The 71,930-nt window shown below is 47.8% G+C and overlaps 2 protein-coding genes and 1 long non-coding RNA gene across 5 annotated transcripts; all 3 read left to right on the top strand.

The window, feature by feature from the left end:
- Positions 1 to 1,115: 1,115 nt before the first annotated feature.
- Positions 1,116 to 6,208, top strand: LOC121008941 (translation initiation factor IF-2-like). Of its 3 annotated transcripts, XM_040441767.1 has the most exons (3): positions 1,116 to 2,003; positions 4,478 to 4,558; positions 5,481 to 6,208. In XM_040441767.1, the coding sequence occupies exons 1-3, from the start codon at positions 1,130 to 1,132 to the stop codon at positions 6,074 to 6,076; spliced, it is 1,551 nt and encodes a 516-aa protein (XP_040297701.1). In that variant the 5' UTR covers positions 1,116 to 1,129; the 3' UTR covers positions 6,077 to 6,208. The 3 variants fall into 3 exon arrangements, with proteins under 3 accessions (XP_040297701.1, XP_040297702.1, XP_040297700.1); XM_040441768.1 differs by lacking the exon at positions 4,478 to 4,558; XM_040441766.1 differs by having other exon boundaries at positions 4,478 to 6,208.
- Positions 6,209 to 20,171: 13,963 nt separating this feature from the next.
- On the top strand, positions 20,172 to 34,362 carry LOC121008945. The gene is made up of 4 exons (XM_040441780.1): positions 20,172 to 20,525; positions 31,684 to 31,810; positions 32,374 to 32,447; positions 33,676 to 34,362. Exons 1-4 carry the CDS (start codon positions 20,201 to 20,203, stop codon positions 34,104 to 34,106), a joined length of 957 nt encoding a protein of 318 aa, XP_040297714.1. The 5' UTR covers positions 20,172 to 20,200; the 3' UTR covers positions 34,107 to 34,362.
- Positions 34,363 to 46,577: 12,215 nt separating this feature from the next.
- On the top strand, positions 46,578 to 61,514 carry LOC121008952. Its single transcript, XR_005780655.1, has 3 exons — positions 46,578 to 46,659; positions 60,401 to 60,406; positions 61,504 to 61,514. It is a non-coding gene; the product is annotated as an uncharacterized LOC121008952 (long non-coding RNA).
- The last annotated feature ends 10,416 nt before the right edge of the window (positions 61,515 to 71,930 follow it).

The following is a 71,930-nucleotide window of genomic DNA, read 5'->3' as shown; positions in this document are numbered from 1 at the left end:
ACCCATTCCTCCAGGGGCTGCTCTCCCAGGAAGGGCATCCGCAGGGCCACTTGCTTCTGCAACCGCTGCTCTTCACTGGGGAGACTCTCACCCCGCTGGTATTGTAGATTATCCAGGGCCTGGTACCAGATGCCTTTCCTTAATGCATCCCGGCCATCCAGGTCCTCCTCCTCGTATAACACTGCTGGTTCCATCCTGCTGCTGTCAGGGACGCTGTACTGGGACATGCGTTGTCCTTAAATTGTAGAATCCACAGAAATGGTGTCTCCTGTAGCTGTCCTTCTGGCTGTAGGAACGATCCCGCTGCTTGCCACCAATGTAACGGACCGTTTCAGCAGACAAGGGGTTAAAATCCGTTTAGGCGATAAGCCCCTTTTCTGAGAGACAGGCACAGCTACTGCAGGACACCAAGCTCCCGAACTGGATACAAAATAGCACTCCAAACTGGAACCTCACAATTAGCTGCTAGCAGACGAACAGGAATCAGCTTACACTTCTGGCAATCGGTCTTCTAACAGCATACAGTGAATCCCCCCAATAACGAGACAAGGCTCCGTGTTGAGGGTCAAGCAGTGGTCTGACTGTACTTCACGTACAGCCTCTTTTATTCATAAACCACAAACATAGTACTGCCCACAGGGGTTTGAAATACAACCAATCAGTAATTTACAACACATACAATGTAACTACAGCAACCAATCGTTCACGCCCCCAGAGGACCAGAATGAAGACTGTGACATAGGACAACATATCCCCACAATGCATCATGGTCTCCTCCTCTCTGTCCCGGAGACAACCTGAGGAGCAATCCAATTATCTCTGAGGACAAAGGGAGATCGCCAATACACATGTGAGGACAACAGAACAGTGAGGCCAGACGAAGCGGCACGCTTCAGGGGAGGCCGGCATGAGGGGTTTTGTGAGCAAGGGTCAGGGAAGGTAAGGGTTAAGTGGATGAGTGCAGGAAAAGGGGGGAGGAGCTAGAAAGGGGCGGGGAGCGGCAGGCTGAAGTAGTGGTGAGGCAGGTCAGCGCCCGCCATTTTAGGAGCAGAGAGCCAGCATCTGGCAGAGAGCCAACATCTTCTGAACTGCAGCATCGGATTCATTAATGGCAGAAGCAGTGGAGGTGATGCTGCGGCGCTTGAGGGAAGCGGCGGACACCAGGGGCAGCGACTGGCTGGAGCAGCAGGTGACCGCATTGCTAGGGGGGGCGGAGGTGGGTACGTCTAGCCCTACTCCAGCAGCTACACGGCCGCGGCGGGTACGGCCGCCGGCGCGCCTGAGCCCTGATTTACCCCCCCGGGTCCGGCGCCGTGTCAGGAGCCCCACAAGGGACCCTCCACGCCGGGAGCATTCTAAGGCTACTGCGGCCTCCCGGCCTGGGAGGAATCCATATGTCCGGCGGGACCCTCCAGAGGCTGTGGGGCCTTCCCCTCAGCCCATCGCGCCAGCAACAGGGGAGTCAGGACCTGGTTCTGCAGGATCCCCTCCTGTCCTCAGGAGTCGGAGGCCTGCTCAGCGTGGGAGAGGTAGTGGCAGCAGAGGCAGCAGCGGGGCTGCGCGGTCGGCCAGGGCGGCCCGGCGCAGGCCCTTACAGGATGAGCCCCTTTCAGTGGCACACGAGGCTGCGCCTGTAGGTGCCAGGGACGGGCGCAGGCCTTGCCATGATGCGCTTCTTACAGAGGAGGAGGACGAGGCTGTTCTGGACGGCTCCCCGCCCCAGAGCAGGCCTCTTGGGCATGAAGACAGGCGTGCAGATGCTTATATGGAGGACAGGGAGTTGCGCAGGCCATTTCCTGAGGGCGGACAGTTTGCTACTGGTCCTGACACCGTGGAAGACAGAGGGCGTCCCAGAGCCATTCCTAACGCACCCAGCAGTGATCCGGCTGGGGTGCTGCCGGCGAACAGCGCAAGTACCCATCAAAGGAATGTCGTGGATCCAGGAGTCGTCCGGCAGGAAGCAGGACCTGCGGCTGCCGGGTTCACAGCACCCGGGCAGCTAGGTGAGACATCACTGGGAACACTGTTATCTATATTTAATGTGGCGCCTGGGGCGGGGGGGAGCAATAGTGCTATTATCGGTGGTTTGGGGCGCTTGCTGTGTGGTTTAGCTGGGGTTAGTCAGGATAGGGGGGCAACGGGGGCTACCCCCTTAGCAGCGTGGGGGTTGGGGGCAGAAAATAGCAATGTACCGGCGACCGCTAACAATAGTAATGTAGCAGTGGCCAATAGCACAAGTGTAGCCGAATCAGTGTCAGTGCAGACGCAGGCGGGAGGTGAGGAGGATAGGCCCAGATTAGATGACGCCGCAAAAGGGGAGGTGTATGTTTGCTTTGAGGGTCCCCTGGGAGCGCATTTGAAAACGGAGGTGCGTGAGAAAATTTGGAAGGGAGAGTATATAGAAATTTTTTCGCTGCTTCCGTTGGAGCGGTTCAACCTTGATGTGGTAAAAAAGGACGGAGTAAGAAAGGAGGATGATGATAAGCGTCGCTATCGCCTTATCCCTAGGTCATTTAGTAATTGGCTACAGGCCTTTGCTATTTTGGCAAGTGTGATTGGGGAGAAGAGTCCGGAATGCTGTTCCCCTTTATTTTGCTATCTGGATGCTATTGGGGAAGCCTATAGAGTGTATGGGGGTTCCGGGTGGTTACGGTATGACGAGCAGTTTCGTCAGAGGAAAGCGGTCCGTCCTAATATGAGATGGGACCATAAGGACATTGCGTTATGGATGAGGGTGACAGCGCCAGGTAGGAGTGGTCAGTCCTTTCGGAGTGAGTCAGGGGTTGGGGTACAGCAAGGTACAGGGACGCCCCCAGTTGGAAGAGGATACTGCTTCCTTTTCAATGAGGGAAGTTGCAAATTCGGCGAAAAATGTAAATTTAGGCATGAATGTTCCGTGTGTGGCGGGGGCCATGGGGCTAGCAGATGTTTTAGAGGGGGTAGACAAAGGGGGGGGGATAGTTTTGCAAAAGGGGCAGACCCCAGTGCGAGTGGAAAGGATGGTGGGGCATCTAAATAGATATCCGAACCAGGAGTTAGCTGAATTTTTGTATTCAGGGTTTAAGTTCGGTTTTCATATACCTTCACACCCGTTACCAGTCTTAGAGAAGCGGAAGAATTTGCGCTCGGCATTGCAGTTCCCGGACATAGTGACAGGAAAGTTAGCTAAAGAGGTTTCCCTAGGGAGGATGGATGGTCCGTTTGTTACATCACCCATCAGTAACTTGCGAGTTTCCCCTTTGGGTTTGATCCCTAAAAAGGAGCCGAATAAATTTAGGCTCATCCACCATTTATCATTCCCTAAGGGTGCGTCGGTCAATGAGGGCATTGACCCGGAACTTTGTTCTGTGGTTTATGCTTCCTTTGATGCGGCTGTGGAATGGGTAAGGAAGCTGGGTCCGGGTACCCTGTTGGCAAAATGTGATATTGAAGCGGCATTTAGGTTGTTGCCAGTTCACCCGGATAGTTTGTATTTACTGGGTTGTTTTTGGAATGGCGCTTATTTTGTGGATAGGTGTTTGCCAATGGGCTGTTCAATATCGTGTGCATATTTTGAGCGTTTCAGTTCTTTTCTGGAGTGGGTGGTGGTTCAGGAATCAGGTTGTCACTCTGTCATTCATTATTTGGATGATTTCCTGTGTTTGGGGCCGGGGGGATCTAGGGTTTGTTCGTTGTTGTTATCCACATTACAGTCTGTTTTTGAGTGTTTTGGAGTCCCGTTAGCGGTGGACAAAACGGTGGGGCCGGCTACTGAGCTAAGCTTTTTGGGTATTGTCATAGATACACAGCGGATGGAGTGTAGGCTACCAGTAGACAAAGTGTCAGATTTAAGAACAGAGGTGGCGGCGGCATTGAGAGCAAAAAAGATTCGCCTGCGGGACCTGCAGTCTCTGTTGGGCAAATTAAATTTTGCATGCAGAATCCTACCTATGGGCCGCATTTTTAGTAGGAGGTTGGCTTCGGCGACAGGAGGGGTGGTGTCTCCCCACCATTTTATTAGACTAGGCAGTGAGTTAAAAGGGGATTTGAAAGTTTGGGATTCCTTTTTACAACAGTTTAATGGCAGAGCATTAGTTATGGGGGGGGTGGTTGATGCGTTTGATTTCAAATTGTTTACGGATGCTGCGGGTGGAGTGGGTTTTGGGGCGTACTGTGAAGGGCAGTGGTGTGCGGGTCGGTGGCCTGAGTCCTGGGTACTAAAAGGGTGGGTAAAAAACGTGGCATTGTTGGAACTCTTCCCCATTGTGTTGGCAGTCACGCTCTGGGGGGAGAAGTTTCGGCACAAGAAGGTTCGTTTCCATTGTGACAACTTGGGAGTTGTGCAAGCCATCAACAGGGTAACGGCTTCTTCCCCCCCCCAGTTATTTGCCTATTGCAGCAGTTGGTTCTCCGGTGTTTGTCCCTTAATGCTTGGGTGTTTGCGGTGCATGTGCCTGGTTCCTTTAACTGTATAGCTGACGCACTTTCTCGTTTTCAGTGGGAGCGGTTTCGCCAGCTGGCCCCGGAGGCGAGTCAGGTCGGATTGGTGTGTCCAGAGTCGTTGTGGGAGATCCTGGAGGTACCGTAGCTTGTCTGTTGCAGGCATCATTGAGTGAAGGCACGTGGAGGATGTACGATAGGGCTTGGAGTAGGTGGCAGCAGTGGTGTAATGACCTAGGGGTCGAGGTACTGGACGGGGAAATTCCGTTGTTACTGTTCATTGGCCACGTGAAGGATCAAGGTTGGTCGGTTGCCAAGATCAATGGTTGCATGGCGGGCTTGGCTTTCGGATTCAAGTTGCGGAATTCCCCGGACATTACTAAGTCCTTTTTGGTCCGACAAATTTTGAAGGGTTATAGAAGGTTTCAGCGTGTCAAAGATTCCCGCCTACCGGTGTCCTTTTCGTTATTGTTACAGTTAGGGGAGCAGGTAGCTGGAGTGTGTCGCTCGGCTTGGGAGGTGATCTTATTTAGACTAGCCTTTGCTCTGGCTTTTTTCGGAGCCTTTCGTTTAGGGGAGTTAGTGTGTGCAAGTGTGCAGCGGGAAGGGGGTCTGAGGAGTGAGGATGTAACGTTATATGACGACAGGGTGCTGATTTATCTGAGATTTTCAAAGACGGATCAGGAGGGGAGGGGTCATTTAGTCTCATTGTTTGAGGTGCCGGGATGTCTATTGTGTCCAGTACGGTGTTTGCGGGATTTTCAAGGAAGGGCAGGGGTCGCGGCAGGACCGATTCTCAGACACGAGGATGGCTCCTTTTTATCACGATTTCAATTTATAGCGGTATTCAAGAAATGTTTGCGTAATCTAGGAATGGACTCTGGCAAGTTTACGGGTCATTCCTTCAGGATAGGTGCTGCCACGGAGGCTGCTCGCTTGGGGGTGCGAGATTAAGTGATTAAGCGTATTGGGAGGTGGGAGTCGGAGCGTTTTCGGCTGTATGTGCGTTTAGGGGCAGTTTAAGGCTGTGTCTAACCATGTTTGTCTCGTTCTTTTTTCAGGTGATGCCCCGTTATTAGTTTGGATCCTGGGCCATTCGTTCGTGTTCTGGGGGGCATTACGAGCGGATGTTCGGCAGAATGGGCGGCAGCTGGGGTTTGATCGGGGGACAGCCATAGTAAGATGGATCGGACGCAGAGGTATGGTGTGGGGTAGTGTTTTGCAGGAGGTTCATCGGCAAGCCAGGTTAGATAGAGTCCCAGATATCTTGGTGTTGCATGTTGGGGGAAATGACCTAGGGGTCCGACCTTGCAGAGAGTTGATCAGGGATATACGTTTTGATTTTTTGCGTTTGTGGTCCCTCTTCCCGTCAGTTGTCACTGTGTGGTCGGACATTGTCCCCAGGAAGGTCTGGAGGGAGGCGAGATCGGTTGAAAGGCTGAATAAGGCTAGGATTAAGCTGAACAGGGTGATTGGGCGGTTCTGTGCCAAACATGGGGCGGTGGTGGTGAGGCACCCCGAGTTGGAAGCAGGAACAGGAGGCTTTTGGAGACAGGATGGAGTCCACCTCAATGCGGTGGGCATTGATTTGTGGTCACTGGACTTGCAGGGAGGTATTGAAACAGCCCTCCGGGTGTGGCGGAACGCGCGAGCTTAAGGGCTGTCAAGCTGCGCGTTGTTGGCGGGGGGAGGTCATAGAAGCTGGGGCTACTGGATGGTAACGGTGAATGAGAGGGCCTCAATGGTGGGGCTGGACTCTCAGAGTTGGGGCACCTGGTTGGCTTGGTATGGCGTCCGTCAGTTGGTGTCCCCGAGCTTGTGGTACGCGGCTGGGGGCAAGATGGAATTGCCGTGGTGGTTTGTGGTCGTTTAAGGTGCAGTTAGGCGGCTTCTAGGACCCCCCTCGTCAGTTAGACATGTATATATTTATATATATATGTCATTGTTATATCAAGTGTTATGTTTATTCATGTTATTTATATTATTTAATAAAAGACGGCTGCTGTGGCCGATTTAATCCAAACAGTGGCTGTGTGTGGTTATTGGGAGTGGAAAGGGGGAAGGTTAGTTAGCTAAATGATGGGGTAGTGGACCCGAGCGTAGCCAATAACCCTACTCAAGTGAGGCCGGACGAAGCGGCACGCTTCAGGGGAGGCCGGCATGAGGGGTTTTGTGAGCAAGGGTCAGGGAAGGTAAGGGTTAAGTGGATGAGTGCAGGAAAAGGGGGGAGGAGCTAGAAAGGGGCGGGGAGCGGCAGGCTGAAGTAGTGGTGAGGCAGGTCAGCGCCCGCCATTTTAGGAGCAGAGAGCCAGCATCTCCCTCCCTCCCGTAGTGTGTACTTGGATGTTTCAGGGCGGCAACGGTATATTATAGAGGGGATGCATATATAAAAAAAAAAAAAAATGTGTGTATTTTATAAATAAATAAATGTATTAAAAAAAAAAAAAAAATGGACAAGGGGTGGTGGACGGAGTGTGGCTTTAAGTGTTGCGTTTGTCGCAGCAGTCGTGGCGGGGGGAGGTCATAGAAGCTGGGGCTACTGGATGGTAACGGTGAATGAGAGGGCCTCAATGGTGGGGCTGGACTCAGAGTTGGGGCACCTGGTTGGCTTGGTATGGCGTCCGTCAGTTGGTGTCCCCGAGCTTGTGGTACGCGGCTGGGGGCAAGATGGAATTGCCGTGGTGGTTTGTGGTCGTTTAAGGTGCAGTTAGGCGGCTTCTAGGACCTCCCTCGTCAGTTAGACATGTATATATTTATATATATATGTCATTGTTATATCAAGTGTTATGTTTATTCATGTTATTTATATTATTTAATAAAAGACGGCTGCTGTGGCCGATTTAATCCAAACAGTGGCTGTGTGTGGTTATTGGGAGTGGAAATGGGGAAGGTTAGTTAGCTAAATGATGGGGTAGTGGACCCGAGCGTAGCCAATAACCCTACTCAAGACATCACCATTTAAACACACAATGGGACAATGGCACAATAGAAACACACCCAGCATTTTCCTCCCAAGCTGACAAGTTACACTTATTATAAATTGTTACAACTTTGTGAGTTTACATTGGCCATACATATAACTTACATTAATTCAAACAGTATAACGTGGGGACAAACCTATCCAAAATTCACTTGAATAGGTTCAGGGGTTTAAAAGTTAGTATATGGCCCATAATCCAGGGGCAAGAGGCCAGCAGCCAGTCCTCTCCAAAACCCAGTGGCGAGGTTGGTTTCGCCACAATGAACAATAAGGAATATTTATTACACAATACAATTATACAAGTCTAACAATACGCTATATCTATATATATTCATGGATCAATGCATATGAATATGTATTAAGGCTAAAGTATTGCCGTATTTGTGTGAGGGGAGGCTCCCTCTCACGGCATATAAGGCTCACCCCCATAGCCCACGTCGCGCGGCTCGTTGCTTTTCCGGCGAGGTTACTTCCGGGTCGGCACTTCGGCGCGCTCACAGACGTCATGAGGCTATTCGCGATCGGAGTCTCAAGCACAGCTCCGTTTGTTCGCCTGCAGCGTCGGACTTAAGGTGATAAGGTTTGGGGGGGGGGGGAGGCGTTAGACGCCGGTACTTGCCAGAGCATGCCGCAGTCTGATTACATGTGCGCGGCGGTCACGGGCCGCATCACTTACCCGGCAGCCGGTCAGTCGGCCGGCGCGGCTACAATTGCATCCTCGGGCATGGTAGGGGGCGTGTCTCACGTGTCTGGGCATGTGCCTCACTGGGCGGCTTTTGAGTACGGTGCTCGCGTACGGGCAGCTCATGGTCCTTCAGTGGGGGCCGCAGTTGTGGTGGTCCTTGGCAGGGCAGTCTGGCGGTACACGTCAGTGCCCTCAGCCAAGGTCTTCAGGGCACGTCGCCTGGTCCGGCTCTTGGACTCTGGGTATTAAGGTTACTAGGCGTGTAGTCATTGCAGACAGCAGCCCATACTGCACTGCATTGTGGTTTCTCATTGGCACACACGTAGTGGTTTGGTGTCTTCGGCCAGCGCCAGTTAAAACATATAGTGGTGGCACATCAAGATACATGGCTCATAACAGTTTGACCTATCAGGGTTCGAGGTGGTAACCGCAGTATCTTTTTTCAGGTCAGTAGGATCATCATCCCACAGCGCGTACTGCCACTACGTATCTCCTGGTACTTTGTTTCCGGCAGGTAAAAGGAAAAAAAAAAAAAAAAAAAAATAGGAAAAAAAAAAAAAAAGAAAATGGCGGGGGGGAAGGGGTAGTAGTAGTAGAGGTCATGCTATATGTTGAGTTTTCTTCTCCCCTTTTCCCCTTTAACTCGCAGCGGTAGGGCATATCCGCACTGGTTCAGGTAGGTGACATGGAGTCCGTCTTGGGGGTAGGGGTTTTGGTGTCACGGTCTAGCAACACGTGGGTGTGGTACATCCTATGCAGGGTATTCTACTCCTGGAAAAAGAAATGGAAAAAAAAAAAAACAACAAGGGGGAAGACATATATTTCTTTTCACCCCTTGCCTTGACCAGGGGCACTAAGGGTCTTGTTACGGCAGCCCTTGTGTCGTGTGTTGCGGGTACTGACGTTCGTGGTCTGTCACCAGTGCAGATGCTCGTGGCTTGTTACCAATAGGCAGGTGCGGCCTGTCACTGGTGCGGGCACGAGGTCCGTCATGTCTAACAGACGATCAAGGCCTGTGCCGTTTGCAGGCGCCTATAGTCACAGACGCTCAAACCCGTCACGGCTGCAGACTCCCAGAAGTCTGTCACGACTACAGTTGCTCAATAGTCTGTCGCAACTACAGACGCTCGATAGTCTGTCACGACTACAGACGCTCAATAGTCTGTCACGGCTACAGACGCTCAATAGTCTGTCACGACTACAGACGCTCGATAGTCTGTCACGACTACAGACACTCAATAGTCTGTCACGACTACAGACGCTCAATAGTCTGTCACGACTACAGACGCTCAATAGTCTGTCACGACTACAGTTGCTCAATAGTCTGTCACAATTACAGACGCTCGATAGTCTGTCACGACTACAGACGCTCGATAGTCTGTCACGACTACAGACGCTCGATAGTCTGTCACGACTACAGACGCTCAATAGTCTGTCACGGCTACAGACGCTCAATAGTCTGTCACGGCTACAGACGCTCAATAGTCTGTCACGGCTACAGACGCTCAATAGTCTTTCACGGCTACAGACGCTCAATAGTCTGTCACGGCTACAGACGCTCAATAGTCTGTCACGACTACAGACGCTCAATAGTCTGTCACGACTACAGACGCTCAATAGTCTGTCACGACTACAGACGCTCAATAGTCTGTCACGATTACAGACGCTCAATAGTCTGTCACGATTACAGACGCTCAATAGTCCGTCACGGCTACAGGTCACCAGGTAATTATACACCTGGGGGTGGACCGTGGGCAGCTCAACAGATTCAGGAGTACGATGCCCGCTCCACTGGGCAGCACTGCATCACGTTAGCAGGTTCAGACATCGCGGGTCCGGTGACACTGGTGGCGGGAGCACGAGAGTCGGTATCCATAGGTAACCACGTTTTCTTTTAGCTAGGATGTCTCAGCAATCTCATGTGGAAGAGAGTGTCGCATCACATAGTAATGAAGATACCCAATCCGAAAGAGAGGCGGTTCCAGCTCTCAGATCCTGGACTGTGCCGAGGCTCACGGCAGAACTGTTAAAGAAAGGGATTCATTTTCCAGCGACCGCTAGGAAAGCGGAACTTTACAGGCTGTTGTTCTCAGAACCCCCTGCTTCAAGGGAGGACTCGGTGGCCACGGACACAATAAAAAATTCTTTGTCACAATTGCACGCTGTAGTCAGTACGATGGCGTCCTCTCTGTCCCGCTTTCAGACCAGACTAGAGGCAATGGAAAATACGGCTTCTACTTCAAACGCGGTTGGCCCAAATACGGCCGTGCAGTTACTCACCCAGTCTTCTATTGTTGGCTCCCAGGTCAACCCTCTCAATATAGCACCATGTCATTTCATTCCAGCCAATGTGCGTCAAGACATATTAGATGGTAAGGACGTGAACTTAGCTTCCTTGCTCGTAGCCACACACGAAACGCCGGATAGCAAGACCATAGCGTGTGGGGAGGTTTCAGTGATCCTGAAGTCCAGAGATGTCAGGCTTAACAGGAAGCTCACCGTAGCAGAGTTCGTACTGGCATTTAGCTTGTTTAGAGATGTAGTGTGTTCAGTGAGTCCTAATAGGAGAGAGGAGCTGGATCTGTATTTATACAAGGTTGTGGATTTAGCCAACAAATACGGCGGTACGGCATTTTATGAATACCACAGATCGTTTTCGGCTAAAGCTGCAGCTGCGCACAGGCAGTTTCAGCATACCATTGACTGGTCCATAGTCGATACCGAGCTGTTTTGCCGGCATTTTGCAGGTCTCAAAGCCCCGGCGTGTGGTAGCTGCGGCTCTTACGCACATGCCACAGATTGGTGTACTAGTGCCAGGCCAGAACGAGCACAAGCTAGCTACACTCCCCAACCTCCGTTTGCTAGGCTTACGACAGGCACAGACAAGTTAGGGCGGCCGATTAAATATCTTGGGAAAACACAGATATGTAACAACTTTAACACTACAGGTTGTTACTTTAATCATTGTAGGCTGCTGCACTTGTGTACCCTTTGTTTCAGGGCTCATTCTGTCACCGTGTGCCCCCAGAAAGGGCAACATTCAGCGTGACTAAGCGTGGTAGATACGGATTTGCTGGCCATATTTTTACTAGATCATCCAGATCAGAGTTGGGTCCAGTTTCTGGTCGATGGTCTTCGGCATGGCTTCCACACCGGCTTGGTGGCACTGCCGCAGGTTACATACGAATGCAAAAACCTGTTGTCGGCCGTCCGAGACCCGGTCTCCATTTCACACTTACTATCCAGTGGAACGGAGTGTCGTTCTTTGTCCCCTCTGTGTCCAGTTATTCCCCGATCGTCCATACAGACGCAGCTTCTTCTACCGGGTTTGCGGCCATTTACAAGGAACACTGGATGGCCAGCCCTTGGCCGCCTGAGGTTTTAGATATTCCAGGCTTTCTACAGTCATCCGCCCTTTTTGAGATATATCCTATTGTGGCAGCAGCTCATACGTGGGGCAGTCTGTGGGGTAACCAGACCGTGTTGGTTTTAACAGATAATGCAGCACTGGTGGACATTTTGATGAAGGACAGGTCTGGGTCCAGAGAAGTTATGGCGTTTCTGAGGAAGTTTGTGTGGTTGTCGTTGCAGCATAGGTTCAATTTTGTTTGCATGCATATTCAAGGACAGAGGAATCTTGCTGCAGACGCGCTGTCCAGGCTTAATGTTCCTTTCTTCTTACAGGTTTCCCCAGGGGCAGATCCGCTACCAACTACGGTCCCGCAGCACAACCTGCTAGTCATGCAGTAGCACCACTACTACTCACTGCCAGATCCCTGGTGGAACAGTCCCTCTCCGTAAATACGTTGAAAGTGTACAAGACAGCATGGGCGTTGTTTAGCAAATTCAGAGTCTCACATCCACCACTAGATATGGGACACATAACCTACCTAATGGCTTTTATTGGGTTTTGCCACTCAAATTTGAAGTTAGCTCACAACACGATCAAGCTATATCTAGCAGGTATCCAGCATTACTTTTATCTGGCTCACCCGGAGCAGCCTTCCTTGTTTTCTGCCTATCCCGTTAAGGCTATGTTACGGGGTATACAGAAAACCACCTTTCAGAAAACCACGGGCCGTCAGCCATTTACAGGTCCCATGTTTAGGGCAGTCTCTGACATGCTACGTAACCGCCCCTTTGGTCTAGAGATTAGTAGACTGGTGGAAACGGCCTTATACCTGTCTTTTTTCGGTTTCCTAAGGCCCGGGGAATTTACGTGCACAGCCACTTCCACAAAGTTTCTTCGCAAGAAAGATCTAATTCCAGACAGTTCAGGGTTCTTGCTTAATTTAAAGCAGTCTAAAGCCGCTCGTCCGGGGGAGATGGTGCGTGTCAGGTATTTTCCCACCGGTAACCAGTGGTGTCCAGTCGAAGTCCTGAACCAGTGGTTACTCCATATACGTACATCGTTACCAGACTCGCCGTTGCTGCCTCACAACGGCGCATCTCTCAGCATTCAGGTTTTCCTGAAGTACGTTAGGGCACTACTTGTCAATATCAATGTTAACCCAGCTAGCATCACGGGTCACTCATTTCGTATCGGCGCCGCCTCCAAGAACGGTGTCCCGGTCCATGTCATCAGGAAACTAGGGAGGTGGAAGTCCTCGTCATACCTCACGTACATCCCAGACCCATGTCATGAAATGTCTGTTGCTTTTCGTAATTTGTTGGCATAATACGTTATTTTCATTAAAGCACTAACTACACTAACGTTTGTACTTTTGGCCACTTTTAGGCTACTTTTACGACAGCAGTTATGGCATAATTCTACTGCTTATTATGGTAAGGGGGTCGTGGTAGGGCATGCGTTCTGATAGCCTATCCGAACACAAGTATTAAGGCTAAAGTATTGCCGTATTTGTGTGAGGGGAGGCTCCCTCTCACGGCATATAAGGCTCACCCCCATAGCCCACGTCGCGTGGCTCGTTGCTTTTCACCCGCCCACCCATTCCCCCTTTTTCAATTATCAGACTACTAAGGTGGCCCACTTTTAGGCTACTTTTACGACAGCAGTTATGGCATAATTCTACTGCTTATTATGGTAAGGGGGTCGTGGTAGGGCATGCGTTCTGATAGCCTATCCGAACACAAATATACATATAGACGTACACACCGCAGTACAGAAAGAGTACTACAATAAACACAATACAAGCCTAACTACACTACACAGTACAATCCCAAATTCCACCCCACATACTATCTATACATTACAATAATACATTCATACACACAAATATCAGTAACCCACCCGCCTGACTAATCACTGTCCCTACGGGGTACAAGGGGTTAAACACAATGGTGGCTCTGCAGGAGTTAATACCTGCAGGCCAAGGAACACAGGGTTCTGGGAAAGGCAGGGCAAGGGGTCACTCAGTTAAGGGTTAACTCCTGGTATGGCAGGGGTTATTAGGGGTTAATGCTCTGCAGGGACTGGGGAGCAGAGCACTAAAAGGGTTGTTTGCAGAGCAGGGGAATGCTCTGCAGAGAACAGAGCACTAAAGAGGTTAATGCTCTGCAGAGACTTGCAGAGCAGGGGAACAGAGCATTGAAGGGGTTAATGCTCTTCAGACTGTGAACTGGGGCAGCAGGGCAGGGGTTAAGGGCAGCAGCAATGCTGCTGGGATTACAGGGTCCATTGGGGGACTGCTGGGCACTGAAGGGGTTAATGGCAGGGGGGCAGTGAGATCCTTGGGCAATGCAGGAAAGGATTAGGGGTTCAGGGCAGCAGGGGTTAAGGAGGAGGCAGGACAGGGAAAGCGCTACTTAGTCTGTTCAGCTTCTGCTCCGTCCTTCTGCTCTTCTGCTCTGGGCTCCACTACTCAGCCCTCTCCAACTCTCTTCTCAGTTCTTATTCCGGGTGCAGGGCTCAGTGCTGCCTGCGCTCTCTCTCTCCTCTCTGTGGGGGTGGCCAGTCATCTCTTCAGAGCGCAGCACTTCGCTGCCTGCGCTCTCCTGTATGGGGGGTCCCGTTCTGAGCACCGGATCCGCTCATCTTCGGGGGGGGGGGGGGGGGGTGCCGATCTACCCGAGCGCAGCGCCGGAGGTGAGCGGCACACAGGGTCGTGGGAACTCCTGTTCCTATGTCCCTGTTAGGCATACCATCTCCAGCGCTGCCGGAGGTGGTGACAAAGGGCAGAGGATCTTTATTGATCATCTGTCCTTTGAAGAGGCCGAAACTGGACATAATTGTCCAACTGTTGGTCTCCTCCACCCAGCAGGCACATTCCAGAGGGGGGGGGGGGGCATCCATGGGAGCTTCTGGGGACAGTTTAACTGTATATATACACACTTATAGATGCTTGGGGCACATCCATAAGTATATATACACTGCTCAAAAAAATAAAGGGAACACAAAAATAACACATCCTAGATCTGAATTAATTAAATATTCTTCTGAAATACTTTGTTCTTTACATAGTTGAATGTGCTGACAACAAAATCACAAAAAAAAAAAATGGAAATCAAATTTTTTAACCCATGGAGGTCTGGATTTGGAGTCACCCTCAAAATTAAAGTGGAAAAACACACTACAGGCTGATCCAGCTTTGATGTAATGTCCTTAAAACAAGTCAAAATGAGGCTCAGTAGTGTGTGTGGCCTCCACGTGCCTGTATGACCTCCCTACAACGCCTGTGCATGCTCCTGATGAGGTGGCGGACGGTCTCCTGAGGGATCTCCTCCCAGACCTGGACTAAAGCATCTGCCAACTCCTGGACAGTCTGTGGTGCAACGTGACGTTGGTGGATAGAGCGAGACGTGATGTCCCAGATGTGCTCAATTGGATTCAGGTCTGGGGAACGGGCGGGCCAGTCCATAGCATCAATGCCTTCGTCTTGCAGGAACTGCTGACACACTCCAGCCACATGAGGTCTAGCATTGTCTTGCATTAGGAGGAACCCAGGGCCAACCGCACCAGCATATGGTCTCACAAGGGGTCTGAGGATCTCATCTCGGTACCTAATGGCAGTCAGGCTACCTCTGGCGAGCACATGGAGGGCTGTGCGGCCCTCCAAAGAAATGCCACCCCACACCATTACTGACCCAATGCCAAACCGGTCATGCTGGAGGATGTTGCAGGCAGCAGAACGTTCTCCACGGCGTCTCCAGACTCTGTCACGTCTGTCACATGTGCTCAGTGTGAACCTGCTTTCATCTGTGAAGAGCACAGGGCGCCAGTGGCGAATTTGCCAATCTTGGTCTTTTCTGGCAAATGCCAAACGTCCTGCACGGTGTTGGGCTGTAAGCACAACCCCCACCTGTGGATGTCGGGCCCTCATATCACCCTCATGGAGTCTGCTTCTGACCGTTTGAGCAGACACATGCACATTTGTGGCCTGCTGGAGGTCATTTTGCAGGGCTCTGGCAGTGCTCCTCCTGTTCCTCCTTGCACAAAGGCGGAGGTAGCGGTCCTGATGCTGGGTTGTTGCCCTCCTACGGCCTCCTCCACGTCTCCTGATGTACTGGCCTGTCTCCTGGTAGCGCCTCCGTGCTCTGGACACTACGCTGACAGACACAGCAAACCTTCTTGCCACAGCTCGCATTGATGTGCCATCCTGGATAAGCTGCACTACCTGAGCCACTTGTGTGGGTTGTAGACTCCGTCTCATGCTACCACTAGAGTGAAACCACCGCCAGCATTCAAAAGTGACCAAAACATCAGCCAGGAGGCATAGGAACTGAGAAGTGGTCTGTGGTCACCACCTGCAGAACCACTCCTTTATTGGGGGTGTCTTGCTAATTGCCTATAATTTCCACCTGTTGTCTATCCCATTTGCACAACAGCATGTGAAATTGATTGTCACTCAGTGTTGCTTCCTAAGTGGACAGTTTGATTTCACAGAAGTGTGATTGACTTGGAGTTACATTGTGTTGTTTAAGTGTTCCCTTTATTTTTTTGAGCAGTGTATATATATACATATATATAACACAGGGGGTCTCAATGGGCAGCAATAAGCCCACCTATACATATAATATATACATAGAGATGTATGCCGACAAGGGGGCATACATACATCTTTATGTATACACCTACTACCTGGACGGGCCCATGCAAAAGGGCCAATATATATATGCATATATGTAAGGGCATATATACATATATATTTAAATCCAACACTCCCCTCAACAACAGTCTTATCTAAATTACAATACAAAGTTCACAGTTTATTTGATAACATGCAAACTTTGTCAATTGCAATTGCAGTCCTGCAGGGTGAGCGAATGTGAGGTCACAGGGGACAGCTTAACAGACCGAGGGTTGCTTTTGGTACTCACAGTTTTTATATACCCTGGGCAGGCGTACAGCAGTGATGGAGAGGCTGGCACATGGATCCTCTGGGGCACTCTCTGGGTATAGGGACCAGGCCTGGTGGTAGGTGAGGTGCCCTGGGTGTTGCAGGTTTAGTGTGCCTGTGGCAAGATCCCTTATAGTTTGTGACGCCAGTGCCGGTAATGGTGGCACACCGATTTATTGTAGGAATAATTGAGGTACACACAGTTGTAGTGAACCAGAACTTCTTTTTACTGAACAGTTCAACTTCATACAGTCTGCAGTTAGTTCCATATGTAAAATGTTGGTAACAGGCAGGCTTCACATAAATGGCAGGCAAAGTCTTTGCAAGATACTCCAAGGGAATAACACTTACAGATCAGGCTGTACTTTCCTCAGAATCCTGTCTGACTTTCTCCAAGGCCCGTATGCCCTATAGCTGGCTTTATCCTTGGGCAGGGAAACCTTCCTCTGGTACAAATCCTCTTGCTGTAAATATCCTTCTGCCCTTCAGCTTTCTACTTGGCTGGATAACAGTGGCATTGCGCTGTACTTTTCAAAGTGCTAGATATCTTCAGGAGGCAACTTCTTCCCCTGGATGCAAGCTAGGAACCTGGGCTATCTAGCTGCATGTCAGAAGCTGCTCTTTAGCTACCCTCTGGCTAAAGTGCACACTTGGCTTCTAACCACACACACCCTCCCCTGGACTAGACCTGTCTATATATACTAGGGGGTTCCCTAGCTCCCTCTACTGCCTAGGAGGAGGAACTACACCCCTAACAGGCCTGGTACACAGGAGATAATATGACAACATACATTAAAATGCAATACAATATACCATGACCATGTTCCACAGGAGGTGGAGAACAACGTGACCCAATTGACCCTTGAGTTACATAGTGGGACACTACACAATATGTGGTGTGTACCACAAATGAAATCAATACTCGAATTCGCAAGCACATTTCAGATGTTCCATACTACAAAAACCGCAACGTGTCTGCTGTCAGTACACACTTTGTGACTTTACATGGAGGCGATACTTCCAATCTAGTGGCTGAAGGAATAGAGAGAGTTTTCCTTCCCACTAGAGGGGGGATCATAGGAGGAAATTACTGAATCGGGAGGCATACGGGATCTTCCCGCTGGGGTCAAGACAACCTCAAGGTCTCAGCAAAAGGATTTAACTCTACACTATTAGGGGAGTTATTCCTGTGCCTCAGTGTTTTTTCATATACCTTTATATAGTGCACGTATAGATTTGCCGTTGTTTTATATTTATCTGCATTGACCGTACACCTGTAGAGGTTTGTCTGTCAGCATTTGTGACTTTACTTTTGTAGATTGTTCTCAAGTTGATTAGACATATGTGATGGCGCCATGTGTGCTGCTCCTCACGATCATGTGATCGATTGATTGCATGGCCGGCGGCGTGAGCAGCTCGTAAGGTGCGGATTCATTAGAAGTTCCATATGTCATGAGGAAGGACCGCTATTTATTTATGGTCTGAAACGCGAAACCGAACTGTTCCTGTTTGTCGAAGATTTTATGCCGCAATAAAGCTACAATTTTTTCCACCATCTCTGAGCTGGATTTTCCTGTTTTTATTGATCTACATTATATATATATATATATGCTGCATAGCTGGTACATATATTTATTATTGTGACAATATATACTGTAGGTCAGCTATGCAGCATCCATGTGTATATATATATATCATAGTACATATGTAGAGTTATGCTCAGCACTGTTACTGTACATATAAATGATAGTAATACTATAGATAATATACTGAGTATAACTATCTGAGTATATATACAGTAACAGCACTAAGTATAATGATATATAGGTACATGTACTATGCAGCTCTATAGGCCCGCCATACTGTGTTCTTTTTTAGGTTACGGCTCTGGGAAGGCAGGTAGTAAAAAACTAAAATGCATAAAGGGAAAACTGCCGTCAGGAAGAGGGGATGCATTTTTCTTGGCCATGTTTTCCATCAATTTTCATCTTTTATTTGTGGCTTTTTCACATATCTTTAGATTTTTATTATAGTTCTCAATTTTGTTTATTAATTAATTATTTCACAACTGGCTTCAAAAATGTCAGTTTGGACCCATTCAGATGACAATATCCGATTTCCGCACATTCCGCCCCATGTTAGAAACGCCTATTCTTGTCCACAAAACGGACAAGAATGGGGCATGTTTGATGTGTAGTTTAGCTGACACTGTGCAGGCGGTGTGCCCGGGGGCCCCTGCTGTGCTGTCCTCCAGGCCTGCAATGTCTGTGTAGTGTAGCTGACATTGTGCAAGCGGTGTGCCCGGGGGCCCTTGCTGTGCTGTCCTCCAGGCCTGCAATGTCTGTGTAGTGTAGCTGACATTGTGCAGGCGGTGTGCCCGGGGGCCCCTGCTGTGCTGTCCTCCAGGCCTGCAATGTCTGTGTAGTGTAGCTGACACTGTTCAGGCGGTGTGCCCGGGGGCCCTGCTGTGCTGTCCTCCAGGCCTGCACTGTCTGTGTAGTGTAGCTGACACTGTGCAGGCGGTGTGTCCGGGGCCCCTGCTGTGCTGTACTCCAGGCCTGCAATGTCTGTGTAGTGTAGCTGACATTGTGCAGGCGGTGTGCCCGGGGCCCCTGCTGTGCTGTCCTCCAGGCCTGCAATGTCTGTGTAGTGTAGCTGACACTGTGCAGGCGGCCCCTGTGTTGGAGCGGCAGTGATGTGACAGATGTGCAGTGGCCCCATCCACAGTAATGGTCCAGACTGTGCAGTCAGTGAGGCCCTGACGCTGCGCACACCACACCGCCTGAACCCCCCTCCGCACATACAGCCGGGGCAGCCTGCAGCCAGGAATTAGCGCCGTCCGAGTGGAGCGCAGAAGCACTTTTAGCTAATTACATTGTGTGTCAAGATGGATCCGTTTGGCTCAGTTTCATCAGACGGACACCAAAACGCTGCATCCGCCTCCAGAGCGGAATGGAGACTGATCGGAGGCAAACTGACGCATTCTGAGCGGATCCTTCTTCAGTCAGAATGCATTAGGGCAAAACTGATCTGTTTTGGACCCCTGAACGGATCTCAGGAACAGAATGCCATAACGCCAGTGTGAGAGTAGCCTAAGCCTGCCAGCCTGTAAATAGATGCCGACGGCGCCCCCCTCTTCTTGCTGGAGACACGCGCCCCGTGCGGTCGCACCCCTCGCTGGCTGTAGAAACGGCCCTGGTGGTAGGGGTTGGGCAGGTGCACCAGGCCGGAGCATAATATACCTCCAGCCACATAATCACAAGATATTTTCTGTCCGGTGAATGCCTAATGTTTGGGGCCTGTACTGCCGGGGCCTAAAATAAAATGCTTCTAGGCCCCGTCAGGGCACATTACAGAGAACTTCCCTTTAAGACACATAAAAGTGGCCCCTGATTAAAATACAAATTTTTAGTGGGAATCTTTGCCAATGAGCCCCCTCTGGTCACTGTCCATGTTGTGGGACGACTTGTGCACTTATAGTTTGTATTTGGTGTCTGCAAATATGAGCTGAAGGTTTTTCAGGTTCACCTGCCGTTAAAGCCAATGGGGCCCGCCGCAAACGCGCAGTTTGTAAACATTTGATCGCGAACGCGCAGTTCGTGAACTGTCCCGGCCAATGTTGGTCCATCACTAATTCTGTATTATCACTCATGCAGAAAAGCAACGTTCTGCTGTCCTGTCACTCCCTGCTTCTATTTCTCAGAAATCATAGCTTAGTTTCCTGTAATTCACCTGCGAAAGTGAAAGCGTGCTGAGGTATAAATTCCAGACACCGATCCAGACACCCATCGTTCTCTCAGAGAAGAAGGAACCTTAGAGATGGATCCTGCCCAGCTCAAAGAAAGTGTCCTCAGCTTCAGGCTGGATGATGGACCTCGTGGTAATCGGGGCTACTCCCGGGTTCTCCTGCAGCTCTTTGGTTACCTGGGTCATGGGAAGTCCTCCTTCATCAACTCCTGTAAGTACGTGCTGGAGGACAGTGATACATACACACCATTCGCTGTGGCTGGAGAAAGATCAGACGGAGGAGCCCTGACAATGGAGAGAAAATCCTACGAGCTGACCGAGAACATCTCCATAGTGGACAACAGAGGGTATAACAGGATTAACAGCCTTGAGAGAGCAGAGATCTACGCCCAACTGGGTGAGTGAAAGTCTCAAATACTAGACTTATAATGGGGTTGGATTAGGGATGTATTGGGGTAAATATCCTGGAATTGTTTTATCCTTTTTATATATGATATTTTATAAATAAAGTTAAAGAAATACTGGATTTGTAGGGTTGAGCCTTTCAACATGTTATTCCTGCCACACCCCATTCTATGGGGTCACCTATGACAGTGAATGGTCAGTAACAGTGGCCACCATCGTAATCAGTGGAAAAGACAACGAACTCCCCCAATCAGTCATGGCCGACAGCAGGAAGCGGCACTGCGGTGCGGCGGTCAGAATATGGCCGCACTGATACTGTACTGATTAATGAGCAGAACATGACTCAGGATTAGAAGAATACTCGATGGCTTCACGAGGGGCAGGGTGGTAGGTGAGCGGTGCACATATCCTGAATGCCTCACATTGCCGCACCTCTGTGGCGTACATGCATCTCCAGTGTTTCCTATGTGAAACCAAGTATGAAATGATCTTCAAACACGGTGACATATCGTCGATTTCTCCCCATATTGCCTGTGTGACTTTGTGTCTCTGAGAAGCCTTACCCTACAAGTCTCCGAACTGAGGGCTGCGTTAAGTGCAGCTCTGTGCTCCGGAGCAGGGCAGACAGGGATCATTCCATTGTATATTATGCACTCATTTACACACATTACTTTCAAGGAGGAGTAGATTGTGGCCTAGCACCTACAGTATCACCAGCTGAGGGAACTACAGATGCAGCAATCTTCATCTCAAAGTTCAGAGCTTTTCTATGTGTAGATGGAGCATACCCTAGAGCAGTGATGGTGAACCTTTTAGAGACAGAGTGCCCAACGTGCAACCCAAAATCCACTTATTTATCGCAAAGTGCCAACACTGCAATTTAACCCGAATACTACAGTCCAATATAGTATATTTTCTATGTACTTTATCATTTAGCTATAACAGCCGCCTACATTCAGTGCGCTGACCGTGCTGTTCATAGTGCGCCTGCGCTGATGAATGGCAGGAAAAGTCTAAGGCATATTGGTACATCATAGACATTTTCCAGGGCGTGCGTGCCCACAGATAGGATTTTGAGTGCCATAGGTTTGCCACCACTGAGTCATTACTCTCACTATACCACTGTATGGTCCAGTACTGCCTCCATGTAACCAGCTGGACATTGTAGAAAAACGTAAACACCAGGAGGGACAAATAACCAGAAGAAGATTACAGCATTTAATGTCATTGTGCCTTTTTATCTTTGTTCTTTTCTGTTTATTAATATAAATATAGACCTTCTAGTATATGTGCACAGTTCTATATGTTTCCTATATCAGTGCAGCCAGAATGGTATAGATCACAGAGCAGTCCTGTATAAAGTACAGGCCGGACCTAGGGCTGCAAGACTGGGGGGAGGCCTGGCATGACAGAGGCCTGGAGGGAGGTGAGCTGTTAGGGAGTTGAGGGGTTAATTGGTAGGTTTTTAGGTGGGCGTTGCATTAGGGGAGGGGGTAAGGTGTTAACAAGGGTGGGAGGAGCGGGAAGAGGGGCCATTTTGCAGGGAACAACTGAATCTGCAGCAGCTTGCATAGTCTGAGCTGCTGCATTACTTCTTTAGTGTTTTTGTTGGGTACCTGCGACGATGTCTGCTATTGACGTGCTGCTGGCGCAACTCCGGGCGGCAGCGGAGAGTAGGGGTCAGGAGTAGGGGTTAGGAGCCCCTCCGGCACACACCGCAGGTAAAAGCACCAGTGTCAGGCGGTCGCGTGCTGGGAGGAATCCTGTAGGACGGCGGGACCCTGGGTGGGGTTGGCAAGAGGTTCCCTCATCCGATTCATCCGGCGGGGATGCAAGACCAGGTTCGGCAGGTGGGTCACATCGGACTCACCTTGCTCGGCAAGGGAGAGATGCCCATTCTTCTACGTGTCAGCGGGGTCAAGATGGTGGCCCTGTGCTTCCTTCCCTGATCGGGCAGCATGTGGCTCGCTCAGAGACGGCTCTGGCTTGCATATCGGCAGCCTCTAGTGGCAGAGCTGCAGAAGCGCAGGCTCCTGGGCTATCTTCAGTGATTGTGTAAGATGGAGAAACAGCCACTAATTCTTGAATGCTGTTTCTGAAAACTGTCATTTGGCTTTCCGGACACTAGAGGCCACTGATTTGCAGCTACAGCCAGCACACTCTGGGATTTGAATATGCAGAACAGATGATGACTCATGCTGTTGTGTGTGCGAGAGAGAGAGAGAGGAAATGGTGACCTGAGGAGACATGTTTGTGCAGAGGCTGAAGACAGGATCCAGTGCCATCAGAAGTGACTGATGCCTGTCAGCAATGCAGATGTTGTCAAGGAAGAAAGGATCGGTTTCCAGAAGGTCAGTTGGACTGTGGAACGTGGTTACAGACCCTGTGAGGCCTCATGGTGGATGGAAGGACCTGCGAGTTGGTGTAAGTCCCCATCGGATAAGGACCAGGCCAGGGTCAGCGATCCAGAAGGCTTCCCAGAGAGATAGAGGACTGGGTCCCGGAAGGCTGGAAGAGCCGTGGAACAGTTGGAGCTACCAGGAGAGGTGGAGTTGCTCAGCTTGGAGAAGAAGTAGTCCGCCATTTTGTGAGCTGCATGAGAGAACCGTGTGGATCCGGATTCTGTTCGCAGGAATGAGTATCGGCGTCAGGAAGCTGATCGGAACAGAGGGTCAGAGTTAAAGGTTCTGCAGGGCATGTTGTGGCAGGGACTTGCTGTCTGTTTGGGAGCAACCAGTAAACACAGGCCATACCCAGGTCAGTGACTCAGCGACACGGTTATCGACTTGTAGGCTCTGCCGTGTGCGCCAGCGGTCAGGTCCATTACCCTGCGGCACAGTATCGACTTGCGGGCTCTGCTGTTTACGCCACCTTGGGTACGGTTGTTCTATTGGGCTGGTACCGTGACTCTGAGCCTGGGGTATAGGGTATTTTGGACACTCCATTGTTGCTACACTACAATGCCACTCCAGCGTCTAGGCTGGGAGTATTCAGGGCACGTGAACAGTGTCAGTTGGGGGCAAGATAAGGGAATGTAAGGGAATGTGACGTTTTGTTGTTCCGTAGCTGGGCTTGGGGGATTTATTACTGGGTTTGTGGGAGCTAGTAAAAGGACTGGCAGGACCTGGGATGGGGTCACCGCTGGCGGCTTGGGGCGTGCAGGGGTCAGGAGTACCGGGTATTGCAGAACGGACAGGGGGTAATAGGGCTAGGGAAGCAGGGGCCAGCGGGGCGTTGGCGGCATCGTTACAGGAGTCGAATGATACGGATGGGGTTAGGGAGAATAAGGGTAGTAAGGATAAGGACGGGGGGGAGCCGCGTTTAGACGACGCTGCGCGAGGGGAGGTTTATGTTTGCTTTGAGGGGCCTCTGGGGGCACACTTGAGGATGGAGGTAAAATAAATTTGGAAAGGGGAATATGTGGACATTTTCTCATTGCTCCCCCTTGAGAGGTTTAATTTGGATAGGGAAAGGAAGAATGATAAAAATAAAGAAGACGAGGATAGGCAGCGGTATCGTTTGATTCCTCTGACTTTTTCCAACTGGATGCAGGCGTTTGTGATCCTGGCCAGTTTGTGATCCTGGGGAGGAGGCGCCGGAGAATTGTTCTGCGCTTTTCTGTTATCTGGACGCGATAGGGGAGGCATATAGGGTATATGGGGGGTTCGGGTGGTTGAGGTATGATGAGCAATTTCGGCAACGAAAAGCGGCTCGGCCTTGCATCCGGTGGGATCATAAAGATATAGGTTTGTGGATGCGGGTGATGGCCCCAGTTAGGGCAGGGCAGTCCTTTCCTGGGGGCGCCGGGGGTTCTGGGCAATCAGAGCGCTCGGCGGCCTTACAAAAGGGGTTATGTTTCCAGTTTAATGAGGGTGGATGCAGGTATGGGGATAAGTGTAAATTTAAGCACGAGTGTTCCTCATGTGGGGGGAATCATGGAGCGCAGCAGTGTTTTAAAGGTCGTAGAGAAAAAGGGGGGAGCGAGGGGTATGGAAAAGGGGCGGACGGCAATTCGGGTAACAGAGATGGTACCCTTTCTAAATAAGTACCCTAATGTGGAGGCGGTGGTGGTTTTGTTTGGAGGTTATAGGGAGGGTTTTCGGATTCCGTTCGTTGGGGGTGATTTTTGGCAAGGGAGAAAAAATTTGGGGTCGGCGATGGAGCGTCCAGGGGTGGTGACCGAGAAATTGCGAAAAGAGGTGGAGTAAGGTCGCATGGCAGGGCCCTTTCGGGACCTGCCGATGCAGGATTTGTGGGTGTCACCATTGGGGGTTGTGCCAAAGACGGAGCCTAACAAATTTCGCCTGTCACAACCAGACAGCTGAGAAGCTCTGACAGAAGCCTTTCAGAACCTCCTCCTTGAGTTTTCTTTATTTTGGTTTTCAGTTCCTCATCTCGTTAGTCTCTCTCAGCTGTCATGTAGTTGGACTGATAGCATCCCTTTAAATTCCTCCCCATAATGCATTAGTGTGCGGTTTATACAGCTTCCTGGAGTGTGTGTGCATGCTGATCCTATTTCGCAGTCTTCTACAAGTTAAGTGTTGTACATTCATTTGTGATTTTCTGTTTGCTGGATCCCAGGTGACCCTGACTCCCTCCGTGTCTAGTGTAGGGAGCCGGTGGTCGTGTCCCTTCACTATTGTAGGGTGTTCAGGTGTTATATAGTCGAGGTACGAGGATATGCGATCATCCACCATTGGGATTATCGCATAGGCTGAGCAGTAAGGGAGAGAGCCAGGTCTGATGCAGGGGTCTCCCTTTTTGTTCCTTAGTTTTGGATCCAGTGAGTCATATATTCATTTTGCATTGTCTTTTTTCCTGTACACCTTCCGTGACATCGCCTTATCCACCACCTTTCTTTTCCAAAAGGGGGTTCGGTTAACGACGGGATTGCGCCAGAGTTGTGTTCAGTGGTGTATACCTTGTTCGATGAGGCGGTTCGTTGGGTTCGGTCTTATGGGCAGGGAGCGTTATTGGCTAAGGTGGATATTGAGGCTGCCTTTCGTCTGTTACCGGTACACCCGGATTGTCAACACTTATTGGGGTGTTTTTGTGACTAGTTTTCTTTTGTTGTTCATCAGTGTTTGCCTATGGGTTGTTCGGTGTCGTGCGCTTATTTTGAGACTTTCAGCACATTTATGGAATGGGTGGCGCGTGAGTGGTCGGATTGGGGTTCGATTATCCACTATTTCGATGACTTTTTGTGTCACGACCCTTGGTCATGGTCGTGACTCCTTGGGAGCCGCATGCAGTTGCCCGCGGTTTGGTGTTGCTTCAACCGCAGCTGGGAGAACTTAGTGTTTGACTCAAGTGCGGTTGCCACGGACAACAAGCATGCGTGCGGTTGCCCTTGGCAACGTGTGTGTGTGTGTGTATGTTGGGCTCCGATATTTTCCTGACAGGAATATATTGGCAAAAGTCTCAGCTTTTAATATCTGCATTTATGACTAGCCAGTATAGTCAGTGGCATATCCGTTTGGTGCATTTTTTTTGTGATTTATATGATTATATTTTCATCCGCGCAATGCTCCGTTTTGTGTAGGATGCCTTTGTGGTGCATGTGGACCGCGCCGACATCCTCCACCGTATGCATTTTTTTGCTGGGGATAGTAGTTTGCTGCGGTCCACATGCGGTGGGGCTGCTCCCCCAATGAAAAACACGCTACAGTGTTAGGGGTTGAGCAGCTCGCCCAGATTTGCCACTATTTCTATGTTTGCACTTGGGAGCCGCATGCAGTTGCCTGCGGTCTGGGTGTTGTGTCAACCGCAGCTGGGGGCACTTAGTTGTATGCCTCAAGTGCGGTTGCCGAGGACAACAGATGTGCATGCGGTTGCCCTTGGCAAACATACACACACACACGTTGCCAAGGGCAACCGCACGCATGCCTGTTGTCCGTGGCAACCGCACTTGAGGCAAACACTAAGTGCCCCCAGCTGCGGTTGAAACAACACCAAACCGCAGGCAACTGCATGCGGCTCCCAAGGAGTCACGACCGTGACCAAGGGTCGTGACATTTTGTTTATTGGGCCGTCTGGTTCGAATGGATGCTCCGTGATGTTGTATTCATTTAAAGCCATGTCAGAGCTTCTTGGGGTACCCTTGGCATGGGAAAAAATAGAAGGCCCTACAACGGGGCTGAGTTTTTTGGGTATCGTCATCGATACTGTGGCGATGGAGTGCAGATTGCCTGAGGACAAGTTAGATGATCTTCGACGTGAGGTGTCATTGGCGGCCACGTGAGTTGCAGTCTTTGTTGGGTAAGCTAAATTTTGCGTGCGGCTTAATCTGGAGCTGCGGGATGATTTAAAGGCGTGGGCTTCCTTTTTGGAAAGATATATAATGGACGGTCTTTATGGATGGCGGATGGGGTGTTGGCGGCAGAGCTGGACTTGTTTACTGATGCAGCGGGTGGGCACGGTTTTGGGGCGGGGTCAGTGGTGTGTAGGCGAGTGGCCGCTGAGATGGAAGGAAGAAGGCTCGGTAAAGAATTTAGTGTTGCTAGAGCTTTTTCCCATTGTGGTGGCGGTGTCCATTTGGGGGGAATTTTTCAGAAATAGGAAGTTGCGGTTCTATTGTGACAACTTAGGGGTGGTGGAGGCTATTAATCGTATTTCGGCTTCATCTCCGCCGGTTGTGTGCTTGCTTCAGCATTTGGTTTTGGGTTGTCTATCACTGAATGCTTGGATAGTAGCAACTCATGTGCCGGGGGTAAATAACTCAATTGCAGATGCCTTGTCTCGTTTTCAGTGGGATCGGTTTCGGGTGTTGGCACCGGAGGCGGACGAGCAAGGAGCGAGCTTAGGAGTTGTGGAATCTGCCATTTAGTCGGTTGGAGAGTTGGTGAGGGGATCCTTGTCGGGGGAGACCTGGGCGGCATATGATAAGGCATGGGGTGTTGGGAGGAATGGTGTCAGCGTTTTCAGGGGCACGGTCTGGAAGATGGGGTTCTGTTGTTGCTTGTCGGACATTGAAGAGAGGAGCAGTTGGGTCAGGTTTGTGTGTCGGTTGGGGAGGTATGGTTGTTTCAGTTAGCTTTTTCTTTGGCCTTTTTTAGGGCATTGTGGATTGGGGAATTGGTCAGTCCGAGTAAGAGCTGTGGGGGTGGGCTTCAGAGAGAGGATGTGGAGTTATTTGCTGACAGGGTGGAATTTCGTATTTGGGGGAACATGGTTGAGGGTGATGGGCCACTGTTGGTGCATGAGGATGGGTCTTTTCTTTCACGTTTCCAGTTTTTAGCTGTGTTACGGGCTTGTTTGGCCAGGTTGGATAGGGACCCGTCACTGTTTGGGGGTCACTTTATCCGGATTGGCGCGGCCACGGAGGGGGTTGGGAGATGACGCTATTCACCGCATTGGGCGGTGGGAGTCTATCCGGTTCCAGTCCTATGTTAGGCCAGCGTTATTATAAGAGGGGGAATGGTGTTTGTCAGGGTTGGGGGGCATGTGAAGGACGTTTTTGTTGATATGTTGTATTTTGTGTTTCCTGCAGGTGGTTCGGCTTGCCTGGTGTGGATCATGGGGCACTCGTACATGTTCAGGGGAGCGTTGCGGGCAGCAGTTAGGCCGGATGGAAGGCAACTGGGTTTTCCGAGAGAGGAGGCAGTGATTCGCTGGTTGGGGATGAGAGGAATGCTGTGGAGTCGGGTTCTTCTAGAATTCCATAGATTTGCAAAGTTAGATGTTGCCCCGGGGGTATTGGTGTTACATGTGGGGGGGAATGATTTGGGATGCGTCCTTTTAGGGAGCTCACCAAAGACATTAAATTTGATTTATTATGTTTGTGGGCTCAGTTTCCAGGTTTGGTGACAGTCTGGTCGGATATGGTGCCACGGAAGCAGTGGAGGGACGCTAGGTCGGTGGAGAAAGTCAATAAAGCCAGGATGAAATTTAATAGGGCGGTAGGGCGTTTTGTGGTGAGGAATGGCGGTTTTGCAGTGCGTCATAGGGATTTGGAAGCTGCTGTGGGGGAGTTTTGGAGGGGGGATGGAGTACACCTGAATGGGGTGGGGATTGATTTATGGTGTTCGGGCTTGCAGGATGGGATTGAGTTGGCTTTGCGGGTGTGGCGGGACGCAAGGAGGTGAGGTGTCACCACCTTGTGTCGTGGGCGGTGGTGGGTCCTTGGAGTTGGTGGTTATGGTGGATCTAGTGTGGTGGGGAGGGAGCCAAGTGGGCTCTGGACTCCCCAGGTACTGGAATTTGGGGCGTGATATGGCGGGTATCTGCCTACGTTTGTCGCCCATGGTTATCGTTTTCTGCCTCTGAGCTGGTGCTTATCGGCTAGAGGAAATTTAATTCAATTAAGGGGCATGGCAGATACCCGTCGGGTTTACAGTGCTCCAAAGACCCCCCCCCCCCCCCGTGTTTCAGGTTCTTCTTGGGCAGGCCTTCATGTGGGAAGGCCTTTTGGAAGGGTTGGTTAATTATATTATTTATTTTATGTTTTGTTATTTAATAAATGGCTGCTGTGGCCAATAAAATCCACCTGTGGTGTGGCCTCTTTATTTGGTTGGGAATTGGGGGACATAGGGGGGAACGACTCGACAGTACGCTTGTCAAGTACAGGCCGGACCTAGGGCTGCAAGACTGGGGGGAGGCCTGGCATGACAGAGGCCTGGAGGGAGGTGAGCTGTTAGGGAGTTAAGGGGTTAATTGGTAGGTTTTTAGGTGGGCGTTGCATTAGGGGAGGGGGTAAGTTGTTAAAAGGGGTGGGAGGAGCGGGAAGAGGGGCCATTTTGCAGGGAACAACTGAATCTGCAGCAGCCCACACTCACCCACCCTTTGGGCTGCATTTTTCCGCAGTGGTTGAGTTTCCTGGAGTGACGGCGGTTCTTGGTTCAGGACAGAGTGGTTATGGGTGGATTTTTTGGTTTGGTCAAGCAGGGACTGTTTTCTAATGTCATAGCGGCCGGGGCGGTGGTGGGTCCTTGGAGTTGGTGGTTATGGTGGATCTGGTGTGGTGGGGAGGAAGCCAATTGGGCTCTGGACTCCCCAGGTACTGGAATTTGGGGAGTGATATGGCGGGTATCTGCCTATGTTTGTCGCCCATGGTTACCATTTTCTGCCTCTGAGCTGGCGTTTATCGGCTAGAGGTAATTTAATTCAATTAAGGGGCGGGGCAGATACCCGTCGGGTTTACAGGGCTTCAAGGACCCTCCCCGTGTTTCAGGTTCTCCTTGGGCGGGCCTTCATGTGGGAAGGCCTTTTTGGAGGGTTGGTTATTTATATTATTTATTGTATGTTTTGTTATTTAATAAATGGCTTCTGTGGCCAAGAAAATACACCTGTGGTGTTGCGTCTATATTTGGTTGGGAATTGGGGGACATAGGGGGGAACGACTCGACAGTATGCTTGTCATGCATCCATGGACCATCCAAATAGGGCCAAACAGAACTTCTGCCGTGTTATATACATCACCTAGAGACAGGCAGCCATGTTATATACATTACCTATAGACAGGCAGCCATGTTATATACATCACCTATAGACAGGCAGCCATGTTATATACATCACCTATAGACAGGCAGCCATGTTATACACATCACCTAGAGACAGGAAACCATGTTATATACATCACCTAGAGACAGGCAGCCATGTTATATACATCACCTAGAGACAGGCAGCCATGTTATATACATCACCTAGAGACAGGCAGCCATGTTATATACATCACCTAGAGACAGGCAGCCATGTGTATATACATCACCTAGAGACAGGCAGCCATGTGTATATACATCACCTAGAGACAGGCAGCCATGTTATATACATCACATACAGACAGCCATGTTTATATACATCACCTAGAGACAGGCAGCCATGTTATATACATCACCTAGAGACAGGCAGCCATGTGTATATACATCACCTAGAGACAGGCAGCCATGTGTATATACATCACCTAGAGACAGGCAGCCATGTTATATACATCACCTAGAGACAGGCAGCCATGTTATATACATCACCTAGAGACAGGCAGCCATGTTATATACATCACCTAGAGACAGACAGCCACATTATATACATCACCTTGAGCAGTGATGGCGAACCATTTACAGACCGAGTGCCCAAACTGCAACCCAAAACCCACTTATTTATTGCAAAGTGCCAAAAGGCAATTTAACCTAAATACCAATTTAGTATATCTTCCACATACTTTATAATTTAGCTATAATAGCCGCCCACATTCAGTGCGCTGCCTGTGCTGTTCACAGTGCTCCCTGTGCTGGTGAATGGCAGGAAAAGTCTAAGGCGTATCGGTACACCATAGACTTTTTCCAGGGTGCGGGTGCCCACAGAGAGGGTTCTGAGTGCCGCCTCTGGCACCCGTGCCATAGGTTCGCCACCACTGACCTAGAGACAGGCAGCCATGTTATGTACATCACCTGGATATGGACATCTAGGCACATAAATATGAACAGAGAAAAGTACAGTTGAAATATCATTATTCCACAATCAGCTGTATTGATTTATCACATATGTGTGTCCAGTGTGTTGGGTCATATCACCTTACTGCTAACTGAATTTTGGGGTAGTGTCAGATTACTGACGCCACTTAGATTCCATTTGTCTATGAATGCCTTACACCAGACTGATCCATGCGCAGCATACCCCGCTGTGATCTTCTCTCCACCATTCATTTGTAAACCCACTTTAGGCCTCTCTGCTCTGAACCCTCCTAAGAAGAATTATCCAGCTGACGTTTAATCCAGGACCCGGAGGACCAGCTCCTTGGGCCTAGTAAGTCCCTCTTCTGCCTCCACCACAGCTGTTAGACAGAGCTGAGAGAGGCAGGGGTTAAATGTGCCCCGTACTGGAGGCAATGTGATAGTGGTCCTGCTCCTGCCATCTGACGGGGAAACTCTACGGCTCTGGACCCAGTCACAGTTACAACCCCTGTGGCCACGATTGTCACACCCATGACACAAACATATTTAACATCACATAGGAATAAGGAGTTAATGAATGTACATTATACAAAGAGACCAGAAATGAGAAGCTCGGGAAAGTAGACAAGCTGGCCAATATAAAACGTCTCCCCTCACACCACATCAGAGGACTATTTCCTCAAATGCATCTTACTCCAGGAGAGCACAACTTGTCCACTCATGGTGACCCTCATTAATACATAATGTAAATGTGATTATCTCCAGGAAACTTCATCCCCATCGGTGAGAAGGTGGAGTGGATGGAGAACTACACAGATATGATGAACCGGCTGCAAGATGCTGAACTGAACCCCAACTACTCTGACTTAATCGTCCCCATCCTAGTACACAGGTGAGGGGCTGCAGATATTTCTCTAGTTATGTAAGTACCAATATCACAGAACAAACCTGACAAGACCCGTAGGCTCATTCCCATCCTAGCTTAGATCCATGTGGACATGTCCCACCAACTGCTGGTCAATGCTGAGGCCATAACAAGGGCAGAAATCAAGAGAGAGACAGATTATAGAACTGCCCGGCAGCTGACAGCAGCATCCCTCATAATGGCGTCTACTGCGATGAGGCTGTCCCAGAAATGTGATAATACAGGCAGAGAAGATACAGCTAGAAACCAACAAAGAACATCAGATATAGAGAACATCAGACATCTTCTGCCAGGATTTATGTCCTTCATCTTCATGAACACCATCATCACCACAACCTTCATCATGACCATCAACATCACTATCACCAGCATAATCATCATCTCAACCCTCACCATCATGGTTGTTACCATCATCATACAGTAGCTCCATCTTCACATTCACCACCATCATGGTCACTATCATCATTAGCACACTGATCATCATTCACACCATGGTCACCACCATCATCATCTATCTTTTATTTCTACAGCGCTGCATCTACGTTTTCTGACAGTGATAGAAATGACGTGCAAACATTTATGGACAACTGTGTGCAGATGACAGGTACGTGGTGTGCTGTGTGTGGAGGACTCTCGCGTAGAGCTCCTAGAACTTGCTTCCCTCTTGCTCTGTGGCTGCTATCCTCCTCCTGACCTGGTCCAGTGCAGGAATGACTAATATGAAGACGTCAGTGCTATTTTATTTCCCAGTAAAGCATTGAGTGGCAGACTGCAGCTGCATCCCCCTCTTGCCCCGTCTTCCATGTCCTCTATTAATGTAGCTGTATTTCCTGGTGACTTATGAGGTTCATGAACATGGCCAGAGAGGCGGCAGAGTCCTCTCCCTCTGGTGACCTCAGAGTCCTCCTGTGTTATCAGATTCTTCTGGGGCTTCATGTACGGCAGCCTGATAAACTGTGCAATCCAGTAAGGACAATGTTCTAGAAGGGTTCCATTTAAAAGCCCTGGGAGAAGACCGGGCTGCCCTCTGACCCCAATAATGTGCAACCCAATAATGTAGTACAGAGGCCCCATAGATCTTATGACAATGGCTCTCCTTCTAACAGGGTATTGGATGCTGGATCTGAATTGCTATATCAGGTTACAGTTACCACGTTGCGATTGATATTTATGTCTTCTTCATGTGACTGATTGCAGGTAGAAGGGGCCCTGGAAACATGGTTGGTTCTGGGTTGAGCTCAGGGTCAGTCCTGGGCTGATTTAAGTTAAGGCCGGAGAACAATTATGAATTCATTTTGAATTTCAAAAAAGCTCTGAGGACAATTCGCCTCGACTGAGATTATTACACCAAACAATTACTGGGTTATTACAGTGCAGAGTAACGTTACACCGAGCATCTCTGTAGTAATACTAATAAGTCAACAAAGATAACATGAATGTCTCCCTCACATCTGAAAGAACATGGAAAAAATCCAGAATTCATATAAAAATGGGCATCAGATACAGATAACAAAGAAACACATATGTGGAGCACAAGGTCCAACACCTGCTACAATCTATTGGGCAACTGATAACATTTCCAAAAACCGTTATCAGGGAAGAGATCCACCTGATCGGAAACCTGACAGCGGCTAATAAAACTCCATTTATCTTGTAGGAAGCTTCTAAAATAAATCCAGTAAATATACAGTATATACAGTATACAGGTCTGAGTAACCAGACAGGACGGCCGTATCGGGGAGAGTCTTCAGTTGTGGAATCTGTGGCACTGGTTATGGTAGTTGTCAGGTTGTCACACACACAACATCTGGTCACCTCTGTGTCTCTTGCAGGAGTCGCCCCCATCGTTGTCATCACTAAAAAAAGGAGCGGAGATTTCATTGAACTTGACAAGAAGTTCAAGCTGATGGGAGCCGAGGAGATTATAGCGATAGAGAACTACACCGAGGGAGACCATATCAGAACCCTGGGGAGAACCAAGGACATCCTGACCATCCTTCAGAAAGCCCTGGACGGAGTCGGATACCGTCTGGGACAAGGAAGAGACGCCCAGAAAGAATGGGTGGAAAGGAAGAGGTTCATGCTGGAGTTCATATATAACGCTGACCTGGAGAAGAGAAGAGAGGAAGAAAAGAGAAGAGAAGAAGAAAAGAGAAGAGAGGAAGAAAAGAGAAGAGAGGAAGAACTGAAAAACTCTTGGTTGCCATGGAATTGGTTCAAATATTTCTGGCAAAAGTGGAGCGCGCAGGGCCCGACGCCTTAGAAGCAGCGCTATCTTCATACGACTACATGAATGGCGGCTGCAGGAGGCGTCACCTCCACGTAATTTTCTTCTGCTTCTGGTGAATTGTAGATTGGATGTTGGGGGTTGTAGTTACCCGCCACCACTGCTATATCTATATCTATATATATATAATAGTAGAAAAGCCACAGACTCCCTGACTGGCGGCTCCTGTCTCCACTGATCTGTTCTATTCTGTATTACTGAGATCTCTGATTAAAAGGCTTCTGACAACTGACAACATTGTGAGCACTGGATTCAGTCTGACTAATTATAACATTATAACAGGTTCTTAAAATACACTGGTGGTGAGTGTACTGATGCTGGAGGATGGCGGCATACACTGGGGGTGAGTGTACTGATGCTGGAGGATGGCGGTATACACTGGTGGTGAGTGTACTGATGCTGGAGGATGGCGGCATACACTGGTGGTGAGTGTACTGATGCTGGAGGATGGCGGCATACACTGGTGGTAAGTGTACTGATGCTCGAGGATGGCGGCATACACTGCTGGTGAATGTACTGATGCTGGAGGATGGCGGCATACACTGGTGGTGAATGTACTGATGCTGGAGGATGGTGGCATACACTGGTGGTGAGTGTACTGATGCTGGAGGATGGCGGCATACACTGGTGGTGAGTGTACTGATGCTGGTGGATGGCGGCATACACTGGTGGTGAGTGTACTGATGCTGGTGGATGGCGGCATACACTGGTGGTGAGTGTACTGATGATGGAGGATGGCGGCATACACTGGTGGTGAGTGTACTGATGCTGGAGGATGGCGGCATACACTGGTGGTAAGTGTACTGATGCTGGAGGATGGCGGCATACACTGGTGGTGAGTGTACTGATGCTGGAGGATGGCGGCATACACTGGGGGTGAGTGTACTGATGCTGGAGGATGGCGGCATACACTGGTGGTAAGTGTACTGATGCTGGAGAATGGCGGCATACACTGGTGGTGAGTGTACTGATGCTGGAGGATGGCGGCATACACTGGTGATGAGTGTGCTGATGCTGGAGGATGGCGGCATACACTGGTGGTGAGTGTGCTGATGCTGGAGGATGGCGGCATACACTGGTGGTGAGTGTACTGATGCTGGAGGATGGCGGCATACACTGGTGGTGAGTGTACTGATGCTGGAGGATGGCGGCATACACTGGTGCTGAGTGTGCTGAGGCTGGAGGATGGCGGCATACACTGGTGGTGAGTGTACTGATGCTGGAGGATGGCGGCATACACTGGTGATGAGTGTACTGATGCTGGAGGATGGCGGCATAGACTGGTGGTGAGTGTACTGATGCTGGAGGATGGCTGCATACATTGGTGGTGAGTGTACTGATGCTGGAGGATGGCGGCATACACTGGTGGTGAGTGTACTGATGCTGGAGGATGGCGGCATACACTGGTGGTGAGTGTACTGATGCTGGAGGATGGCGGCATACACTGGTGGTGAGTGTACTGATGCTGGAGGATGGCGGCATACACTGGTGCTGAGTGTACTGATGCTGGAGGATGGCGGCATACACTGGGGGTGAGTGTACTGATGCTGGAGTATGGCGGCATACACTGGTGGTGAGTGTACTGATACTGGAGGATGGCGGCATACACTGGTGGTGAGTGTACTGATGCTGGAGGATGGCGGCATACACTGGTGGTGAGTGTACTGATGCTGGAGGATGGCGGCATACACTAGTGGTGAGTGTACTGATGCTGGAGGATGGCGGCATACACTGGTGCTGAGTGTACTGATGCTGGAGGATGGCGGCATACACTGGTGGTGAGTGTACTGATGCTGGAGGATGGCGGCATAGACTGGTGGTGAGTGTACTGATGCTGGAGGATGGCTGCATACATTGGTGGTGAGTGTACTGATGCTGGAGGATGGCGGCATACACTGGTGGTGAGTGTGCTGATGCTGGAGGATGGCGGCATACACTGGTGGTAAGTGTACTGATGCTGGAGGATGGCGGCATACACTGGTGGTGAGTGTACTGATGCTGGAGGATGGCAGCATACACTGGTGGTAAGTGTACTGATGCTGGAGGATGGGGGCATGCACTGGTGGTGAGTGTACAGATGCTGGAGGATGGCGGCATACACTGGTGGTGAGTGTACTGATGATGGAGGATGGCGGCATACACTGGTGGTGAGTGTACTGATTCTGGTGGATGGCGGCATACACTGGTGGTCAGTGTACTGATGATGGAGGATGGCGGCATACACTGGTGGTGAGTGTACTGATGCTGGAGGATGGCGACATACACTGGTGGTGAGTGTACTGATGATGGAGGATGGCGGCATACACTGGTGGTAAGTGTACTGATGCTGGAGGATGGCGGCATACACTGGTGGTGAGTGTACTGATGCTGGAGGATGGCAGCATACACTGGTGGTAAGTGTACTGATGCTGGAGGATGGGGGCATGCACTGGTGGTGAGTGTACTGATGGTGGAGGATGGCGGCATACACTGGTGGTGAGTGTACAGATGCTGGAGGATGGCGGCATACACTGGTGGTGAGTGTACTGATGATGGAGGATGGCGGCATACACTGGTGGTGAGTGTACTGATTCTGGTGGATGGCGGCATACACTGGTGGTCAGTGTACTGATGATGGAGGATGGCGGCATACACTGGTGGTGAGTGTACTGATGCTGGAGGATGGCGACATACACTGGTGGTGAGTGTACTGATGATGGAGGATGGCGGCATACACTGGTGGTAAGTGTACTGATGCTGGAGGATGGCGGCATACACTGGTGGTGAGTGTACTGATGCTGGAGGATGGCAGCATACACTGGTGGTAAGTGTACTGATGCTGGAGGATGGGGGCATACACTGGTGGTGAGTGTACGGATGCTGGAGGATGGCGGCATACACTGGTGATGAGTGTACTGATGCAGGAGGATGGCGGCATACACTGGTGGTAGGTGTACTGATGTAGGAGGATGGCGACATACACTGGTGGTGAGTGTACTGATGCTGGAGGATGGCGGCATACACCGGTGGTGAGTGTACTGATGCTGGAGGATGGCGGCATACACTGGTGGTGAGTGTACTGATGCTGGAAGATGGCGGCATACACTGGTGGTGAGTGTACTGATGCTGGAGGATGGCGGCATACACTGGTGGTGAGTGTACTGATGCTGGAGGATGGCGGCATACACTGGTGGTGAGTGTACTGATGCTGGAGGATGGCGGCATACACTGGTGGTGAGTGTACTGATGCTGGAGGATGGCGGCATACACTCGGGGTGAGTGTACTGATGCTGGAGGATGGCGGCATACACTGGGGGTCAGTGTACTGATGCAGGTGTACGGCGGCATACACTGGGGGTGAGTGTACTGATGCTGGAGGATGGCGGCATACATTGGGGATGTGCCCGAGGAGCCAGTTCTTCCTGGCTCCGCCCTCCACTGAGACATTTGGGTGTCCTGGCCGCTGCCATCCTCATCATCGTCATCTTGCTCCTCTTCCTCCAACTGTAGTGTCCCACTAGGTAAAGGTGGGCACTACACAAGGGTCAATTGGGCCACGTTGTTCTCCTACTCCTGAGGGACAGTGGCAGTATATTTAACCGTCCATTTTAATGTATTTTCTATATGCTTTTATATGTATTGTTCCCCTGTGATATGTATAGCAGGCCTATTGGGGTGTAGTGTAGCATCCTAGACACTAGAGGGAGATAGAGCGCCCCTAGTATAAATGTTCAGGCCCAGACAGGGAGGAGTTAGGTCATAGTCAGGAGTCTGTGGAGACAGAAGTGAGAAGGCACCAGCCAAGGATATGCTGAGAGCCTCCTCCTGACATGCAGCTAGATAGTCCAGGCTTCTAGTTGCCTCCAGGAGGCTAGTGGAAGGATCCTAGCCTGCCTGCAGTCCCTGAGCTAGAGTTAGCTCAGAAGAGTCACCCCATGAGAAGAGTATGCCTCCTGGGAGAAACCTGCAGTTCCCACAAGCCAAGCAGAGCCAGAGTTCCAGCTAAACTCAAGTAAGCTGATGGGCAGAAGAGTCATAAATATAGAGCAAGGATAAATACGGGAGGAAGATTATTTGCCAAGGATAAAAGCCAGCATTTGGGCGTCCGGGCCTTGGGATAGAAGCCAGACAGGAGTTTTAAGGAACAGTGTACTCTATATCTGAGGAGAAGGTACGGCCTGATCTCAGTGTGTGTGATTATTACCCTCCGAGTATCTTGCAAAGAATATACCTGCCATTGTTGATGTAAGCCTGCTTGTGAAGGGAACTTGATTTGAGGGACGGTATTAACATCCAACTGTACAAAGTTGAAGAAAAGTTTGGTTCACCACAACATCGTGTTCCTCACTTATTACAACTAGAAATCGGTGTGCCACCGTTACCGGCACTGGCGTCACGAACCTTAAAGGGACCTTGCCCCAGGCACATTAAACATCTGCAACATCCAGGGCACCTCACCCAACATCAGGCCTGGTCCCTAGATACAGAGAGTGCCCCAGAGGACCCCTGTGCCAGCCTCTCCTTCACTGTCATATGCCTGCCCAGGGTTTCTCTACAAAACTGTGAGTAACCCTCGCTTGCCCATAAACCGGGACCTCACAATCGCAATACCCTGCAGGTCTGTCGTGCTGCACAACTCCTCCCCTTCTTGCAGCCGCAGCTCCTCCTTCTCATCCTCATCTTCATCATCCTCCTCGTCCCCAACAGCTATAGAGTAAACGGCAATATGCTTTACTTTCTCTTCTTTCACCGTGGCCCCGTCCTGCATGAGCATCAGCGTCTGTTCTAAGATAAATAGGAGATGACATTGCTCATGCCGCCTTTGTCCCTTCCGACAAACTCAAAACCCTTCAGCACCCGATAGGTGTCCTGGGTGAGCTACTGTAACACCCCAGAGTATTGTTACTAAACTCTTTTACCCCGCTACAACCTGTTAAGAGCTTCTACATTGTCATCTGATGTAATTTTCACAAATGTGCATTCTAAGCCTTGTAAATGTACTTTGTTGTCATTCTTCATGTTCACCAGCAGGTGGCAGCAATGTGTTAGCAGGAACTTAGAGTCAGTTTAGTATTTCTAGGCTGGAATAGTACATTGCAGTTTAGCTCCCTCCTTTTTGAGGAGCTGTGGACTTCCCCACATCCTGCCTCATGGGGAGAGAAGGAAGTTAAGTTAGAGTGTAGCCCACCCCTGCTAGGGGTAGGGTGTGCATGTTAGGAGCTCTCAGATATAGGGATCCAAAGCAAGATCTTGTATCGGCTGAGACAATTGATCATCATCCTCAGCCTGAGCCCTTCAATCTTAGCTGGAAGAAAGCAAGCAGACAACTCCAGCTACAGGAAGAAGCATACCCTGTGAAGCTAACTGTGAGTACAGACCAGAGACCCAGGAGAAGCCATATTCCTCCTCAGCTAGTCAGTCCCCAGACAGCAGAAGATAGACAGTGCAGAAGCCAGATTCCTGCCACAAGCAGACGTCCTTTTCCTGCAAAGCTCCAGGCACATGATAGAGCAGAAGCATAAATTCCTGCCACACATTGCCAATACCTGCTGGGACCAAAGACTAATGCTGTATCTCGCTTGGATGAAAGCTGCAACTAGTAAAGACAAGTTTGAACTTTACCAAGGGTCTAGATCTCAATTACTGCTGCAAATCCCTCTATTACTCCTACTAGCACCACACTCATTTTATTGCAAGCAGGAGTCCAGCTGTACCCAGGTAGGAGACACCGCTGACACCATTATCACTACCATACAGAGACATTACACCACTCTGTCATTCCTAACCTGGGGCGTGAGTTACAACACTTTAAAGGGCACTGTAACAGTACCCTGCGCACGCTGCAATTGGCATCACGAACAAAACTATAGACTATTATACCCATATCCTGATCCACTGCATAATTTGGCGCCCGTGTAACCGTACCACTGTCTGGCTCATTGCACTGCCACTGCCTGATTTCGAAGCAGCAACTGCTCGCTGCTGCTGAGGCGGTCTGGTGCATGACGAAATTGTTCAGGGTTTTCCACTGCTCGTACAGACACTTAAGCATGAGCAATGTCGACTTCCATCGAGTTGGCATGATGAGGATTAAGCGGTGTAGCTGTAGACCATTCAGATGCTGTAGGTCCAGGAGTCCAGAGTGGCTGAAAAGAAGGACCATCTTTTGGACTTTCCCAGGGTTTTGCACAACTCAGCGTACTAATTTAGGAAATGTTGCACGCAAGGGTGTAGCTAAAGGCTCACAGGCCCTGGTGCAAGAGTTCAGCTTGGGCCCCCCTTCCCTCAGTGCTTTGTGGGCAGGGGCGTACCAAGCCTTTCTGCTGCCTTAGGTAAAAATTAAAACGCCTCCCTCCATGCCAAATTCTCAACCTAACCCCTTCCCTCCAGCCCTTCTGTTAAAGACAAACTTAGAAACCATTACATATAGCGCTACAGAACATAAAGGGTAATGTGGCATCACATACCTCTTCCATCCAGTGACGTCTCCTCTGATGTAGACGTTCTCTTTCCTCATCTTCTCCATGCAGACCAGACCACCATGACGATTTTTCAGCCATCTCTTTTCTCTGCAGAGTTTAACAGACAGACATCTTAGTTTCTTACTCTCCCTCCTCCTCCCACCTTCTGAACACCCCATCCTGCCCCCCAATACTGTGTTCGCTGTGCCCCCTAATTCTATACTGCAGAAACAGTACCCCTGAAAATACTAGTACCAAACAGCGCCCTTTCAATAATTATTGGCACACAAAAAAGCCGGACCGGGGGCAGAGCCTTTAGCGGAGGTGTCCATGATGGAGGTTGGTTCAGGGAGACCCCTGGGGGTAGGGATTGGCCAGTTTAATTTGGAGGGGTGGGAACGGAGGGGTAAATAGGTAGGCAGGGAGAAGATAAGTAGCCATTTTAGGGCAAATGGCAGCTGCAGCCGCACCTACTGAGATGGAGCAGTTGGAGGCCATAATAGGAGAGTTGATGGCAGCAGCAGAGGTTCATGGCACCGGGTGGGTGCAGGAGCGGGTGCAGCAGTTGCTGAGGGGGCGGCTGAGTTATCGGCATCACCTCAGCCTTCTTTACGCCTGCCACGGCCCAGGGATGTCCCCCCCGGGCTCAGCGCCGCATTAAGAGCACTTCCGAGGACTCTTCACGCCTATAGGCGGCGGGGAAAGTTTCCTCCCACACGCCCAGGCATGGAAGGAATCCGCTCTGTAGGCGGAGCTCACGAGGTGGCAGAGACAGGTCACCTCAGCCAGTGGCAAACACCAGCGCTGGGTCTAGAGCAGGAACGGCGGGAAGGGGCGCCTCGGCATGGTAAGATGTCTTACAGAATGGGGTTGCTGCATGCCATGCGTCGAGAGGCAGCAGGCTTTTACCTTCAACTGGGCAGAAAGGGGGGAGCTGCGTCTCCTCTAAAGACTTGAGTGAAGAGTCCAGCTTCAGCGTCCCTGGCCTGTTCCCAGCCAGAAGCCAGCTCCTGGACGTCCTATCTCCTGGATTGTCTTCTGGATCGGTGCAGAGGAACGGGCAGCGGGAGTATGGACCTATGGCTGATGGGGACACAGCACCCAGGCAGCCAGGTGAGATGACGGGGACCTTTAGGTCAGTTGGTAGCGAGTTCGGGGTATGGGGTGGATGGGGGCCCTCCGGAAGATTTAGGTAGGGGTTTAGGGTAGTTATTGGGTGGTTTAGCGGGTCTGTTAGCAAGTTGGAGCATGGGGGGATGTCCCTGTTGCCAGCATGGGGGGTTACGGGAGGCCCGGGTGGGTCCGGGGGTCCAAGTGGCCCATGTGCGGCTTGTGCGCATAGGCGTTGCTACAGGGGGGCAGTGTTCCCTGTAAGCTGTGTGGGCGTGCGGCCTCTCAGCTTACATACTGCCTCCGCTCAGGACCTCTGCAGGCCCGCTCACCGCCGCAGCCCGGACTTCATGTAATGGTGTGTGCCTGTTCCGTAAAGCTCATCCCGGTAATGCACACCATTTTCACTGTGTGCATTGCTGTGGTGGGCTCGGAACAGGCACCCACCATACTGCCCACAGCATCCTGACGTTACCCAGTGTCAGGACGTTCCTGTGCGGCGCTCCCGTTGGCCCCGCCTCCTTCCTCATGCCGCGCTGCCACTGGAAGAGGAGAATATGTGCAGCGTGGCAAAAGAGGAGAAAAGAAGAGGGGGCAGCATCTTCTTGGACCTAGCCCCCAGCCCCCACCAAATGATTGAAGTGGCGTGTGAGATCCCCAAGGGCCAAGCCAAGTTATTGTGTTTTCATGGGGAGTATGTATAGACTGGGCCGCACAATATACAGTATACCGCTACACTGTGTAGGGGTTATATTGTATATTGTACAGCATAGCGCAGGGGTTATAGTGTCTGACATGGTGTAACCTCCATGCATTTGCTGTACGATATTCATTATATTTCATACACCATGCCACAGGGGCAGACACAGGCAGCAAAGGGCCCCTGTGCAAAGGATATACCTGCCCCCCCCCCCCACCCCCCAAACCACACAAACAAATATAAACATAGATGTGCAAATAAAAACATCTTGTGGATATGTTTACAATATGTATATATAATCTATTAATACTAGGCCACGCCTCTAACTCTGCCCAAATCATGACTATACACACCCAGTCCCCTTAATGCCCCCACATAGTAATTATTCCCCCTTTGTGCCAGTACATAGTAATTATGTCCAGATATGTGCCCCCTCACAGTAGCAATGGTCAGATATGTGCCCCCTCACAGTAGCAATGGTCAGATATGTGCCCCCTCACAGTAGTAATGGTCAGATATGTGCCCCCTCACAGTAGTAATGGTCAGATATGTGCCCTTTCACAGAAGTAATGGTGAGATATGTGCCCCCTCACAGTAGTAATGGTCAGATATGTGCCCCCTCACAGTAGTAATGGTCAGATATGTGCCCCCTCACAGTAATAATGGTCAGATATGTGCCACCTCACAGTAGTAATGGTCAGATATGTGCCCCCTCACAGTAGTAATGGTCAGATATGTGCCCCCTCACAGTAGTAATGGTCAGATATGTGCCCCCTCACAGTAGTAATGGTCAGATATGTGCCCCCTCACAGTAGTAATGGTCAGATATGTGCCCCCTCACAGTAGTAATGGTCAGATATGTGCCCCCTCACAGTAATAATGGTCAGATATGTGCCACCTCACAGTAGTAATGGTCAGATATGTGCCCCCTCACAGTAGTAATGGTCAGATATGTGCCCCCTCACAGTAGTAATGGTCAGATATGTGCCCCCTCACAGTAGTAATGGTCAGATATGTGCCCTCTCACAGTATTTATGGTCAAATATGTGCCCCCTCACAGTAGTAATGGTCAGATATGTGCCCCCTCACAGTAGTAATGGTCAGATATGTGCCCCCTCACAGTAATAATGGTCAGATATGTGCCCCCTCACAGTAGTAATGGTCAAATATGTGCCCCCCCCACAGTAATAATGGACAGATATGTGCCCCCTCACAGTAATAATGGTCAGATATGTGCCCCCTAACAGTAGTAATGGTCAGATATATGCCCCCTTACAGTAGTCATGGTGAGATATGTGCCCCCTCACAGTAGTAATGGTCAGATATGTGCCCCCTCACAGTAGTAATGGTCAGATATGTGCCCCCTCACAGTAGTAATGGTCAGATATGTGCCCCCTCACAGTAGCAATGGTCAGATATGTGCCCCCTCACAGAAGTAATGGTCAGATATGTGCCTCCTCACAGAAGTAATGGTCAGATATGTGCCCCCCTCACAGTAGTAATGGTCAGATATGTGCCCCCTCACAGAAGTAATGGTGAGATATGTGTCCCATCACAGTAGTAATGGTCAGATATGTGCCCCCTCACAGTAGTAAATGGTCAGATATGTGCCCTCTCACAGAAGTAATGGTCAGATATGTGCGCCCTCACAGTAGTAATGGTCAGATATGTGCCCCCTCACAGTAGTAATGGTCAGATATGTGCCCCCTCACAGTAGTAATGGTCAGGTATGTGCCCCCTCACAGTAGTAATGGTCAGGTATGTGCCCCCTCACAGTAGTAATGGTCAGATATGTGCCCTTTCACAGAAGTAATGGTCAGATATGTGCCCTTTCACAGAAGTAATGGTCAGATATGTGCCCTTTCACAGAAGTAATGGTGAGATATGTGCCCCCTCACAGTAGTAATGGTCAGATATGTGCCCCCTCACAGTAGTAATGGTCAGGTATGTGCCCCCTCACAGTAGTAATGGTCAGATATGTGCCCCCTCACAGAAGTAATGGTCAGATATGTGTCACCTCACAGTAGTAATGGTCAGATATTGTCACAAGGGTATCGAGAACCACGCCTGACTCCGTTATACCCGGGGTCAGGAAGTCGCAGCGGTTGGCTGCGCGCTCTATGTAAGATAGGGCTGTTTTGCTTATGGTAGCTTTCTGGGTTTGCTTTGCAAACCATTTTGGCTCACTCAGGGATCCGTAGCTCCTTCTCCTCAGCTGTTCCTTGTCCAGCAATCCCAACCTCCTTATATTCCTCTCTCACACTTCTCTGGTTGCCAGATATAGAGCTTCCTGCCTGGACTTCTATACTGACCCTCTGGAGCTGTGTTGCTGCGTTCTCTGGTAGTTGGTCCAGAACGTTACCCTCCGGATCCCTGTTGGACCTTTTTGGTCTATTGTGGTCGCCCACCTGGGTGTATGTGTTTGTCTGTTTTGTCTGTCCTCTCCCTGGTGTTTTCCTCTTAGTGACAGTGGTGCGGACTAGCGATCCCACCGGCCCGTTCACTATCTAGGGCTCATATTAGGGAAAGCCAGGGTTTAGGCACGTGATCGCCGCACAGGTGAGGAACCCGTCTAGGGACGTCAGGGCAGTCAGGTGCCAGCCGCAAGGTGAGTTAGGGGTCACCACCTTTCCCTCTCCCTTGGGCAGGGCTTTCCCTGTTTCCCTCCCTGTGCGTGACGCTGGTCATTACATTATCTCTGGCCCTTATTTTGTGTAGGTAAAAAAAAAAATTTTTTACCTACTTAGAATCCAGTATGGATCCAATTGCTGCTCTGTCCAAACAATTTCATGGCCTGTCTTTGGAGGTGGTAGGATTGAAGGCGTCGGTCCTCCAGCAACAGCAGCAATTGCAACTGACTGCAAGCCCAGCGGTTGCTACTGGTAACCAGGTTGTTGCGGAACCCAAGGTCCCTCTCCCTGACAGATTTTCTGGGGGAAGGGACAAGTTTGTGACATTCCGTGAGGCCTGTAAATTATACTTTAAACTGCGCCCTTACTCCTCTGGTAATGAAGAACAGCGGGTGGGGGTTGTTATTTCCCTGCTGCAGGGGGACCCGCAATCCTGGGCGTTCTCTTTACCTACTGATTCCCAGGCTCTTCGGTCAGTGGATGAGTTTTTTGGGGCCTTGGGTCTCATATATGACGACACTGACCGAGTCGCACTGGCTGAATCAAGATAACGGAGACTCCTACAAGGAGAGCGGCCGGTAGAGGAGTATTGCTCTGACTTCCGTAGGTGGGCTACGGATACCCAATGGAACGACCCGGCTCTCAGGAGTCAGTTCTGCTCTGGGTTATCCGAAAGGGTTAAGGATGTGCTTGCATTATATGAGACCCCCTTCCCCCTTGATGCAGTTATGTCCCTTTCTATCCGTATAGAGAGACGCCTTAGGGACAGGTTGAAAGAACCAGAGCGATTGGTAACCCCTCCCAAGCAGCAGTTAGTCTGTACGGACTTAGACGAGCCTATGCAGCTAGGAGGAACTACTCGTCAGGTCCGTCCTCCTGAGGCTCGCCGTAGGCGTGGGGTCAGTTTTTTTGTGGGGAGAGGGGTCATTTCATTAATGTCTGTCCTTCTTTCCTCAGAAACAAAAGACCGTCGGAAAACTACTAACCCCAGGCTGTGTGGAGACTGTTGGTAATAACAAACGGATGAAGGAGGGGAGGGACACCCCTACCCACGCTGGCCCATACTTAGAACCATCCCCCAAATAAGGACACTGACCACGTTCTTTCCTTTAACTTTCTTTATTGCAGGGTGGTAATTTATTATTTATAAACGGCAAACATTATAAAACCGCGTGCTCTGCCAACCGCTGGCCTCCCAACGGGCAGTTCCGCCAACCCATCATTAACAACTTGTTTGGTAACAGTAAATTGCCGCCAGCTGTGACTTGAAAATTCTTCAAACAACTGCATACTGCTCCCCTTGGGGGCATCCACATTGCCAAAATAAATATTAAATAACATGAAAATAAATATTAAATAACATGAAACCTCAAAACATCTCCAACAAAAGGGAGGGAGGGTGGGGCACCGCGCTTCCGATCAAGAGGGAGAGAATGGGCGGGACCCGCACATAAGTACCCTCCCCACTACCCACCTCCTCTTCCTGCCGCACTAACTATTAACCCTTACCTAACTCCTAAACCCTTAAACTCCCAAACAGGGGCCAGTAAAATGCCCCTAAAGAACTATGAAGGGAAAGGGAGGGGGGGGGGGAAGGGGACCCCCAGTCCCTGTCTACCCTCCTTAAACAGTTGGGTAGCCACCAGGATGTCAGCCGGGGGGTATACGTTTCCTCCATACGTACATCGCAATTTGTGTTGCCAGCGGTTATTGTTTTTGGTGATAAGACAGAGACTATTTCTTTCTTTCTAGACAGTGGAGCAGGAGTAAATTTGATAGATGCCCATTTTGCCCGCACTATGGGTTTGTCTCTCTGTACGCTACAGAGACCCATTCCCATATTCGCTATTGATTCTGCTCCCCTGTCTCAGAGAAACCTCACCCACATTGTTCATAATTTACACCTTCGGGTAGGGGACCACCATAATGAGTGGCTTTCATGTTATGTTCTGGAGGGGCTTCCCACTCCGGTAGTACTGGGTCTTCCCTGGTTGGTAGCGCACAATCCAGTGGTGGATTGGCAGGCCAGGGAGATATTGGAGTGGAGTGAGCAGTGCAGAGAAAATTGCTTAAATAGCAATTGCTTAGTCGCCTCCATAACTACCCTACCTACATTTGTTTCGGACTTTGAGGACGTTTTTTCTGAAAAGGGTTGTCAGAAGTTACCACCTCACCGTCCTTATGATTGCCCGGTTAACCTTATTCCCGGCGCAAAATTACCCAAGACCAGGTTATATAATCTTTCGGGTCCAGAGAGACAAGCCATGAAAGATTATATCTCCGAGAGCTTGGCTAAGGGACACATCAGACCCTCTTCTTCACCCGTGGCTGCAGGGTTTTTCTTCGTTAAAAAGAAAGATGGGGGCCTGCGTCCTTGCATAGATTTTCGCGAATTAAATCGGATAACCATCCGAGACCCATACCCTCTTCCTCTCATTCCTGACCTGTTTAACCAGATTGCGGGTGCTAGGTGGTTCTCCAAACTTGATCTTAGGGGGGCCTACAATCTGATTCGTATTAAGGAGGGGGATGAGTGGAAGACAGCGTTTAACACCCCTGAGGGGCATTATGAAAATCTAGTTATGCCTTTCGGTCTGACCAATGCTCCTGCTGTCTTCCAACATTTCGTTAATGACATTTTTAGTCATCTAATCGGCAGGTTTGTGGTGATATACCTAGATGATATTTTAATTTATTCGTCTGATCTGAGAACACATGAGGTGCATGTCAGACAAGTACTACAGGTCCTACGGACGAATAAATTATATGCTAAAATTGAAAAATGTGTCTTCGCCGTTCAGGAGATACAATTCCTAGGTTATTTTTTATCTGCGTCAGGTTTCCGTATGGATCCTAGGAAGGTCCAGGCAATTTTAGATTGGGATCTTCCTGAGAACCTCAAAGCACTACAACGGTTCTTGGGCTTCGCGAATTTCTATAGGAAATTCATTAAAAATTATTCACTTATTGTAAAACCGCTTACTGACATGACTAGGAAGGGGACTGATTTTTCTAAATGGTCTGACGCCGCTAAAGTTGCTTTTTCCTCTCTAAAAGAGAGGTTTACCTCAGCACCTGTACTAGTCCAACCTGATGTCTCTCAGCCTTTTATTGTTGAAGTCGATGCGTCAGAGGTGGGAGTGGGGGCGGTGCTGTCTCAGGGTCCGTCTCCTGGCAAATGGCGTCCTTGTGCTTTCTTTTCTAAAAAACTATCTGCAGCAGAAAAGAACTACGATATTGGCAATAGGGAACTATTAGCTATTAAACTTGCGTTTGAGGAGTGGCGTCAATTCTTAGAGGGGGCAGTCCACCCCGTCACTGTGATTACAGACCACAAAAATCTTCTGTACCTCGAATCAGCTAAGCGTCTCACCCCTAGACAGGCTAGGTGGTCGCTATTTTTTACCAGGTTTAACTTTGTGATTACCTATCGTCCTGGGGCAAAGAACACCAAGGCTGATGCACTATCTCGTTGTTTCCCTGGAGGGGGTAATGTGAGTGATCCGGTGCCCATTCTACAAAGAGGAGTGGTTGTCTCTGCGGTACACTCTGTTTTGGAGGGGAAGGTGTTAGAGGCCCAGGGGGACACCCCGGTCTCTTGCCCCTCAGAGAAATTGTTTGTACCGTTGAACCTACGTTTCGAATTATTAAAGGAACATCATAATTCGGCACTTGCTGGGCACCCGGGTAGTAAAGCAACCTTGGAGCTATTGTCTCGTCGTTTTTGGTGGCCAAGGTTGCGTCAGGATGTATTGGATTTTGTGTCTTCTTGTTCTACCTGTGCGCGCGCAAAAGTTTCACATACACGTCCTGCAGGGTCTCTATTACCACTCGTCATTCCCAATAGACCGTGGACACATCTGTCAATGGATTTTATCACTGACTTACCTTTGTCTGCGGGTAAAACTGTTATTTTGGTAGTAGTGGACAGGTTTAGCAAAATGGTACACGTCATTGCGTTACCCGCACTACCTAATGCTAAGACTCTTGCTCAGGTATTCGTCAGTGAAATCGTGAAGCTTCACGGGGTCCCCTCCGATGTTGTTTCGGATCGGGGAACCCAGTTTATTTCTAAATTTTGGATAGCTTTTTGTTCCCGTTTGGGGGTACACTTGTCCTTTTCCTCAGCTTTCCATCCTCAGTCGAATGGACAGACTGAACGTACCAACCAAAACCTTGAGACATATCTAAGATGTTTTGTGTCTGAAAACCAAGAGGTGTGGTCATCATATTTACCGTTAGCCGAGTTTGCCATAAATAATCGCCGTCAGGAATCTACTGGTAAGTCACCATTTCTTGGTGCATATGGTTTTCATCCCCAATTCTGTACTTTCAAAGAGGGGGGGTCTTCTGGGGTTCTCGAAGAGGAACGGTTTTCATCATCTCTTTCATCGGTATGGCAGAAGATGCAAGCTAACTTGAAAAATATGGGAGGTAAATACAAATGCATGGCTGATAAGAGACGGTCGCCAGGTCCGGACCTAGGAGTGAATGACTATGTGTGGTTGTCTACTAGGAATATTAAATTGAAGGTTCCCTCTTGGAAACTGGGTCCTAGGTTTATTGGTCCTTACAAAATTGTAGCCATCATCAACCCCGTGGCTTTTCGCCTGGAGTTACCTCAGACTTTTAACATTCATAATGTTTTTCATAAGTCATTACTCAAAAAATATGTTCCACCTCTAGAACCATCACCGCTGCCACCCCCTCCTGTTGTTGTGGATGGTAATCTAGAATTTCAGATATCCAAAATTGTTAATTCTCGTCGGGTCCGCCGCTCTCTTCAATATCTGGTGCATTGGAGAGGTTACGGTCCCGAGGAAAGAATGTGGGTTCCTGCGTCTGAGGTAAACGCCGACAGGTTAGTTCGGGTTTTTCATGCCTCTCATCCTGAGAGACCTGGTCCTGAGTGTCCGGAGGCCCCTCGTAGAGAGGGGGGTACTGTCACGAGGGTATCGAGAACCACGCCTGACTCCGTTATACCCGGGGTCAGGAAGTCGCAGCGGTTGGCTGCACGCTCTATTTAAGATAGGGCTGTTTTCCTTATGGTAGCTTTCTGGGTTTGCTTTGCAAACCCTTTTGGCTCACTCAGGGATCCGTAGCTCCTTCTCCTCAGCTGTTCCTTGTCCAGCACTCCCAAACCTCCTTATATTCCTCTCTAACACTTCTCTTGTTGCCAGATATAGAGCTTCCTGCCTGGACATCTATTCTGACCTTCTGGAGCTGTGTTGCTGCGTTCTCTGGTAGTTGGTCCAGAACGCTACCCTCCGGATCCCTGTTGGACCTTTTTGGTCTATTGTGGTCGCCCACCTGGGTGTATGTGTTTGTCTGTTTTGTCTGTCCTCTCCCTGGTGTTTTCCTCTTAGTGTCAGTGGTGCGGACTAGTGATCCCACCGGCCCGTTCACTATCTAGGGCTCATATTAGGGAAAGCCAGGGTTTAGGCACGTGATCGCCGCACGGGTGAGGAACCCGTCTAGGGACGTCAGGACAGTCAGGTGCCAGCCGCAAGGTGAGTTACTGCCACTCGGAGCTCAAGCTGTCCCACAACAATGGTCAGATATGTGCCCCTCACAGTAAGTAAAAAAAAAACTATATTCCCCTAGTTACTGATGATGACAGTTCAGCTGCTGGCGCTCCGCAGCAGTAGCAGGATGTAGTGTCACACATTGCTGGTCTGTGTAGGAGGAGGACGTGTGTATATATATATATTTGTAGTCGTGGCAACCAAGAGAATGCACTCCGTCCCGACTACCCTGCCCCTAAGCGGTTAGAGTTATGCCGCAACAACGCCGTAGTAGGGGCACCTGATAGAGGGCATCCCCTTTAAGAGTAGTGGATAGTAAGGGTGGGTGGGTGGGTGGGGAAACGCTGTAACGACGTACAGAGTGAGAGGGACGCTGGCCGTTGAAGTAGGCAGCCATGCCCCTCCCACAAATACAGGCCAATAAATCAGCCTTACACTTGTGGTCGCGGCAACCAAGAGAATGCACCCCTTCCCACCTGAGACTACCTTGCCCCTAAGCGGTTAGAGTTATGCTGCAACCGCGCCGTAGTAGGGACACCTGAAAGAGGGCAAAAGACATACTGAGTAGCAGGAGTAATTATTACAGCATAAATCACAAAACCAGACTTTGGAAAGCCATTGACATCTCAGTTTTGGGGTAAGGTATATAGCGGCTACAACACAAGGAGCGCCAACGACCCAACTTCTGGATGGCATGCGCCGGTACCTGATTCTTGGAGGCCGTGGATGCTGCACCTATACGGAATGGATGTCCTGAGATCGTAGCTGGGTCGCCGCCTAAACTGGCAACTAAGGAGCGTATGTGAGACACGAACTGGTGAGTAGCGAGTGGTACCACCCCGAATGGCAATAGTGGACTATCTGGCCTGAACCCAGCTAAGGCTGTCTGCAACTGACGAAGAACTCTGACAGGGCACCATTGATGAGACGTAGGGAAATAGGACGTTGGGACTGGGAGACCTATCTGCGAGGTCTTGGATGTCCTCAGCAGCAGCATGTAACCCTCGGGACCCTGGACCAACTGGCTGACTGTGAGAAACTTGCTACTATTAGGGGAACAAGTAAACTCCCCAGGCCTCAAGAAACCATAGAAGGCTAAATAAACAGCGGATTTAAGCACCAGGCTTGGCAAAACCTCGAAAGGGTTCCTGTCCAGGACGTCAGACAGGTTACGGAAAAGTAGTCCAGTAACAGCTTGTCTGCGTACTTGGCCTCCTGGTCCACATCTGCTCAAACCCCTCAACGTAGCTTTGACAGCATGCACAGAGAACACCGATGCCCGTTCAGGATGACTGACAGAGAGGAAATGCTGCACCCCCGACAAGTACGACTTCACCGTGTTGTGGGACAGCTTGAGCTCCGAGTGGCAGTAGCAAATGAAGGCCAGGATGTATTCCACAAAACTGGACTCCCTTTGAGGGCATATTCCCTGAAACCTGCAAAATTCCCTCCACCCAGTGTGATACGCCCGAGCCGTATACGGCGAAAGGGACTTGGCTAGTAAGGAGTGGGCAGTCTCTAGGTGACCAGTTAGACCAGTATTAGTGACTCGTGAAGGGGGACGGTAGCGCCGACACAACATCTGCCTCTGGCATGACCTGCGGAAAAAGAAAAAATTAGCCCTCGATAAAGCGTAAGCTGCCACATTTTGAGAACCTGGCACATGCGTACTACTAACACAGAAATGATAATGTAGGGAGAGTTGAACTAAACACATCTAAGCCCGCCTACCGAACGTCAAGGTGGTCTCAGGTCAGGCGGGTCCTACGCTAAACCTGCCTAAGCCGTTGGGCTTCTATGTTCAGGAGCGCAGACACCGCACATATGTTGTGCTGCTCCTAGTCACCTCCATGTGCATCAAGCAACCAATGGGAGGAGGAGCAAGCACAGCCATATGTACCACCTAAATAAGGCGCTCTATTAGATAAGGGAGGGGGCAAAAGTGCAGAGGAATGCTACTCCCAAGATAATAGGTGCGCATTCACACTTGAAGGTGCCACTCCCTCAAGTAAATAATACATAGACAAAAAAACACAGAAAAAACTAAGATAAAAACATCCTGCACGATGTGATATACAAATGTGTGGATGTCCCTGGCCATATTATTGAAAAAAAAACACAGAAATAAGATAATAATGCACTTAGTAAAGTAGATGCAAGCATTATATATGGACAAAGTCCTCACTCTGATATGATAATATCTGAGACACTTAGTCAATATTTTGATCAAAACACATCTAAGCCCGCCTACCGAACGTCAAGGTGGTCTCAGGTCAGGCGGGTCCTACGCTAAACCTGCCTAAGCCGTTGGGCTTCTATGTTCAGGAGCGCAGGGACATCCACACATTTGTATATCACATCGTGCAGGATGTTTTTATCTTAGTTTTTTCTGTGTTTTTTTTGTCTATGTAGTATTTGCTTGAGGGAGGTGCACCTTCAAGTGTGAATGCACACCTATTATCTTGGGAGTAGCATTCCTCTGCACTTTTGCCCCCTCCCTTATCTAATAGAGCGCCTTAATTAGGTGGTACATATGGCTGTGCTTGCTCCTCCTCCCATTGGTTGCTTCATGCACATGGAGGTGACTAGGAGCAGCACAACATATGTGCGGCGTCTGCGCTCCTGAACATAGAAGCCCAACGGCTTAGGTAGGTTTAGCGTAGGACCCGTCTGACCTGAGACCACCTTGACGTTCGGTAGGCGGGCTTAGATCTGTTTTGATCAAAATATTGACTAAGTGTCTCAGATATTATCATACCAGAGTGAGGACTTTGTCCATATATAGTGCTTGCATCTACTTTACTAAGTGCATTATTATCTTATTTCTGTATTTTTTTTCAAGAGTTGAACTAAACGTCTCAAGAGACACATGACATAAGACGACTTAGACAACCCATTAGTTAAGATATCTACCACCGCAGCGTTGTCGGTTACAAACAAAACAGTGCGATTTACCCAGCGGCTGCCCCAAACACAGGCGGTCACCACAATGGGGTACAGCTCAAAAAGTGCTGAGGTTTGCAGGAAACCTGGGCTCTGTCTCACCTCAGCAGGCCACTCACCTGCGACCCAGTGGGTGCCAAAAATAGCAGCGAAACCTGAGCTGGCAGCCGCGTCCGAAAAGACTACAGGAGATTGGCTAGACAACTCGGGGATAAACAAGGACATCACGTTCCACTGGCAAAGAAAATGGTACCACATGTGTAGGTCAGCTAAGGCCTGACTATCCAGACGCACTGGGCTTTCCTGTTTCGGAGCTGTGGCCAGGAGCGCCAGCAAGCGGGAGATGAACGACCTACCTAGCGGCATGATACGTATGCCGAATTTCAACTTACCCAGTAACGACTGTAAATCAGCCTTAGTGACCACAGTTGTGACAGAAAACCTGTGAATGACTTCCCTGATCCTAACTAGTTTGTCCGACGACAACCTGGCTAACATGTACTGCGAATCTAGCTCAATGCCCAGGAAGGTGATAACTGTGGACAGGCCCTCAACTTTCTTGGGGGAGACTGGGACACCTGTAGTGTCCCACTAGGTAGGGGTGGGCACTACACAAGGGTCAATTGGGTCACGTGTTACTCTTACTCCCAAGGGACAGTGGCATTCTATTTAACTATGCATCTTAATGTATTTTCAATGTATTTTGATATGTATTGTTCCCCTGTGACATGCACAACAGGCCTATTGGGGTGTAGTGAAGCATCCTAGACACTAGAGGGAGATAGAGAGCCCCTAGTATAAATGTTCAGGTCCAGACAGGGAGGAGTTAGTCTGTAGTCAGGAGTCTGTGGAGACAGAAGTGAGAAGGCACCAGCCAGAGATATGCTGAGGGCCTCCTCCTGACATGCAGCTGGATAGTCCAGGCTTCTAGTTGCCACCAGGAGGCTAGTGGAAGGATCCTAGCCTGCCTACAGTTAATGAGCCTATGTTAGCTCAGAAGAATCAACCCCAGTAGTAGAGATGAGCCTCCTGGGAGAAACCTGCAGTACCCGTCAGCCAAGCAGAGAAACATAGAAACATAGAATGTGTCGGCAGATAAGAACCATTTGGCCCATCTAGTCTGCCCAATATACTGAATACTATGGATAGCCCCCGGCCCTATCTTATATGAAGGATGGCCTTATGCCTATCCCATGCATGCTTAAACCCCTTCACTGTATTTGCAGCTACCACTTCTGCAGGAAGGCTATTCCATGCATCCACTACTCTCTCAGTAAAGTAATACTTCCTTATATTACTTTTAAACCTTTGCCCCTCTAATTTAAAACTGTGTCCTCTTGTGGTAGTTTTTCTTCTTTTAAATATGCTCTCCTCCTTTACCGAGTTGATTCCCTTTATGTATTTAAAAGTTTCTATCATATCCCCTCTGTCTCTTCTTTCTTCCAAGCTATACATGTTAAGGTCCTTTAACCTTTCCTGGTAAGTTTTATCCTGCAATCCATGGACCAGTTTAGTAGCTCTTCTCTGAACTCTCTCTAGAGTATCTATATCCTTCTGGAGATATGGCCTCCAGTACTGCGCACAATACTCCAAGTGAGGTCTCACCAGTGTTCTGTACAGCGGCATAAGCACTTCACTCTTTCTACTGCTTATCTTAGCCAGAGTAACCAGCTAAGATAAGTAAGCTAATGGGCAGAGGACCTATAAAGTGAGTGCAAGGGTCAATACGGGAGGAAGATTATTTGCCAAGGATAAAAGCTAGCATTTAGGCATCCGGGCCTTGGGATAGAAAGCCAGCCAGGAGTTCAAAGGGAACAGTGTACACTATTTCTGAGGAGAAGGTACAGCCTGGTCTGAGTGTGTGCATTATTATTACCCTCCGAGTATCTTGTAAGATTATACCTGCCAGTATTGAGAATAAGCCTGCTTGTGAAGCATTTGAATGCAAGGGACTGTATGACCACTTTATTGTACAAAGTTGGACTGTTACAAGTAAAGCAACATTTGGTTCACCATATCATCCGTGTACCTCACTTATTGCTACTGGAAAACCGGTGTGCCACCGTTACAGGCACTGGCGTCACGATCCTTAAAGGGACCTTGCCCCAGGCACTCAAAATACCTGCAACATCCAGGGCACCTCATCCACCATCAGGCCTGGTCTCTCCATCCAGAGTGTGCCCCAGAGGAACTAGTGTCTACCTCTCCTTCACTGCCGCATGCCTGCCCAGGGTCCTCCTCCAAATAGTGAGTAACCCTCGATTGCCCATAACCGTGACCTCACTTTGCAATACCCTGCAGGTCTGGCGTGCTGCACACCTAACTGGGAAAAACAGCTCAACAATCTCCCCAGCCCTAAGGGGGCTGACCCTGGCCTCTAGATCAGCAGGAAGTCATCTAAATAATGAATAACAAATTCAGAGCGTACCTTATATTCTAAAACCCAATGGAGGCCTGAGCCAACTGATCAAAGAGCCACGGGCTGCTCTTAGAACCGAAAGTGAGTTTGGTGGAAAAAGTAGTATCGGACCTTCCACTTATCAATAGAAGAATACCTCATGCCCACTTCCTCTGAAAGAATGAGGGAGTTAAGACTAGGGACGTGGGAACCATGTGGGGCTGACAGGTCGATGATAAGTCTCTCCTTCTTGCTAAACTTACCCGTGACCACCCCACCGGGACTAACTCTCCACCGCTGAAAGGGGGGCACTTCAAAAAGGACCGATCAAAAACCCTCATCCAACTCGGTCTCAAGAAACCGACACCCAGAAAGTAACACACAGAGGGGACCATGCACTTACCCGCTCAGAATACCTACGGACTGACAACTGCAGAACGGTAGTAATACTCCCACCCCCGATCCCTGCCTAACTAACGGCACTGCCGCCCGTGCCAGACTTTATTGAAAACGAGGAGCGGGGACACACTGTCCCCTGCACATATACCCAATTGCCGCATGGGGAACTCATGCTGTTCCCTGGCAGAGTGCACCAGTGCGGGGGAGCCCCCCTTCAGCCAGGACCGCCGGCTGGACACCCGTACCGCGTGGGGAGCAGGCATTGTGCACCGGGGCAGGGGGGGCCCTTCCTTCATCATGGGCTCCACCCCCCGCCGGCTTGACTCGTGTGCCGCGTGGGGAGCCGCGCAACTCCCTGGCATTATGCTTCGGTGCGGGGAAGCCCCCCCCTCACCTAGGGGGGCGAGCCCCCGCCGGCCAGACCCTAACAATGCGCGCTGCAGAGAAGCAGCCTCTCACCCTCGCCGACGTCAGGATATCCAGGTATGCCGCACTCCTCTCACTGGGAAGCCAGGTGTGCCTCCTCAAACGCTGTAATGACGTACAGAGTGGGAGGGACGCTGGCTGTTGAAGTAGGCAGCCATGCCCCTCCCACAAATACAGGCCAATGAATCGGCCTTACACACAAATATATATATATATATATTTATATGTATATTATATACATACACACACAGGCCAGGCCTCACCCTAGCGTTGCCATGACTCCGCCTCTGCGCAGTGGCGACTCTAGGAACAATATACAGGGGGGGCACATAAAATACCACAGTCAAAAATGGGGGGGCACTAATAATTTTCAACACTTAATCATACTACTGAAAAAAACCAAAATAAGTATATATAAAAAGGATTTCAAAATACGAGAGTATTGCGGTCTGCGGGGATACCTTTTTATTGTACTATCCTAATACTTATAAGACAAGCTTTCAAGAGTTTTCCTTTCCTCCTCGGTTTTGCTTCAGACCTGAGAAAAAGAGAAACACTCTCCAAAACTTTTCTTCAGAGTTTAAAGCAGTTTCAGCAATATACTAAAATAATTTACTTACAAAAGAAGCTATTTAGTCGTCTGCTGTGCCGTCCTCTGCTTGCTTCCGCGGATCTTCCACTCCTTTCAGTCTCTCCTCAGTGCGCAGGTGCACTGTTATGGGGGATCTGTGGGTGACACAGTGTTATGGGGGATCTGTGGGTGACAGTGTTATGGGGGATCTGTGGATGACACAGTGTTATGGGGGATCTGTGGATGACACAATGTTATGGGGGATCTGTGGATGACACAGTGTTATGGGGGATCTGTGGATGACACAGTGTTATGGGGGATCTGTGGATGACACACTTATGGGGGATCTGTGGATGACACAGTGTTATGGGGGATCTGTGTATGACACACTGTTATGGGGGATCTGTGGATGACACACTGTTATGGGGGATCTGTGGATGACACACTGTTATGGGGATCTGTGGTGACACACTGTTATGGGGGATCTGTGTATGACACACTGTTATGGGGATCTGTGGTGACACACTGTTATGGGGGATCTGTGTATGACACAGTGTTATGGGGGATCTGTGGATGACACAATGTTATGGGGGATCTGTGGATGACACAGTGTTATGGGGATCTGTGGATGACACAGTGTTATGGGGGATCTGTGGATGACACAGTGTTATGGGGGATCTGTGGATGACACACTGTTATGGGGGATCTGTGGTGACACACTGTTATGGGGGATCTGTGTATGACACAGTGTTATGGGGGATCTGTGGATGACACAGTGTTATGGGGGATCTGTGTATGACACAGTGTTATGGGGGATCTGTGTATGACACAGTGTTATGGGGGATCTGTGGATGACAAAGTGTTATGGGGGATCTGTGTATGACACAGTGTTATGGGGGATCTGTGTATGACACAGTGTTATGGGGGATCTGTGTATGACACAGTGTTATGGGGGATCTGTGGATGACACACTGTTATGGGGATCTGTGGTGACACACTGTTATGGGGATCTGTGGATGACACACTGTTATGGGGGATCTGTGTATGACACACTGTTATGGGGATCTGTGGTGACACACTGTTATGGGGGATCTGTGTATGACACAGTGTTATGGGGGATCTGTGGATGACACAATGTTATGGGGGATCTGTGGATGACAGTGTTATGGGGATCTGTGGATGACACAGTGTTATGGGGGATCTGTGGATGACAGTGTTATGGGGGATCTGTGGATGACACACTGTTATGGGGGATCTGTGGATGACACACTGTTATGGGGGATCTGTGGTGACACACTGTTATGGGGGATCTGTGTATGACACAGTGTTATGGGGGATCTGTGGATGACACAGTGTTATGGGGGATCTGTGGATGACACAGTGTTATGGGGGATCTGTGGATGACAGTGTTATGGGGGATCTGTGGATGACACAGTGTTATGGGGGATCTGTGTATGACACAGTGTTATGGGGATCTGTGGATGACACAGTGTTATGGGGGGATCTGTGGGTGACACACTGTTATGGGGGGATCTGTGGGTGACACACTGTTATGGGGGGATCTGTGGATGACACAGTGTTATGGGGGATCTGTGGGTGACACACTGTTATGGGGGGATCTGTGGGTGACACACTGTTATGGGGGGATCTGTGGGTGACACACTGTTATGGGGGATCTGTGGGTGACACACTGTTATGGGGGATCTGTGGGTGACACACTGTTATGGGAAATCTGTGGATGACAGTGTTATGGGGGCTCTGTGGATGACACAGTGTTATGGGGGATCTGTGTATGTGTAAAATAATAAAGTAACACTTTTTAGCAGGCTAGGGTTATTTGAAGGACCATGCAAGGGCAGCACTTGTGTTGAATGTAAATTTTTGACAGGTTGAGACGACAATAGCATTTGGTAAGGTTAGGAATTCTCCTACTTCAGCATATTAAACCATGATGTAAGGGGTTTTACTTGTTAACCATATATGTCTGTTACAATGTTAAATTTAGGATACAATACACCTCAATGGAGAGTCAGACTATAAAGAAGGCTTCATCTCTTGACTAGGGCAGAGCATTCTTTGACAAGACACCTGTTGCTCTCTACACACACACAGACTCACACATACACGTTACTTTAACCTCCCTGGCGGTATGATTATGTCAGGAATTTTGTTCCAAAAGCGGTACCATTTTTTTGCATGGAAATTTGGTGTTATGTATTGTAGGCCTGCAATTCTTAGTAATTACTTACTTAAACCTGACCAATAAAGACTCTAGTAGACCTCTCAGATGTGATAAAGTTCGAAAAAATAAAATCATGAGTTATAATCTAATAAATAATATAATTTTATTCAGTAATGTAATAAATAATGAAATTTGTCAAACAAAAGAAAATTCAGTAAACATCCTGGGTGTGGTAAATTTTGAAACATGGGACTGCACATAGACCAACGTCACAATCAGGGCAATGGAACCTGGTTTCCTTTCGGATTTTTTTTCCATTTCCATCTCGCTTTGAGCAGCAAACTACACACATCCTTGTAGGTGCTGCCTTTTTTGCGCTTGGCGGGATGTAATCCATAAAGTGACGACCAGTCAGCCTCTCTGGGTTTACAACGTCAACAGCGCGACGTCCAGATCTGTTCACGGCCACTGATGGCGTTTGGTAGTTCACAAAAATCTGCTCCGCCACCTTCCAGATGAAGTCAGAGTGAACAAGAGGCTTGTCACTCTTTCCTCTGTGCAGTATATAGGCATTCCACAGACATTGTTCCAGGAGATGCCTGAATATTTTTTTGTAGTATTTTTTTTGTTGCTTCCGCATAGCTGGATAGAATGTCATCGCCTGATCGGCTCTATCGACTCCTCCCATGGTGTTATTATAGTCGATCACAAGTTGTGGATTTATGACATCTTTCCCAGCTCTTGTGTGGACCGTGGTAGTGGAGGTGTTATGTACTGTACTCATTAGGCACACGTCTTTTTTGTCACGCCAACGCATTGCCATCATCTTTCCTTTCTGCCAGGCCACCATTTCTCCTGTTTTCAGTTTTTTCTTGGAAAACATACATGGCAGGCCACGTCGGTTGGCCCTAACGGTTCCATATGCGTCAGTCTTGTTTTTTAGTAGAAACTCGTACAGCTCAGGCGACGTGTACAAGTTGTCTGTTGTCACACAATACCCCTGATTGAGCAATGGTTCAAGCAGTGAAAGGACTGATGACGTTGCCATCCCATAGCCGCTGTACCTGGGGTTGAATTGTGTTCCTTTGCCGGTGTATATGATGGAATTCCATATATAGCCAGTTGTAGACTCGCAGAGCATAAAGGATTTTATTCCAAACCGCGCTCTCTTGGATGCGATGTATTGAATCCAGCTGAGGCGTCCTTTGTAAGCCATCAGACTTTCATCAATGCTGATGTCTCTGTCTGGCACATAGGCCTGCTGGAAATTGGTTATGATCATTTGGAATACTTCCCAGATCTTCTTCAGTTTTGGCGCTGGATGTGTGGCTTCGTCAAATTCCTCATTGTTGGTGAAGTGTAAATTCTTCATTATGAGGGAAAATCGGTACTCGGACATGATGGTGCCAAAAAATGGGGTTGCCAGCAATTTATTGGTAGTCCAGTACCATTTCTGCAGGGGTTTCCCCACCACCCCCCTGAAGAAGTATTAGCCCCAGAAATTTCCATATGTCCTCCTTACTCACCGGTTCCCATTTTCTGGTTCTGGAAAATCTGCTGTGCAGAGTAGTGGATTGCTGCTCTTTGTAGCGGTTTGTCTCCGTGACAATCTTTTCAATGACGTCATCCGTCAGAAATAATTTTAGGTACGCCAAAGGATCATTGTGATCAACGTCTACCTTCATCCCAGGCGATCCTGTAAACGGGAATCTTGGCGGTGGTACTGCATCCATACCGCAATCAATAGGGCACCAAGAGCGCACCTCACTGAGCTCAAGTGAAGATTCGTCGCTGTCGCCACTTCTCTGGTCAGAGTCGGATGACGAATCTTTCCACGAATCGCTATCGCTGTCGCTCAATTCTGCGAGGGGCTCTGTGTCGCTGTCGCTGTCAATTATCTGATCCAAACCTGCTTTGGTGATGCTAAAGTGACGCTTTGATGCCATGGTAAAAAATATATATTTTTTTTGCTTAGAAAAAACAGCTAAAAGGGCAGCCAGGGCAGTGTAGAATGATCAGATGTCAAATCTGTCAAATCTGAGGTGATAGTGTAATCTGACAGGATTCCACTGTATCACCTAACTTTATGTGTGTGTTTGACTTTTATACAATGTATTTTTTATTTTTTTTTAATCTCCCGCCCAGTTCCGCCTCTGTGAGGCGCTGCGGCTCACAGAGACGAAACCAGGAAGAGAGATGAGACATCCGCCGGAGCTCTCTGGATCGCCGGGATTAGGTAAAGACACCCGCCGCTCCCTCTGCAATGTACCCCGAGCGTGACTCGGGGTTACCGCTTCTGGCAGCGAAAATTAACCCCGAGTCACGCTCGGGAATACCGTCAGGGAGGTTAAGGGAATTACTTTTTCACTCATTTTAAATTGGTTTATTGCTTGCCTGATTACCTTTTAAGATTCATTTGCTGTACTTATTTTTCTTCCTAAACTTTGTAACTTTCTTTTTATGAGAATTAAATCCTTCTAATTTTTATCTTTCATCACGAACTTTGCGCATTTTGTTGGGCTCCTTCTAAAGCATTTCTTGAAAAATAGAGAAATGCTGGACGTTATTCTACATTGGCGAGCCAGCGGATTTTTGTTGAATTCCTTCAGTTTGTAAAGAGGTGGGCCCAAGAGAGTAATTACTATTATTACAAGCTTCAGGAAAACAACAACAACGAACCTATACAAGAAGAAGTGAGCCATACATCTGTTGCACGTGTTCAAAGTGTCACTTCCCAGACGTATTACAGACGGAGGCTTGTGAAGAAACTACACAGAGATCCTTCCATTGACTGTGAAAGAAGACGTAAGAAGGGGACATCAAGAACAAGGTATCTGAGTAAGTAATGGAATTTCTTAATTCTTATTCAGATAAAAGTAAATTAGGGTTTAAAGTTGTAAGTAGTCATACTAATGCACAATTATGGGCAAGTTTATATAGTCAATGTGAAGAGGAGAACATAAGAATTGACAAAAAGTTGTTGTGTATGGATAAATTGCAGATGAAGCTCAGGAATGTATTACATATGGTGAAAATATTCAATACATTAGTTCTTGAAGACAGGCAGCCACAAACTCAGACACATAGTATATGTGTGAATAATAAAGTCACACATGATACAGACACACAGGAACACATAGAAGAGGATGATTTTAATGATTGTCCAAAGTGTCAAATTTTGGCACAACACATTGAAGATCTGGAAGATCAGATGGAAACTAGGACACAGCTCATATCAAAATTATGCCATCGTACGAAAAAAGTTTCTATTATTACAAAAAGTGGCATAGAGACGGGTGCGTCCTACATTCCAGACACTACTCCAGCTGATGCAAATGAAGACATAGTGGCTGAGGAAGTCAGGAGGAGGAAATTACATGACAGGGCAGCCAAGTTAAATTTAAAAATACATGATCAGTTAATAAAAATTTGTAAAGATATCCCAGCTTATACTGATAAGATGGATGCATTTCACAATGCTGATATCTTTGAATCTAATACTGATAAGTTCAATCTAAATAATGAACAGAAAAACAAAGTATTTAAAGTATGGCTTCCCTCACATATGGCAAGGAGATTAAAGATCACACCAAGAGTAAATGATGTACACGAAATAGTACATGGTTCCCCAGCAGATCGATTGAGGCAACTACTTTTATTTACTACTGGAGAATCTACTCCTACATTTGAAATCCTTGACATGTTAAAGCCCACTTTACAGGATGATCCATTTGCATTCTTGATAAAATTTGAACAGGCTTATAGAATGGTCATGGAAATTGAGGATGATTCTGAACCCACTGCAATGATAGTCATTTGTAAAACGGTTCAAATATCTTGATCCAGTCTCCAGGGAGTTAGCACTAGGAAAGCCTATGTTACAGGAAGCGGCAACATTTATTGATCAAATAAGGAGATCAATAAAACAAATTAGTATAAGGGTCAAAGTTGCTGCAGTCCAAAAAAAGGATGAAAATCAGGTAACAAATTCAAATCGTCCTAAATCAAACCCTCCCATGAAAAGAGACCAATATAAACAGAAAGGAAAGGTGTCATTTCAAAGAGGACAAGTTACTTGTTATTATTGTGGGAAAATAGGACATTTAAAATGGCAATGTAGGAAATTCCTAAATGAGACACAGAATGCAGGGAAAGAAAATGGTTTTGTGCCAACTGCTCCTCCTCCAGAGCAGGATCAGTCACAATCACCATATGCACCTTTAATAAGACAAATTAGAGAATTAACATTGAATAATTCGTACAAGGGGAAATCTTATGGTAATAAGAGTGAGGAGACAACTGGTTTATTACCTTCCCCATGACTAGAACGAACTCTGACCCCTCGTCCTTTGGAACTAGTAGCTCCAGTTTCATTAGATGAGTGTGGGAGACCTTTTGTAAGGGGATCCTTACAGGGCAAAGAGGTGACATTTCTCATTGACACAGGAGCTCAATTAAGTGTGACTAAAGAGGATTTGCCTCTAACTCCAAATGCACCTATTTGTACAATTGTTGGTTTTAGTAGAAAAAGCGGTACTAAGGCAACTTTAGCTCAGAATGTTGGTTTGGAAATACCAGGCTATCTGAAAACTAAAATAGACATTTGGCATAGTACTAATTCTGAAAACATCATAGGAACTGACCTAATGAAAAAATGGGGTTGGGTCATTGACTTAGGAAATAAGGTGATCTGGAAAGATGTTGATGGATCTAAACCTGTAGTCATTGATCCCACTGAATACAGTCATGTTGGTACTGTTTGCCTAACCGAAGTTGTTTCTTCTGAACATTTGTGGCCAGAAACTGGTGATGATGAAGTTCTAAAAGAAATTGTACAATGTACTCCTTCTTTGTGGGCACAATTCAGGAATGATGTGGGCACAATGAAAGATGTACTAGTCAATGTGGAGGGGAGAGACCCTCCTCCCCAAAAGCAGTACAAATTGCCACCTGAATCAATTGGTCCCATGTCTAAAATCATACAGGAAATGCTTGATCAAGGTGTCATTAGAAAAGCAAATTCAGTAACAAACAATCCACTGTGGTGTACTGTGAAGCCTGATGGTTCATACCGAATGTTATTGGACCTAAGATTGCTGAATAAGTATACCCCAAATGTGGCACCCATCTTAGCAGATACTCATGACATGATGGCACGACTGAATGCTAAGGCAAAGTTTTTCTCTGTTTTAGACATCAGTAATGTTTTTTTCAGCATTCCTCTTGCAAAGAGCTGTCAATACAAGTTTGCATTTTGTTTCATGGATGAGCAATATGTATTTTGCAGATTGCCTCAAGGAGCTCATTTATCACCTAGCATGTTTCATCAGGCAGTCGCAAAGATATTGTCCAAATTTTCGAGACCAGATTGTCTGTTGCAATATGTTGATGACATTCTTCTAGCCACTGAGGATAAAGAGTTGCATTTGTCTCTCTTAGCAGAATTATTTTCGTTGATGCACGAAGCAGGTTTGAAATTGAGCACCAAGAAAGTCAAGCTGTTGCAGACTGAAGTAAGATATCTTGGAGTGTTAATCAGTCCAGGAAAGAGACAGCCTCTTCAAGAAAGAATTGAAGCTATTGCTTCTCTTCCCATTCCAACATCACACAAGGCTCTGAGACATTTCTTGGGTCTGGTAAACTTTTCCAGAGAATTCATAGAAGGCTTTGCAGAAAAAGCTAAACCTCTTTATGATCTCTTGAAAAATAAGGATGATGACTCTTTTGGACCATGGGAAGAGGAGCAACAGAAGGCATTTGAACTTCTAAAGAGGGATATGCAAAAGTCTCAAGCATTGTCAACAGCTATGCCTCTGGCACCTTTTGCTTTGCAGGTTCATACCTCAGACACGGCTGTGTCAGCTGTACTCTTGCAGTTGCAAGGGGGAGAATGGCGGATTTTGGGCTATTTCTCTAAGCTTCTCACACCTGTGGAAAAAGGGTTTGAAATTTGTGCAAAACATTTGGTGGGTGTTTATTTTGCTGTTAAGGCAACAGAACACATTGTTGGATTTAACAAAATCATTCTGCAGACTCCTCACTCCACACTAAAACTTCTCCTTGAGAAAAACCTCCCAGGTGTGTCAAATCAAAGAGTTGCACATTGGTTGTTGTCCTTATCATCAAAACAAATTGAGATTGATCACAAGGCCAAGTATGTACTTCCTCAATTAATGCAGTATGAAGGGAAAACTCATGAATGTTCAGAAACATTTTATGAATCATATCCTAGCTTGTTTAGGAGAGATGCAGAGAACAGTGATGAACCAGTATTTGTTGATGGTTCAAGATACTGTTCAGGGGGAAAGTACTATACAGGTTATGCTATCTGGTATCCTAAAAGAGGATATGCAGTTCAGCATAGACTGCCAGGACATTATTCAGCTCAGAGAGCAGAGTTAGAAGCTGTCAAGACTGTACTGACAATAGATGAGAAAGAAAACAAGAATCCATTGGTCATTTATAGTGACAGCTCATATGTCGTGAGATCACTGACAGACTATTTACCAGTGTGGGAGAGGAGAGGATTTGTAGATTCCTCTAACAAGGTCCTGGTTCATAGTGATACACTCAAGGACATATTCAAAATAGCTTCAAAAAATCCTAATAGCTATGCTATAGTCAAAGTCCCAGCACATAAGAAAGGCGAACATGAGTTAGTTATTGGAAACAACACTGTAGACACATTGGCTAAGGAAGTAGCTATGACAGGAGAGTTGAAAGAAGAAATTGAATCTTTGAAAGCTTTACCAGTGAGGAAAACAGACACGCATTTTCCTTCTTTTGCAGAAGAACAAGCGAAGGATTCGTCCCTTGCTGCTTCTCAGGTTGATCCAAAACCTCTCTTTGTTTGTGAAAACGGGGTTTTGTGTCATGACTGTCAGGGGGAATTGCGTCCTGTTATCCCAAAACATTTACAAATGGAATTCACCAAATACAATCATGAGAGTTTAGGTCATTTTGGTCAGGAAAAATTGTTAGGAATTCTCAAAGAGAAATTTTATTGGGACAAAATGGAGAAGACTGTCCAAGATGTTGTTCAGTCATGTCTCATTTGTGCTCAAGTCAACCCACGACCTAAAGGACAAAAACCTCCACTTTTACGAATTGCACCTGCTGATGGTCCTTGGTCTACATTACAGATAGACTACATTGGTCCTCTACCTTCAGGTAAACATGGACTCAGGTATGCATTAGTGGTGGTGGATGTATTTTCAAAATGGGTAGAGATCTTACCTGTCAGGAAAGATGATGCTCTGTCTACAGCAAGGGCATTGGTAAATCATGTGTTTTGTACTTGGGGGATCCCAAGAATGATTACCTCTGACAGAGGAAGTCATTTTACAGGAAAAATCATGCAGACAGTTTGTGCTATTCTAGGAGTACAACAACAGTTCCATGTATCGTATCACCCACAATCTGCAGGCATTGTGGAAAGAATGAACCGAACAATTAAGACAAGAATTGCAAAAATGTTATTAGACAAAGGAAATACATGGGTTGATGCAGTACCCTTTGTTCTTATGAGTATAAGAGGAACTGTTTCCTCTACAACACAGTATACTCCATTTGAATTAATGACGGGAAGAACAATGCCATTAATATTCCCAAACGAACCATTCTTTTCTACACCCCAAAAAGATGCAATAGCAAGGTCCAGGTGGTTACGGTTATTGCAGGAGAATTTAAGTACAATTCTTCCATATGCTGCATCTAAAATGCAACGCATGATACCACCTCACTCTTCTAAATTTGAAAAAGGTGCTTTTGTAATGATTAAGACCTTCAGGAAGAGTGGACCTTGGGAAAGCAATTGGGAAGGTCCCTTCGAAATAATTGACACTAGGGGACAAGTAATGATTTTGGTTCAAAGAGCACCAAATGCTTCAAAGAATACTCGCAGACAACAAAAAATGTGGGTACATGTTGATCAGTCTAAATTGTATGTACCAAAACAATGATACTGCTTTTCTTCACAGGGAATGAAACTCTTCAGGTTATACACAATTCACAACAAACAAGGATGTCTTCAGAAAAGCTGTTTCATGATGGGAATGTCATTGTTGATGATGATATTTACAACTGCTACGTTCGCAGAATTCCTTGATGATAAAAAGAGTAATCATGACAAAGAGACTTCAATCCTTGCACGAAGAAGAAGAGGATTTCGTCTTGAGGATTTTCTGGAAGAACAAATTCAGGACAATTCCAGAGACATTTCCGGAAGTCTTTGTATGGGTTTTGGTGCTAGCTGTTGTATTGAAATACACTTCAGACATGATACACACATTGAATTACATGCAACAGCAGGACCCAAACCAAAGTTCACTCAATTACAAGGAACATTCACACATAACAATAGAACTGGTTCATGGGAATGTACATCAATAGATGTATTATACTGGAGTATTGTGACAAAAGGAAATGAGTCAGCTACATGGTCCGGAGATCTCACAAATGATAAGATAGCATTAGGAAATGTGGGAAAATCTCGAGAGGAAATTTGGTTTCAAACCCAGAACTATGTAAAAATAATGGATCCATCCATTCTTCCCATAACAGGAAAGGTTGATGAAGATTGGGTGAAAAATTGGAGATTCCAAATAATTAGGGAACCTGTTGTAGTTAACATAACCATTAACTTCATAGGAACAAATGTTATTAATCCCGAACTTCAAGTTTCTCCAACATGGGTAAATATTCAGGAAGAAACTAATCCATTATATTTAAAATGCAGCACAAGATTAGAGATTCCATCCGAATCAGTAATAACATGGACTAAAGGAGAGGTATTTTTAGGTAGTTTATCAAATGGTACAACTAATGTAATTCATTATATTTTATCAAGATCATCCATCTCCTAAAGATTCAGGAATTTATCAGTGTTGCATATTAACTATAAACAACCATAAACAATGTGAAACTGTAAATGTTACTGTATGGTCACCTACAGAAAATATTTGTACCAAAGTTAAATTTGAATCATCTAGTCCTTTCCAGATTAACAATTTCCAGTCCAAGCCTCTTTTGAGGAATGGTAAATATGTCACCATAATGTGGACATTTAATATATCAGACTGGAAAATATCATCAAAATATCCTAAATGTGGAAAGCATCTTGCTAATATGGAGGAAGGTTTAGAAAGATGGTTTAAAAAGAGTGTTTCCAAGCAAACCAGAACTAAAAGAGGTATAGTAGAAGGTATTTTAGGAGGAATAGGTACCTTTGGAAGCTTGGTAAATACAATGAATGTAAATTCATTCCAATCAGATTTAAAAACCATAGGTTATCTGGAAAAGAAACGAATTAAAGTACAGAAAAGTCTAAACCAACTTTTAGAGAAAATGATTGTTAATTCTGTAGTTGTTTTAGGATCTTCTGTTTCACATCTTCAAGATGTTACTTTAGGTTTGATCCAAAGTGAACAAGAGTCAGAAGTAGCCAGGGCATGTATGGAAATCCAAATAGAATATTCTACGAATTTAAAAATAATGGCTCAGGCTTTACAAAGTGGAATTACTCCACTTGGCTTATTGGAAAATTTACATATGGAATATAATTATAGTATGAGACACATAGATTTATGGGTAAATAAGTGGTTAGGATGTAATAAGAACACATGTATAGCTACCTCATTGATTCCAGTAGCTGGAAGAGAACAAATGGTAGTTCCAGTAACTGTTTTAGGAGTTCCCGTGAGTGAAACACAGTTGATTTTTTATCAATTGCAATATACGGAATTTGCATATGATGGTTCTCATATAGAACAATTGGATCTTTCTTCATGTTTACACTTTGTTTCTAAAATAATCTGTTTACCGGAACAAGATAAGGAGATTTATCATTCTTGTTTCCATAATCAAACTTATTGCCATGCACGAATTGAGAATGTATACTCAATTCATGATTTGGTAACTCAAGTTGGTCCAAACAAAGTTTGTGTACAAGTGATGTCTGAGAAAGAAAAGGTTGTAGCATTCTTTTCTTCTTGTGTACATCACGAGAATTTAACCAAGGGTTTATATTGTTTGGAAGGAGACTGGAGAGCAATCTCTATAATTTAGGAAGACTCAATATTTCTTCCATAAATACAACCCAATTGAAAATCCTTCCAATGAAATTTAATCTCACTCAAATTGACAAATTTCCGTGGGATGAGTGGACAAAAGAAATTAAAAAAGATAAAGGTCTTTTAAAAATATTAAGTGAACAAATAAAAGAAGCAGAAATTGCATTTAATCATAAGCAAGGACAATTATCAGAAATAGAACATGAATGGAATATCATGTCTGGAACGTCTTGGTGGGGAAAATTGAAGAAATCTGTAAATATGTGGTCAAAATCTTCTACACAAACAGCAGTTGAGAATACGTTATCCCATCCTATTATTATTATATTTATTATTATATTTTTGTGTATTATCTATCAAGTTTTTGTTATGTATAGGATTAAGAAAACATATAGTAATATAATGAAGGAAATTAACAAAGGAGATAACATTTTGAAAGAAATGTTAAAAAGAACTCAGTATACCAATTCTATATGGAATACTGAATCAAAAATGGATCAAACAACCAAGTGCTATCACATGGTCAATGAGTGAATGTGATACGAATGAGATACGAATGATGAGTAATTGCGTTAGATTAGGAGGTTATGATTGAAGATTTATATTTCAAATCATAATCAGGGGGAAATGTAAAATAATAAACTAACACTTTTTAGCAGGCTAGGGTTATTTCAAGGACCATGCAAGGGCAGCACTTGTGTTGAAGTGTCAATTTTGACAGGTTGAGACGACAATAGCATTTGGGAAGGTTAGGAATTCTCCTACTTCAGCATATTATTATTAGCTTGACATATAAGGAGCAATTAAGAAACCATGATGTAAGGGATTCTACTAGCTAACCATATATGTTTGTTACAATGCTAAATTTAGGATACAATACATCTCAATGGAGAGTCAGACTATAAAGAAGGCTTCATCTCTTGACTAGGGCAGAGCATTCTTTGACAAGACACCTGTTGCTCTCTACACACACACAGATTCACACATACACGTTAGTTAAGGGAATTACTTTTTCACTCATTTTAAATTGGTTTATTGCTTGCCTGATTACCTTTTAAGATTCATCTGCTGTACTTATTTTTTTTCCTAAACTTTGTAACTTTCTTTTTATGAGAATTAAATCCTTCTAATTTTTTTCTTTCATCACGAACTTTGCGCATTTTGTTGGGCTCCTTCTAAAGCATTTCTTGAAAAATAGAGAAATGCTGGACGTTATTCTACAACTAACGGGGGCGGGGCTGTGACAACCTCTCAGGCTAGTTGTCAGCAGTAGTAGTTTTTCCTCTAGTATAGGTCCTTGTCATGGGTATGATAATGTTCGTGAGGTGTCTGGCTGGTAAATCATGGGTGCTGCTAAGGATGTTGGTTGTAGTAGACCATTAATGTCAGATATGTAATGATGGTGTCCTCTCTTATTACAGGTATGAGGAGAAGGTATAGAGAGGTAAGTGCTGATCACGTATGTCTGGTGAAGCTTCAGTCTCATCCTCAGAACAAGGCCTCCATGTAGACTGTATGACATGGACAGATTGGCATTCTTTGTAAATGATGTGCCCCCTGCTTCTGTCCCATGAACACCTGCATTGACTCCAGTGAGGGTAGTTGTCTTATGTCCTGCCCTGTCCACAGATCAAAGTAGTGCATGTCTCCGTGATATATTTTACTGATCCACGGTGAGAAGAAAAATACTGAAATGCGAATAGACACATTTCAATCAATGGGTACGTATGTTGTCCATAGAAAATGCGTACAGCACATGTAAGTGAAAAACGGAAATGTGAACGAGGCCTTACCAGTGATGGACTGTTATAGGTAACCTGCTCCCTGTCACATGGATTTGTCCTGAAATCAGAGGACTTCATAAAAGCCAGTCCCCGAGGTGGCGGTACTGGAGGGGGCAGAAGGAGCAGGTTCATGTATTGATATCATTTGTTATTCTGTATCTGGACTCCTATAATCTAGGATACATTGTTACACTCACCTCTGCCAGCAGACATCCACAGTAAGATATGGAGGACAGGAGGGGGATGAAGCTGCAGCTTCTCTTTCTCCCTGTGTTTGGCTCTGTGCAGCAACCACATGCTGGAGGATCCATCTTTGACCTCCTATATACGGTAGGTCTTATATGGACCTCTGATACACCATATAATTCCTGGAAGGAGACATCTGATCGGCGCAGAGCACACAGCACAGCTCTGACTCAGAAGGACCCTGCCCACTCAGCAGAGATTACAAGAGAGAAATGTGCAGAATCAGCAGGGGGAACTAAGACCCCAAATCTGCTTACACCCCACAACATCTCCACAGCCCTGGGCCGAGGGTATTTTTTGTTATAACAAATGAGCTAAAACGCAAATAAATTAATCATATTACTGAAACCTTACAATTTACCATATTTCCCTTTTT

Source organism: Bufo bufo, chromosome 7 (genome assembly GCF_905171765.1).
Source record: "Bufo bufo chromosome 7, aBufBuf1.1, whole genome shotgun sequence".
NCBI lineage: Eukaryota > Metazoa > Chordata > Amphibia > Anura > Bufonidae > Bufo > Bufo bufo.
The sequence above is the reverse complement of the archived record's forward strand: the minus strand, read 5'-3'. Positions and strand labels throughout refer to the sequence as shown.

What these genes read in the sequence shown, in the direction of transcription:
- LOC121008941 (XM_040441766.1), top strand. Translation starts at nt 1,130, where the DNA reads ATGCTGCGGCGCTTGAGGGAAGCGGCGGACACCAGGGGCAGCGACTGG. An exon ending in CACAGCACCCGGGCAGCTAG is followed by an intron (nt 2,004 to 4,477) that starts GTGAGACATCAC and finishes TCTCGTTTTCAG; the next exon opens with TGGGAGCGGTTTCGCCAGCT.
- LOC121008945 (XM_040441780.1), top strand. Translation starts at nt 20,201, where the DNA reads ATGGATCCTGCCCAGCTCAAAGAAAGTGTCCTCAGCTTCAGGCTGGAT. An exon ending in AGAGATCTACGCCCAACTGG is followed by an intron (nt 20,526 to 31,683) that starts GTGAGTGAAAGT and finishes GATTATCTCCAG; the next exon opens with GAAACTTCATCCCCATCGGT. An exon ending in GTCCCCATCCTAGTACACAG is followed by an intron (nt 31,811 to 32,373) that starts GTGAGGGGCTGC and finishes TTATTTCTACAG; the next exon opens with CGCTGCATCTACGTTTTCTG.